This window comes from Pelecanus crispus, chromosome 1 (assembly GCF_030463565.1).
Source record: "Pelecanus crispus isolate bPelCri1 chromosome 1, bPelCri1.pri, whole genome shotgun sequence".
Lineage (NCBI taxonomy): Eukaryota > Metazoa > Chordata > Aves > Pelecaniformes > Pelecanidae > Pelecanus > Pelecanus crispus.
In genome coordinates this window covers 158726684-158785395 of record NC_134643.1, presented here as the reverse complement: position 1 = coordinate 158785395, position 58712 = coordinate 158726684, and the positions used below count along the sequence as shown (strand labels likewise).

The 58712-nt window shown below is 40.8% G+C and overlaps 1 protein-coding gene across 6 annotated transcripts; it reads left to right on the top strand.

Annotated features, from left to right (window-relative positions):
- The first annotated feature begins 5236 nt into the window (after positions 1 to 5236).
- On the top strand, positions 5237 to 58425 carry TFDP1 (transcription factor Dp-1). Of its 6 annotated transcripts, none has more exons than XM_075710433.1 (13): positions 5237 to 5317; positions 6904 to 6988; positions 7389 to 7430; positions 19800 to 19866; positions 38218 to 38324; positions 42631 to 42752; positions 44048 to 44213; positions 44408 to 44554; positions 48166 to 48234; positions 50177 to 50328; positions 51104 to 51270; positions 51889 to 51970; positions 57872 to 58425. In XM_075710433.1, exons 2-13 carry the CDS (start codon positions 6977 to 6979, stop codon positions 58017 to 58019), a joined length of 1281 nt encoding a protein of 426 aa, XP_075566548.1. In that variant the 5' UTR covers positions 5237 to 5317; positions 6904 to 6976; the 3' UTR covers positions 58020 to 58425. The 6 variants fall into 6 exon arrangements, with proteins under 6 accessions (XP_075566548.1, XP_075566581.1, XP_075566557.1 ...); XM_075710466.1 differs by lacking the exons at positions 5237 to 5317; positions 57872 to 58425 and adding exons at positions 5960 to 6031; positions 52341 to 53303; XM_075710442.1 differs by lacking the exon at positions 5237 to 5317 and adding an exon at positions 5961 to 6031 and having other exon boundaries at positions 6935 to 6988.
- Positions 58426 to 58712: the final 287 nt, after the last annotated feature.

Sequence of the window (58712 nt, the reverse complement as noted above, 5' to 3'; positions counted from 1 at the left end):
GGATCTATGACAGACCGTGGTATAGACCTCTGTCTGGTTTCCATTATGTCTCTTCGTTAGCCTTTGAACCTGTTATACAAAAAATTACAGCTGTGATGAGTAAACCTTTTGTCTAAATAAATTGCTGTGGCTAGTTGTACTTCTCTGGAAAATTCCAGTTAGGAGAGTAGGAAATATTGATGGTTTGTGTCTCTTGAAAGAAAGAAAATATTTTCCCGACTACCTTTTAAAGGATTGGGTCAAGAGTCCTTTTGGTACCATGTCCAAAAAGGAAAGCAAGTATCTAGATACCTTACTGGTTGCCTCATCTCTATCACTTCTTTCCCAAATAATTTTTTATTCAGTCATGACTTGGCTAGGCTTTAGGAGAACTGGGGAAGGAGAAATAGGAGCCTCATCTGCGTATCAATGTTCTGTGCGTCTTTGTTGACATAGACTTGGATTGCCTGATCAAATATTAGATATAAGTTCAAATTACTAATCTTATTGGATATATGACAAGTTTGTTTACAATCAGATGTTTGCGATTTACCTCCAGATTTCTACGAGACACATTGAGATACTGTAACTGTTTCCTGAAATGCAAAGAATGGCTCCATGCATAACTCCATGTCAAAATGGGGTAGTCTCATGGTACAATCTTAGGATAGAAACAACAGGCCTTATTCCTGAATGATCAGTCATGCCTGCATGGAAAATGGGGAGAATATTTCACAGTTGGCCCACTTAGATATAATTGCAGCTTTTCAGGAACCTTATGCTTGTACTCTGGAATAATCTTTCTCTGTGTCAAGTAGATAAAATTAAAGCTGAGATCTGGAAGCCCTGAAAGGAAAACCTACTGATTTGTTGAAGGTTTGTTGAAGAACAGGCGGTCTTTTCTGGAAACTTTTGTTTCAGCTTGTTGGACAGTGGTTCTATCTCATTCATTTATCTAATGAGCAGCATCATTTGAATACAGAAAAGCTGATACAGGGCAGAAACTTCGTAAGTGATGAGAGGATGTTTCTGTGGTGAAGCTGAGCTTAAGGGAGTGGAAAGGAAGGGTCTGCTCTGTGCTGGAATAGCAGCTTATTTGGCATACGTGTTTTGGGCTTGGGGTTTTTTTGGTCGGTTTGTTTCGGAGGTGGGTGTAACCGGTTGCTTGTTTTGCGTGGCTTTCTCTCTCTGAAAATTTGAGTTTTCGCATGTTACCCCTTATTTGCTACCTTTTGGTCATTGTTCCCTATGAGGGTGAAGGAACCAGAACAGTTTAAAAGCTGGTAGCATGGGCTATGCTTATACTTTGTGAGTAATTTCCCTGTCCCCAGGGTCAGGTTGGTATATATGGACCCACAACTGCCCCACTTATGGCTCATCCCATATAGAGCAGGCTGCTTCAGTTCCTCAGTAGGAAGATAGCTCGTGGGAGCTGTTCTTGCAGTTGTGACTGACATGGGTCTCCGATGGCTCAAGGAATGCTGTCATGGTGGTCTAGTCCATGGGGCTGCATAGCTTTTTAAAAGCCGTAAGAATTCCTATTTTCTATGATCCTCAAAGATGAGAAAGCAGCCTCACAATACCTTGTATTTTACTTGTTTCACAGTTGGCCATCCTCCGCTTTGCGGGCAGAGAGGCGTGTGGGGGTGCCGAGCATGACGGAATAGTGCTGTACGATGACGCTTGGAGGGCGTGAGACCTAGCGTGGTCTCGCCGCCTGTTGGCGCGAACCCAGGAACAATCTAACCACAAAAGCACTCCTGGGGTTTGTCTAGGGAAGGAATCTGTAATTCTGCTCTGTAAGCCACCCTGGCAGTGCTCCAGCACGTGGGCAGTGCCAAAGGTAGAGGAAACCGGACCCGCGAGTGACAGGAGGCAAGCCACGCTAACAGCGCTAACACCTTTGTGGGAAACGGCAGTAGCTTATACGGAGCGGCGAGTGCCAGACATCCACTATGAAGGCGAGCTGACAAGGAGGGAGCCGACAAAACCAGTGAGGCGAGAAGCAAGAGCAGCAAGAAGTCCTAAAGGCTGGGAGATGTGTGGCCCACCCTGCCCTAAAGGAAGCAAAAGGCTGAAGGGGAAGGCATGCCTCTACCAGCTTCACTTCGTAGTAGCCCAGGAGGTGTGCTGCTTTGGTTCTCCCACTGCCTCTGTAAGACTAGTTACCACTGCCGGGTGGGAAAACCTTATTGACAGTAAGGACAGTGGAGACTAGGAAAATCTCCTGATTGCTGAAGAGAAAGAACAAACGGGACAGTGGCATGACCAGAGTGGCTTAGGGACAACTGATCCTGCCTTGGGGGACAAAATCTAGATCAGGGAATGGCAACGCTTTCAAGGTTACAGTGCCAAGCTGTATTTTTTATTGCCTAAAATAGAGCAGAAATTTGAGAATTGGGAGATGCTACCTCCCAAGGAGGCCAGATGCTGACAAGCTTGTCAACTGGTATTAGGTCTTTATTTAAGCCAAGGGCTTGCACAGGTCCCTCTCTTAATTTGGCATGCCTTCCAGCTCTGAAGCATGTAGGTCAAAATATGTCCACGTGCACGTCCTCTGGCATCTGTCGTAGCTTTCTGTCTACAGATGAGCTGACCTCTTGAAAGACGGTTTCCTTGTGCCTGTCGCACAATTCTACCGCAGGTATGCCGTTTAAAGTTATGATCCATTCTCCTTTTCAAGCACCCTTAAAAGGGGGAGGCAGGCCACAGAAAACAGTTGTGAACTGGAATAGCCTTTCACCGCTACAAACACAAACAAAGTCCTAAAGCTCCAGAATGCCTGAGAAAGGCGTGCTCAGAGATTAGAGAAATGCTGAATGTTTTTCCCCTGGTGCAAATACTTCAAATTAGTTGTGAACAACCCTCTGCTAAAGAAAAAAAAAAAAAAAAAAAACGAAACCAAAACACCTGGGAGTGGGTATGCTTGGGCAGTTAATAATGTGTCAAAATAAATGCTAGCAAACCAGGACACCCCCTCTTGTTCGTGCTTGTTCAGTTGTCTCACAAGAAGCTCAGGGCAAAGAGAGGCGTACCGGGAAACACGAGCAGCACGGCAGGATTACTTGACAAGGGTAAATAGAAGAATTTGAGTAACTAAAAAAGGTGGTCTTCAGTTGCTCTTTCTTTGCTGACTGGGGCTGAGAAAGCATCGGTTCTGGTGTTTGCAGAGAAGCTGTGTGGTTTGCAAAAGCAGGTAGTGGCACTGAGGTTCATCTTCTGTCCTTTGACTGCCACTGCTCTTCTGTTCTGAAAGCTGGTCTAGTTATCTTAGTCTCTACCAATGACAGCTGCTAATGAATTATTTTCTACTTCTTTATTCCTAAGTTTCTGTCAATTTTGCTTTGTACTAGAGAAGGTAGGTTTCTCTTCAGCCCAAGACTTTTCTTCAAAATGGCACTTTACCTAGTCTCTTAGGTAAAACTTAAAACACCAGAGGAAATGCTTTTGTATCTTAGCGCACTCATTTAATTCCATGTTTGCTTTTTTGTAGCCCCTTCTTCATCCTGGGATGGACATACCCTGTTGAGGGTGCGCCCCTGGAGACTGCAGGAGCTCGTGGTGGTTGGGACAGTGAAAGTTTTTTCTACAATAATTAACGTAAAAAGGGGGTGTGGGCAGGGACTTGAGATATACAGACAGTTTAAATCCACAGGCACAGTACGTATGACCTAGAGGGTGGAGAGCAGCACCATCAACTGCTGGAGGAGGTGATGCCTTTTAGGAAGCATTTTTTCCACAGCTGGCTTGGGGTGCTTCACGTTTTTTGTGTGTGAAAGTTCTTGCCTCTTTCTGAAAGAGTTATAAACATTTTCATTATCATCTTCTTCGATGCCCACTGCCATCAAGCTTAGTTAAGAATGAAGAAATGGAGTAATAATGGTCATTAACAGAGCAGGCTACTGCATGAGCAGCCATGGAACCCCTGAACAGCAAGTGGGGGGTTACTGTGAATGAAAAACTTCAAAGATGGTTATTTATCAAGAAAATGAAGGTAGCTAGTGTTTCCTCATTATTATAAAACACAACTCCCCAATGTCTTAAAAAGACAATTTAAAAAAAAAAATTCAGTAAGGTATAAAACTAAATGTGAGGTTAGTCAACTGATAAAATGCATTTTCTCCGCCATCTGTGCTAGACAGGTTCCACATTTGTGTGTAGTGGCTCTGCTGGTCGTGTCTTCTATTCCCGACTCCTCGTCTTTCCCAGGCATGAGCAGGAAGCAGCGTGGTTTTAGAGCAAGAAAAAAGCTTTTACTTCCTGCTTCCCCCTTGATCGCGTTACGAGCAGCCTTGCACCACGCCGGCTTGGCCTCGCCTGCAGCATCGTGTGAAGCTTGCCCTCCTCCCCGGCAGACGCTCTGCTATCCGCTCCCGTAAGCGACGCGAGCTTTTGAGCTCTTTGACTTCGCTGCCGTTTCCACCATTACAGCCATGCCGCTACAGCCCCCGCCACGCATGCCGAGAGCTTTTTGCCAACAATTCCATCGCTCCCGTGCCCTTACATCGCACGGCCCCGGCCAACACGCACGGTGCCGGCGGCTGTCGCCGCACGCAGCCAGCACATGGGGCACGCGGAGGTCCCGCAGCCTGCAGGGGTCAGGAAGCCCGGGTGCTCAATTTTTTTGGCGTAGGTCTGACCTAATTCAAGGCGGAGAGCAGCAGGCGCCTAAGGGGAAAACTTTCACCTGAATTACCGTAACCCCCTCATTTTAGCAACAACGATCGCTGCCCGCGAACTTGCTCAAGTAACGGCCGGCCAAAACGCGATGAGGAAGCACCGCCAGGATGCTGTGGCAACTAACCGCACCGCCCCGCCCCGCCCCGCCGGCTCAGCCCGCACCCGCGCACCCCGGGTGCCCGCTCCGCGCCCCTGGGCCCCCCCGTGACGCGGGGCCGGCCGAGGCGAGGCGAGGCGAGGCGGCGCGGCCCTCCCCGCCGTGGCGGGGGCCGAGGCGCGGGCCGTGCCCCGCAGCGATAAGGGCACGGAGGAGCCCGGCGCTTTTCCCGCCCCCGGCGCGGCGCGGCGCGGGAGGCGCCTGCCTGCCTGGCTCGCGCCCGCCCGCTCGCTCTCCCGCGCGCGCGCGCGCGCCGGCGACCACGTGCTCGGCGGCGGCGGCCGGCGGCCTCCGAAGAGCAATCTCGCGCCGATGCTTCCCGCGCGCTCGCGGCCAGCGCCGCAGGGCGGGGAGTCGGAAGGCGCGAAAATCCCGCGCATGCTCCCTCCGCCCACGGAGCGGCGGGCGGTTGGCTTAGCCGCTCCGCGTGTGCCCGTGCAAGGCACGCTACACCCCCGTGACGTCAGCGCGCAGCGTCACGCCGGTGGGACGCACAAAAGTGTAAGTTTCAATTTCCACCCCCCCCCCCCCCCTCCCCTTGCCAACGCAGGTTTGGGGGGGTGGGGGGGGAAGGGGGAAAAAAAGGAAAAAATAAAAAAAAAACAAAACGCGAGGGAAGAGCGGCGGGGTCGCGCGCGCGGGGCCGGGGGAGGGGCCGCTGCTCCCGCGCCCCCCCCTCCCCCCGCCGCCCCCCCCCCCCTCCCCCCGTCGGGCAGCCCCGGGGCGGCTGGGGCGCGGGGCCGCGCCGGCGGGCAGGTGCGCGGGGCCGCGGGCGAGGCGGGCCGGGCGGCGGGGGCGGCCGGGCGGGAGCCCGCCAGGCTGGCGAGCGGCGGGGGCAGCGGCGCGCTGGGAAGTGACAGCCCGCCGGGTGAGACACCCCCCCCCCCCCCCCCAACCTCTCCTCCCCGGCTTCCCCCCCCCCCGCCCCGCAGCGCGGGCAGGGGGCGGTCCCCGCCGGCCCCCTCCCTCCCCGCCCCGCCCGGGCTGCCGTTGGGGCCGTTGGTCTCCCGCCGCCTCCCTCCTCCCCTGCCCCCTCCCGCCGGGCTCGCCAGGCCCGCGCGCGCCGCCGCACATGTGCAGTTGGGCGCCTCCGCAGCAGCGCGGCGGCGGCAGCGGTGGCGGCGGGCGGGGGGTGCTCCCGCTCCGCGCTCCGGGTCCCTGTCTGGGGGCGGCGGCGGGGGATGGAGCCGGCTCTCTCTGCCTTCGGCCGCTCAGGTGCGGGCAGCCCGGGCCGGCCCGCGGCGGGAGGAGGATGGGGAGCGGTGTGGGGGGGGATGGGATGGAATGGGGTGTGGGGGGGAGGGGGGTGCCGCAGCCGCCGCGGGGTGCTGCCGCCGGCGGGGCGAGGGGGCTGGGGACGGCGGGGACCCGCGCCCGTCCCCGCCGCCTCCGTCCCCGGCGCCCCCTCCCCCCGCCGGCCGTGCCGCCCCCTTCCCCGTGCCCCCGCCGCCTCCCCGGCGATCGGCGCGGCCCCTGGCTGCCGAGGGGAGGCGGCGCGGGGCTCCGGGCTCTGCCCGGGCGGTGAGGCCCCGGCCGGGGGGCGCGGCGGGGGAGGCGACCGCTGGGTGCCCGAGGCGCGGTGGCGACTGCCAGTCTCTGCCTCTCGGTGCAGCCGCGGCCCGTCCGCCTGCGAGGAGGAGGAGGAGGAGAGGGGGGTTGCCAGGCCCCGGGGGGAGCTGGCCCCTGAGGCCTACTTGTGCCTGCTGCTGGAAATGGGGGTGGGGGAGGAGGCGGCCGCGGGAGTGCTCTCTTCCCCCGTCGCCTCTTGCCCGCGCCCTGCTCTGCGGTGTTGCAAGGGGCGCAGCTGGACGGGGACCGGCCCAGCGTGGGCTGCCGGCTGCCCCGCCGCCCTCGGGCACGGCCGGGGGAAGGGCGCTCCTGCCAGGGGAGGGCTCGCCCCCGCCCTCGGGAGAGGAGGCTTCCCCACGGGGAGGGGGGGCAAGGGGATGGGTCGGTGATGACAGGAAACTTTGTCCTCTCTAAAAACGAACCCCTAAATTCTGGCGGGTGGTAGTCAGTAATTTCAATCGTGGAAACTTTCCCTCCTTTCATTTTTATAGCCGATGTTCTCTTTACTTGCTTTCTAGAAAATAGCATCGTTGTCTCTGTGTCCTGCAGCCATCAAGATTTTAAGAGGACTGGTTTCTAGTCTTTGGTAACATGGCAAAAGATGTAAGTATGTTTGTAGCACATCATTTGCGGAGGCATAGCTCATAAAATGTTTTTGTTAACAAAAGCAAACCAGGTCATGCTTTGTAATAGCTGGCTGGCATTAATGAATACATGAAACTTACTTTATCTATGTCGTACATCAAGCCTAGGCTGCGTTTTCCTGTAGATGTAACAGCATAAAACAGCTTCAGATCTGCAGCTGTTTTTTCAGAGTAATTAATCATAAGAATTCAGTGTGCTCATAAAAGCACTCGGGCCATTGGCATTATGTGTATTCACACTGAACGCTAAAACAACTGGGTTTTGAATTGGATTTAAAAAAACCCAGCAAATACTCTTCAGATGACAGGGTTGTCATTGACTACTGTTGTGAACTGGCATTGCCTTTTTTGTGTTCAAGGAGGCATCCTGTATTCAAGGGAGTGAAGACGGTTCCGTCTCCGTATGTGTTCATTGTTTTGTCTCTTGTCTACCAAAAGGTGCTAGTTAGTGTCGGTAAAAACAGGCTTCGGGGACTTGCATCATAGACTTCCATTACCATTGACGTTAAGGTTAGTGGTTTTGATTCTGTGGCCTACCTTCTGAACCATGCTTGCTCTTTACCCGTTCCAGTACTTTAAAAAAAAAAACAAAACAAACTAAACAGGTTCTTCATTTAAGATGTAATTAATTGTCAATACCTAATATAATTTGGCCATCACATTCCCTTATTGAAAATAAGATACTACGCTGTATTCAAATTAGAATATATGTCTTCTTCTTCTTCAAAAAAAAACCCCAAAAACAAACAAGCAAAAAAACCAAACCAAAAAACAACAGCATGCAAGCTAAGGAAAAGTGATACAATTCAAATTCTTAAACAGCAGGTTACAATCTAATGTGGACCGTTGTAGCTTTCAGATAGTGAGAATTTCCATGAAATAGTGATTGGTTTAACAGATTAATCTTGTAGAGAATTTTAGCAGTTCAGAAGCAACTAAAAAACATCTCAACGTGCAGAGAAGCAACCAGAAATACATAAGTGACTCAAAGCTTGCCTGGAAGAGATAAGGGTGGCCAAGTACGTTACAGATAACAGTTCAGGGAATGAAAGGCCATATAAGCGGGAAGAAAATGAAAGAGGAATGTTAGACTAGGAGATGAAATTGAAGTAGTTCAATGTAATTGAGATACTAAAGTACATTTGTTTCATACTAGCTTTTGGGAGATCAACTAAGTGAAGAAGTGCTAGCACCTGGAAATACAGACGAAGATCCTAGAAGGTCTAGGGGAACAGAATGAGAATAAAACATCGAAGGAAGAACCTAATTTTTGGAAGACCTAGCTTATTCTAGAAAAGCGAGTAGTTAAGGGAGGAATAACATACATGATAATAAACTTCAGAAGTGGAAGAAGGTGCTACAGATAGGATAAGAAATGGTTTTCAGTATCTTTATTACGAGAATTATTAAGATGAATTTGGAAAAATGAAAATCTAGGTCAGGTTTTAGGTAAAATTTTAAGTGTAGTTAAGCACCGGAACAGGGTAGCTGGAAAAGGTATGAAATCTTAATTGAAGGATTGTCTAACCTGTTCTTAAAAACCTCTACACGTACTTAATCCTGCCTCAGGGAAGAAAGATGAACTGCTTACCTTTTTGCAGACTATTACATACCCACCATTACATGATGTCTAAAATGTGTAGTGAATGCTGGGAAATTTTAAATTTCCAGGTCTGATTATGGGGCCTATTAGGTTTGATTTAATGCTAGAAAGTAGAGATGCTAATTGGTGTAACACTTTATTTTGATTTTCAGAAGGGAATGATTCCCATATTTTTTTTGTCCAAAATCCAAGTTCTTTTCCTAGCGAAATAGTGGAATTAATCATGATAGAGACAGTACCACTAACTTTCTGGGCGCTGAATCTATGAAGACCTGCACCACTGTAAATTTAAATACTCTGACGTGGAAATATTGCTGTGATTAATGGCCTGTGGTTCTGCCATGTCACCTATCAAGTGCACTAACGGACTGTCAGATGTTGTGGTGAAGATGATGGCATAGTTGATGGGTACCCCCGCCCCTTCCTTCCCTTTTTCTCAGCAGAGCTGAGATGGCTAAACTGTGGTAAGGGCTGTGCTGCTACGATGCCAAGCCTGGGCTTCAGGTGGCATTTACGTGGCCAAGCACGCTTCAGCGTGCTGCAGCCTGCGAACGCAGGCTCGGTGTGCGTCCCGCTCCTGCCCCGTGCTGCTGGGGCCGGCGCTTCCTCTGGTGACCATGAGGCAGGCAGCCCTGCAGAAGAGGAAGGTGTGGAGCCAGGGCGCCACAAGATAACATGCTCCTACTTAACCCCTCCTCCCACCTGCTGCAGGAGAGCACTTTTCCTTTGGTTGCTGACTTCCAGCTCTTCTTCTGATACGCTCTATAAAAAACCCTATAATTTGAAAAGACCTGTTTGAAAAGTCAAATACTTGGAAGAGTTTGCAGACTGAGACTTTGCTGGGTAATTGAACAAATGGGGAGTATGATGGAGAATACTGGCAAACCCAATTAAATGTTTTTATAAAGGATTAAATAGTTTCAAAAGTACTGATCAGGTAAGCTGGCCAGATAATACTTACGAGCTATTTGACCCAAGCCTAAATTCTGTTAAATATTACTTTAAAATTTATCCTAATGCTTTTCAGAGTGTACAATAAAGAGAAAACAAGCAACAAAGCATTGGGTTTTTTTTTTTGTTTGTTTGTTTGTTTTTTTTTACAAAATACTTTCATGTCCTCAGCAGTGGTCAGAAAGCTGTGGGAGGGGGGGAAACATTTGTATGTAGCACCTTAATTAAGAGCCTGCAGGTGGAATTTAAGAGCATAGTCACAATGTTATAGCTGGATAATTTGAAAAATAATAATGGAAAAAGAGAAATACTAGCTTGTGAAGGTTGAAGTATCTGTGGGTATATCAATTTATTTTTTTGAAAACTTATGTAAAGTGTACGGGATCTGGAATGCAATAAATATAAAGGGGAATAAAGGAGCAAACTCATTTTCCAGTGTGATCTGGTAATAGTAATGAGCATAACCATTTTTGGTTTTATGCAAGTGAGCATCTTGAGCTGAGAAGCAATTCTAACAGACTTGGGCAGATTGGCCATGGAATATCCCATTCATTTTGGAAGATCTTAGTTACTAGAAAGACTTTACTTTTTGTATAATTCAAAGCAGCAGTGAAAAAACCATGTGTGGACAAGAGAACACCAACTGCAGCGTCTCAAGGACTTGTGTACTTAGGGAGCGGGATCATTCTGTTGCTTGTCAGAGGCTGAACAACAAGTTGAGGTCAGTAGAGTTGGGTACAGTTTGACATGTGCATTTGTGCCGTATGGGAAGTTTCTTGGCCTGAGAGAGATAGTCATCGCATGCAGAGAAACTCCAGAAACTCCAGCTTAGCCAGTATTTTTCTTTCTGGCTAATCAGTGTCATTTTCTAGGACTTTGCTGAGTCTCCTGTAAACTCTTCCACTGCTTACAAATGTGGCACCTTCCAGGCAGGAGCTGGAGGAGCCAAACGTATGCACCAAGGTCCTCAGCTGACTTGTGCTGCTCACTGGATTCATGGGATTAATAGTTCGGTGGGGAGCACAGTTCCCTAAGTGAAATGGTGACCTGTCCATCATTAGCATGCTTGAAACTAGGCAGGATGCAGCATCAAGAGAGGAGCAGGACTAACTGTAACAAGAAAGTAAATTTGGTAACTTAATTTTTCATCTTCCAACTCCCAGTATAAGACCAAGGACTACTTGCTGGCCACTTTTATATTCAGCTATATATTAGAATTATCTGTAAATTAAGTCAATAAATACTTTTTAGTATCAATGGTTAACATCTCTTCCCCCACTAAATTAACAGTTTCTGTAGTGTAGCTGAAGATCCAACTTGTGGTATGACCCTGGTTCTCCTCTCAGTTACTTCTGTTGCAAATGAACTGCTGAGACCTCTCAGGTAGCCATAAAGAAAGAGAAGCTTGTGGCTCTTTTCTTTAAGACCCACTGTTAAATAGAAGAGGAGAAGCAGGAGTCACTTGCAGGAACTGGGTCTATTAGAGGGGGTAGTCCAATGCATGGTGTTAACAGCGAGTACTGAGAAGGGAGCTAGACAAAAGGACTGAGTAAGATTCCTTCTGATCTTGAAAATTACATATATCGAAATACATAAATGAAATACTCTATATAGCAGCAGTTGCTTATGGTTGTTTCAGTTGTTCGCCATTATTACATGGACTGTTTCCAGTCATTAAGAAAATAATAATTGTTCGGGAAGAGAATGCGGTTGAAAAGTAATTTGGTGTTTCACAGACTTTTTGAACTGGCACACCACTGTTAGCCTTCGGAATTTCTCACAGACTAAAATATCTTGAGAGCTGTGCGTCTAGAAAGCTCATGCATTTTACCGTTTCATAGGTTGCTGACAGTGGCATTGGCACCACTGGTTCTAAAGTTAGATTTTTTTTTTTAATAATGTTTTATTCTACTGTCATCTTTTGCTTTAATTACTTTGAGGGATTTTTCTCTTGATCTCTAGTTTGCATAAAACTTACTGTATCTCTTTAGTATTTCATGGTGCTTTTATTAATCTCACTGAGTAATAGCTATGGCCCGTGTATCTAACTTTGGAAAGGAAGCCTCGTGCACACGTGTAAATCCAAGGACACCATGTAAGAAGTTTTGCCCGCACAAAGTTTGACACCTGATCTAACATTACTGTTTAGGAGATCTAGATATGTAGGGATTAAGGTTGATGGTTTATTTCAATTGAGTATTCAGAATACATTCAGGTATGTAGTTTAATCCAATGAATTTATTTCACAGTATTACTTAATAAATATTTTGCTTGCTTAATAAATGTTTTGCTCAAAGAATATTTTAAAAAAAAAAAAAATCCACAGCAAGCTAATTGCTTAAAGCAGCTTTACTGGATAGGTCAGTAGGTCTGCTGGATTGGGGGGAAAGAAGTAGATCTGTGCTTCTGTATAGTAATTTTGCCAGAACACCACAGAAATTGTACTTTTTAATAGCTTTCATGTGGTGCTTCTACATCAATCTTTGCCGTCTGAAAAGGTTACATTTGGGATGGATTAAAAAAAAGAGCCTAATGGAAGTAGGAAAAAGGTATATTTTGGATCTTTTTTTACATTATGTACTTTCAATGTCTAGAAAGTATTGAAAAGTCTTCAAAACATTTTTCAGACTTTTTTTTAAAATATCAGCATGTGTTTCTCCTTTTATGTGTATTTTCGGTTATGTACTGGGAATTTCAGTGAGGCAGACTAGAGAAGTCTTTAGTGGTTCCTGCACCTTTTTGATATAATTTTAGTTCAGCAACTTCTCAGTAGCTTGATCTGTTTGCTGTTAGTGAGTTCTAACGTGTTCCGAAGTTTGCAAACTGAAGATCAAGTAATGTTATGAAATTAGGTCTTCTAAAGAGGCATCTCAGTCTGGGATTTCAAGGGTTGTTAACATTCTTTCAAACACGTTTTTTAGAAGAAGGCAGAAGGAAAATGATCTTTCAGCTGTCCTTTTTATGTGGCAAATACACAATAAGAGTTCCCCCCATGTTGGTTTGTATTTATAAGGCAGAAAACAGCAACTCAGAAGTTGCCTGTCACCTTGCCAATTTATTTGTGTAAATAAAGCATTCTCCTGTAGCTTTCGAGTGTTTAACTTCTTTATTAATTGTACGTGTCCATTAATAGTAGTGGCTTTATATAGATACATATTTGTAGTATTACTGAGTAATACGGTGTGCTGACAACACGCTAAACAAAAATGCAGCTTTTAAAAGTTAAGTTGCACTAGGGATCACTTATTTTAGTGTTTGTATTTGTTTGCCTGGATATCACTTAATGGAGATTTATTGTGGCTAATTAGAAGCGGGAGGAAAAATGGGCAAATCTTTGCCAAACATTCTCTATGTTGAAGTGGTTCTCAGACAGATAGCAGACAACTTGATTTTAAAGGTTGACAGTGGTCCATATCCCCCAAAATGCTGCTGGCTACTTGTCTTGTGTTATGTTAAATTACATTGACTAAGCGTCCCAGTATTGCATTAATGGTTACACAGGCTTGCTTGGAAATTATGTTGTGGGCTGCTGTAGCCTTACGATACACTGATAAGGAGGTTGGTGAGGCAAATGGTTTTGGAATGAGTCCTGTTTAACATTACTTGTTGATTTCTGCTGTGGTTCAGATGCTGTTGAACAAACTGCTCTAAAGATTTGATATGGCTGGAAAAACAGAAGTCATCTTAGGTGAAATCTAGAATGGTACCAGGAGCTAGTTGTGGAAGTGGCTGCTGCAGGTACCTCTCTGCATATGAGTATTTAGTCCAAGAGGACACAAAAGATGATTTTATTTTCTGATTAGTTTCTGCGGTAGAAGTGGCAAACCAGTGCTTCTGTCCTATGCACCTTAGGAATCTCTTACTCAATTCTGCTTCATTCTTACAGCTTCACAGTACTGGGGATGTCAGCTTTAAATTTTGCAACGATTGTTACCACTTGGGCAATTGAATTATCATAAGAAACAACCCAGTATAATGATTTTAACCCCTGTGGTATTTTTGATCTGTGTGGTTGCTTAGACTGGACCACTGTTTGACTCATCTTTGAAATTAATTCTTCATCTGTGATTCTGTGATTTAATTTTTGCTGAATTCTAGATGTGTTGCTCTGTTTAGAAAAGACAGCCGAGAAAGCTAATGGTCCTGACATACTCAGCAATAAGGAGACCTCAGGTGTCATTCTGTATATACTCAGTATCCAATGGATGTGCAGTATTAGTGGAGCCTATATTTAGACCAAACATGGACAATGCTTAACTGAGCTACTAACCTGTATTTAGTTTTTATCTTCGCACTTCTGTGTAATCCAGATCTTTAATACCTAGTGCTTTGACTATGCCTTGCTAGTTAAGGTGCTAATAATTCAATTTACTTTTTGGAAAGCTCATTTCTATGGTATAGCTCATTGCTGTGTGGTTGACAAACACATGAATCTTGAAGATGCTGCCATGAACTGAGGATGTGGTATGATCTCTGTTTGAGAAGACGGCTACTGAGACATAGTAAAATAACAGGTCTGAGAATTTTGCAGGATCAGACTCCTATAGCCTGACTTGAAAAGTTCTTTCATATTACTTCATACAGTAAGGAATAGTTCTCACTGACTTCATTTGCAAAATGAATTCAAATGTTTTAAATTTAAGAACTTTCTTTCCTTTCCTGCAGTTCTTAACTGCCCTTTAATTTTTGTGAAAAGTGAATTGGATGTCCCATAAAAATAGTCTCCTGCAGTTACATGGTGATTCATTCCCAGAGCATGTTTGCTCTGGTCCCTGAATGAGATGAGAATCCAATGGGAAAAACAGTATTATCATTATCATCTTGTTGCAAATGACATTTGCGTACGGATAGGGTTGAAAGAAGAATTAAGGTTGTTTAAGCAGCATTATTTCTGATTATAAGCTTTTCTCCACTTTGTAGCTGTGCTAATTTTCTGTTGTGTTTGTTGCTTCCTGATATTAAAATAGGACAAACAAAAAACCCCCTACATTGTCAGTGAAGTGGCACATAATAAAATTGCACGGCACAGAGCCTTTACATTTATTGCCTACTCTTAAGCAGTAAAATGACTAGGGATTGTTATTCCGTATGGATCAAGTTAGGTGCAGTTCGCACAAGATGTGTGGTTGTTTGCTAGTAGGCTTTGCAAATGCCTGGAGACAGCAGAGGCATCCTCCTGATGCCTTTGACAAGCTCTGGGAGGAAATGTACTCTTAACGGGAATACTTCTCCTTCCCAGTTTCTCAGTTTTCTGGTTCTGTCTTTACTGCTTCTTTCCTGATTCATTTTGAACTTCTCAGTCTGAGTCCCAGCTTATTTACTCTTTCAGTCGTAGTTTAGAATAGATTGTATTCATCTTCCCAGTTCCATGTTCTTCCTTTCTCCTGACAGGTTCTGATCTCCTTGTTCTATTAAAGCTCTCTTTTAGGTTCTCATCAGTTGTGTTGCCTGTCCTGCTTAAGTGACTGCACATTTCTCTACCTCAACTCTTAATCTGCCATCTTCCATCTGATTTTCTAGCTCACTTTCTGTCTCTTTCCCAGCCAGTCTCTTTTTTTGTCTTGCCGATTCTGACTCTTATTCTTTAACCGTTGTATATTTGGCACCCACGTCTTGTTTTGTCAGACCGAGTCCTGTGTCTCAGTCTACTGGGCTTAATCTGCTGTTAGCAACTGAAAAATTCTATTCTGAAAATACCTTTTGGCAAATACCTCTGTTTCCATTTATCTCTACCCTTTTTGCTATTCTTTCAGCTCTTTTTCGGGGAGTATACTTAAAATAGGCTCGTCACCTAGAAGCAAGGTAGAAGAGGTATTTCTGTGGCACAAAAGCACCCTTCTGTTCCCCATATTTACTTACTTCAGAGTAGTGGGGGGGACCTTCCTCTCCGATTAGACCCAATATACATAGCACATGTACTTGTTCAGTCTCATTTTAGTAAAACTTCTTGGTCATGCTTTTATATGTTCTTGGTCCTTCAGTCCAAATTCAGCTTGAATCTTTCCTGTTTAGTTTAAAGGTTTAATGAAGAATTTATGCTAATTTGTAATTAAGAAATTGAGTTGCAACTCTGGAAAGCTGTGGAAGAAAGGATACTTTTGTTGTAAGGGTGTTGAGTTTCTAGTGCATAACTTCAGAGACCACAAATACTAGCTTGTAAGATACTGAATTATTCTATGATAGCCTGCACTAAGGGATTTTTTAAATAAGTGAAATTCTCTGCATTTTTAGCAAATTTGGTTTCAGATTAACTTTAGCCCCAACAAAAAGATGTTTCCCAATTTACTGACTTACAGGCTGAGGGCACTTGTAGTGCTTTTCAGCTTTTACTTGTAAACAAAACAAAAATAGAATTCCCAGTCCTTATGACTGCTGATGATCTCATAGCAGGCCAAAGCTAACTTCAGTTGAATTTTTGATGTGTTTAGCCCGTCAGTTGATTTCTTTTCCTTAGGAGTTCTGAATGATGTGATGAGACAAAGCCTAGGTGATGGTTGGGGTCTCCACTCCAGCATAGCTTTTACGGTTAAAAGTACCAGATTTACTAATTTGTCCAATGGTCTTCAACCTCCTTCTCTGATATGTGGAAAGGAGATCTTAAGTTATTACAGTTTAGATGCTGTTTTGAGTGTCAAAAGCTATTTTTTAAAATCATTGTTGATTTTGTTGTAATGTGAAAAGGATAAAGAGTTTATCTGTATCTGTTGCCCCTTTAGGATACTAGGAGTTTCTTTATGTAGCCATAGAGAAGTATACATAGTCAGCATGTCTCTTTGAAGAGGAAAGCAATGCTAAATTGTGAACGTGCGCACACCTAATAAGCTTTCAGAATTGGATATTAAGAGCATGATGGTATTTCAAGCAGTCCTAGCGTTATCATCAAAGGATGTAACACATCTTGAAATTGATAATCATGAGAAGAAGAAAATGTGGGCTATGAAAAAAATTACATTATCAGGTGAGGGGGAAAAAAAAAACCCAAAATACCTTGTTACAAGTAGCTTGATCAGGCCTGAAAACTACGTGTATTTTCTCATCAGAAAATAGAATTTCCTTGATGTCTAAACCCTCCTTGGCAGAAGGTTATTTTTCCATTGGGGAAAATCAGACACTTCTTGCTGGTGGGGTTGTTTTTCTTGGGTTTTTTTTGTTGTTGTTTGTTGTGAATCTGTGACTATGATATACCTAATAGGAGCTATGGTCACAGTTTACTCTACTTACTTTCTTTTGGGCGCTGCAATATGCTAGATAGGTTATGGAGGAGTAATCTTGGCCTCTCCTCCCAAATAACCTGGCTTGAAAAATAGCGGGAATTTCTTTGAAATACACAGAGAGACGTTTTGCCTAGTATTTCTATTTTAGAACAAAGACACCAGAATTTCGTATGGGATGGAAGTTTTGCTTTTCAGTTTTCTCTCTCCAAAAGCTTGTATCTGTGACTGAGAAGACTCAAAACTAGTCATGAATTTTGATAACCTTAGAATTAAATAGTGTGTCCAGAAGTGTGAGGAGCATACTGAGGCTGGAGTAACAGAATTTTCACTAGAAATCAGTTTCCATTATGAATAATAGCAGCTGGGGGTGCTATTTGCTGTGGGATTTGGTAGTATTCTTTCCAGATAGTTTTCTTGGAGTCTTTCCTAGGCATACGCTTATGAATGAGTTGAATATTTACCAGCCATTTTAGCTGCTAGAGCTGAACCTTTAGTAAGACACTGGTGTGGAAAGGTGGTGGAACTGTAACTACTGCACTACTCTTCATCAGTGTCGTGGTTCCTGAGGGGACTCTTCTTGTTCAATGATTGCTGGTCTCTGATTTTTCCCAAATTGTATTCTCTTATTGATTAAATGCAGTGTTTTTCCCAAGCGTTCTCCAGTTTGTCAGTGACTTGTGTAATTTCAGTCACACAAAAGCGTGGTCCAGGGCTACATGCTAACCTGACCCTTTGTAATGCTAGGTTAGATTGTGGTTTTTGGAGTTGCATATTGGTTTGGGTAATATTTTTCACCGTATGTTTTAATTATGTAGAAGAAAACTTAGAAGCTCAAGAGATTATTTGATACTATGGTATGGTGGTTGGTTGAATACTTAAGGATAAAATGAATTAATAGAAATGGTTATACTGGAGACCATTCTAGTTTAAAACAAATAGGAAGGGACCAATAAATAATTGATTACTGAATTGCCTAATTTGCTAATTACTGAAATAATGATTTGCATTTAATATTGAATTTGCTGAATATCACAGCTGAAATATTTGGGTTTGGATTATCACTGTAACTGACATGAACTCCATGCAAGTTTGCTCTTGCATATTAAACTGATGAATGGATTTAATAATTCAGAATTACTAAATTCATGTGCTTCTAAAATGAAAGACATTACATATTAAAACAGCCAGTTTCTTGATAGTCCACTGATCACAAAATACATTAAATGTCTTCCCAGTCTCATTGATACCTTTTTGATTCTCACGGAAAAGAGAATTTGCAGGAGTCCTTGAGTACAAGCCTACTCTTTCTGCTGTTGAATAGAAACTGTAGTCTAAATAGAAGTACTGCATTTAAAGAAATTATGACAATGAGACTGCACTTCCTGTGTGGTTTAACACTCTTGTTGTGAAATTGAGGTAGAATGGGAGTATAATGTAACACTTAGCCAAAAATTCATCTAGCACATTGGATTCCAGTGCTCTGGAATGTCATATTGCTATAGAGTGTAGCTCTAGTAATGTCTTCGTAGCTCTAATCACATTGAGGAGTATACCTTCTTTCTTTGAAAGTGTCTACAGTCTGTTGCCTTTCTGAATTATGTAGTAAGTGTGATGAAGAGTTAGGCTTATAAAAAGCTCTAGTGCCTGGGAATAGGGCAGTAGAACTGTCACTTGTTCAGGTGGACTTTTGAATCCCCACTGTGGGCAAGATGGAGAGCAGGCAGTGGTTGTGTCCTGGTAAGTTGTTGCTGTCTCCTTGAAACAATGCTATTTCGTTACTTTGGGGGGGAATAGGAGAATAGAGGACAGAACTGCCACAGGCTCGTCATTCTACCCATTCACTTCCACTGTCTCCTCGCTTACGTTTTCTTTCTTTGTGCCACCAGGTCCTCATTGCTGCCGTGCCATTACAGGCCACTGCTCTTCGTGCTTCCTTTAGCAAAATTTCTCTTCTGTTCACTTCCCAGCCTGTCCCCAGTGCTTGGTCATCTTCTTTTCCCCCTTTCCCTGAGGAGGGAAAGTTTCCTGTTCTGTGAAGTTCCCTGTCTTTATTAAGAAATCATTGCTGTCATACACCTGGATAATAACAGCACCACAGCATCCTCTAGTGGCTCGCTTTGTTTGCTGAACTTCTGGCAAGTCGTACGTAGGGCCCTTCAGGTAGACTTTTAAGGGAAAAGCTTTGATGCTGATGGACAGCAAATCACTTAATTGCCTCTTGAAGATCGGCAGTAGCCTGCAAATACCAGCTATGCACAAAATGCAGCTAGGGACTTTTCAGCCTCTGTAACACATGTACAATTATTGACTTTCTCAACGGAAACAGTCTTTGTGTCTGCGTTCATTATTTTTTCAGAACTGTTTTGTCTGGAGATACCAAGGAATTACTGCATCGAGCGTTTTCTATCCAAAAATTAGTAGTATTTTTAAAAAATAACTTCTACTGTGAGCTTTCTCAAAGGATGGTGATTACTTTATAAACCTGTAGGTAATCCTGTAGCTCTTTCACTTAAGAGCTTTATATTCTGATCTTTAAAAAAATAATTGAAAAGTTCAAGGTGTTGCTTCTTAATGCCTTTTTTCTGATTAAAATGTCTGAAGGTGCTCTACCACCTCTACTGTTTTTTCTATAATGTTGTTAACTTCTGTGGTAGGTAAATAGTATCTACGCAGAAAAAGGTGTAGTCGAAGGTGTCACTGGTTCTAATTAGAAGGGTGTTCAGCTGTCTGTTAAAACAGTGCATGTACACTGTAAGAACTTAGGACACAAAATAGCAAGGTGAGCGTAAACTGATTTTGTGTTCTAAGAATATGTTATGTATAAAATCAAGATTTTAAAGTTTGGCAAATACTATGCCACAAACAGTGCCATTACATGGAGGCAGATTTGTGACAAAATGTGAGTGGTAGCAGCAGAGACTTCTGGTATGATTTCTTTCATCTTTAACAATAAAAGGGTGTCTGTGTTTGGAAATTTAATAAAAGTTACTTTCTTTTAACAGGCTGGACTAATTGAAGCCAATGGAGAGCTTAAGGTGTTTATAGACCAAAACCTAAGTCCTGGAAAAGGTAAGAACACAATTTTTAGTAAGACTCTCCATTTCTTGATTTTTAGTTGTTATGCTTATTACTGGGTTTAAAATGCTTCCTTAGCATAGTTTTTGTAGAGCTTTTCTTAAGTTACATAATCAGCAAGCAAACTGTAGATTTTCTGTGGTTTGTAATTGTCTCTAAACTGCATGTGAAGTTCAGTGGTGGTTTGTCATCCCATATGTGATCTTCTCATTAGTGTAGCTTGTGTTTAAATGTAAAGGCCAGGATGGTCTAAAACATCTTTTGGGGCACTATGCTTTAGCAAATGGGAAAAATGCAGGAGTGTAGCAGTTTCAAATCTGTTATGAGTTTTTATGATTGTGCATCCACATTAGTGCAAGCCTATTTAAAATAATAATTTGAACAGAACTGTTTTGGACTTGCAGATAATGGCTGTGCATGTATGACAGTGTAATGTAATCAAGCAATTTAATAAAACGAAGGCTATAAACTTGAATTCAATACATAAGCACAAACACTAAGTATCTAAACATTTGAGGAGTTGTGTGTCGCACTTTACAGTTAGCATAGTTGGGGAAAAAAAACAGAAGGGTAACTTACAGGTGTCATCACAGAATCATGGTGGGATGAATCGTACAACTGGCGTGCTGCAGTGGATGGCTATAAACTTCAGAAAGGACAGGCAAGGAAGGAGAGGCAGTGGGGTAGCCTGGTATGTTAGGGAGTGTTTTGATTATCTAGAGCTTAATGATGGTGATGATAGGGTTGAGTGTTCATGGGTAAGAATCAGGGGGAAGGCCCACAAGGCAGATATAGTGGTGGGAATCTTATAGACCACCTAACCAGGATGAAGAGGCAGACGAAATATTCTATAAGCAGCTGGGAGAAGTCTCACAATTGCTATCCCTTCTTCTCATGGGGGACTTCATCTTACCTGATGTCTGTTGGAAATGCAGTACAGCAGAGAGGAAACAGCCTAGGAGGTTCCTGGAGTGTGTGGAGGATAACTTCCTGACACAGCTGGTGAGTGGGCTAACTAGGGAAGGTGCCCCACTGGACCTGTTGTTTGCAAACAGAGAAGGACTTGTGATTGATGTGACAGTTGGAGGCTGTCTTGGGCATAGCGATCATGAAATGATCGCTGTGAGTTTTTGATTCTTGGAGAAGTAAGGATGGCATCAGCAGAACCTGCTGCCTTGGACTTCTGGAGGGCAGACTTTGGCCTGTTTAGGAGACTGGTTGACAGAGTCCCTCGGAGGCAGTCCTGAAGGGCAAAGGAGTCCAGGAAGGCTGGACGTTCTTCAAGAAGGATATCTTAAAGGCACAGGAGCAGGCCGTTCCCATGTGCCAAAAGATGAGCCGGTGGGGGAGAAGACCAGCCTTGCTGAACAGAGAGCTTTGGCTGGAACTCAGGAAAAAAAAAGGAGAGTTTATCACCTTTGGAAGAAGGGGCAGGCAGCTTGGGGGGATGTCATAAGGTTATGCAGGGAGAAAATTAGAAGGGCCGAAGCCCAACTAGAAGTTAATCTGGCTACTGCCATAAAAGCCAATAAAAAATGTTTCTATAAATACATTAGCAGCAAAAGGAGGGCTAAGGAGAATCTTCATCTTTCATTAGATGCAAGGGGAAACATAGTGACAAAGGATAAGGAAAAGGCTGAGGTATTTAATGCCGCCTTTGCCTCAGTCTTTAATAGTCAGGCCAGTTGTTCTCTGGGTACCCAGCCCCCTGAGCTGGAAGACAGGGACGGGGAGCAGAATGAAGCCCCCAAAATCCAAGGGGAAATGGTTAGTGACCGGCTACACTACTTAAGACACACACACAAATTTCTGGGGCCGCATGGGATCCACCCAAGGGTACTGAGGGAGCTGGTGGAAGTGCTTGCCAAGCCACTTTCAATCCTTTATCAGCAGTCCTGGCTAACCTCCACTTGACTGTAGGTTAGCAAACATGACACCCACCTACAAGAAAGGCTGGAAGGCGGATCTGGGGAACTACAGGCCTGTCAGTCTGACCTTGGTGCCAGGGAAGTTCATGGAGCACATCATCCTGAGTGCCATCACATGGCACGTACAGGAAAACCAGGTGATCAGGCCCAGTCACCATGGGTTTATGAAAGGCAGGTCCTGCTTGACCAACCTGATCTCCTTCTGTGACAAGGTGACCCACTAGTGGATGAGGGAAAGGCTGTGAATGTTGTCTACCTGGACTTTAATGAAGCCTTTGACACCATTTCTCCCAGCATTGTCCTACAGAAACTGGCGGCTCACTGTTTGGACGGGTGTACTCTTCACTGGGTAAAAACCTGGCTCGATGGCTGGCCTCAAAGAGTTGTGGTGAATGGAGTTAAATCCAGTTGGCAGCCGGTCACGAGCGGTGTTCCCCAGGGCTCTGTTTTGGGGCCAGTTCTGTTCAATATCTTTATCAATGATCTGGACAAGGGGATCAAGTGCACCCTCAGTAAATTTGCAGATGACACCAAGTTGGGCAGGAGTGCTGATCTGCTTGAGGGCAGCATGGCCCTTCAGAGGGACCTGGACAGGCTGGATCGATGGGCTGAGGCCAACTGTCTGAGGTTCAACAAGGCCAAGTGCCGGGTCCTGCACTTGGGTCACAACAACCCCATGCAACACTACAGGCTTGGGGAGGAGTGGCTGGAAAGCTGCCTGGCTGAAAAGGACCTGGGGGTGCTGGTTGACAGCCGGCTGAACATGAGCCAGCAGTGTGCCCAGGTGGCCAAGAAGGCCAACAGCATCCTGGCTTGTATCAGGAATAGTGTGGCCAGCAGGAGCAGGGAGGTGATTGTTCCCCTGTACTCGGCGCTGATGAGGCTGCACCTGGAATACTGTGTCCAGTTTTGGGCCCCTCAATACAAGAAAGACATTGAGGTGCTGGAGCGTGTCCAGAGAAGGGCAACGAAGCTGGTGAAGGGTCTGGAGCACAGGCCTTATGAGGAGCGGCTGAGGGAACTGGGGTTGTTTAGCCTGGAGAAGAGGAGGCTGAGGGGAGACCTTATCGCTCTCTACAACTACCTGAAAGGAGGTTGTAGTGAGGTGGGGGTTGGTCTCTTCTGCCATGTAACAAGTGATAGGACAAGAGGAAATGGGCTCAAGCTGCATCAGGGGAGGTTTAGATTGGATATTAGGAAAAATTTCTTCACAGAAAGGGTAGTCAAGCATCGGACCAGGCTGCCCATGGAAGTAGTTGAGTCTGCCTCCCTGGAGGTATTTAAGAGACATGTAGATGTGGCAGTTAGGGCCATGGTTTAGTGGTGGACTTCGTAGTGTTAGGTTAACGGTTGGACTCGATGATCTTAAAGGTCTTTTCTAACCTATAGGATTCTATGAGTTCCAGTCACCTGTAGTTCTGGACGGCTGTGTCATATAACCTCTTCTGTAAACTGATTATGCTATATGTGAAAATTAGATTTTTGTCCCTTGTATTCTTAGGGGAAGGCTGTTTCCATAGTGAGACTGTAGAACTATGCTGTGAGTTCCAGTTAAGTATATTCTTGCCAGTTTATGCATTTTGCTGGTGGCAAAGTTATTTTTCAGCTTATAGTTTTCTCCAGTCTGTTTACCTACTGTTTATAAATAACAATTGTGTATCTTAACAGCCTTTAGTGTGACAGGCCAACTAGCCATTGTTTCCTAGATTCCTCATCAGGTGAGCTCTTTGTCCTCTGGATTTTCCTTATTGTCATTCTTTGAGCCTGTTTGATTGCTTACATCAACTTTCTGAACGCAAGTGACCAAAATAGTGTATATGACTACATGTCAAGCTTCAGTCATTATTTGTATGGCGGTATCAGTAATTTTTCTGTGCAACATCATGTTTGGTTCACAGCCACCTTGCAATAGATTTTGGTGAAATGGCCATTTTCCTTTGTTGTTGCTTCCAAATGATGATAGTCCGGTTTATTGTGTGTGACAGATGGTGTGCTTTGATAGGCTGTACTAAGTAGGGTGAAATTTGTTAGAACAGAGTCACCTACTTATCTAATGCTCTCAGAAACCTCACAGTTGACACATCTATTGACTTTATGCATTGTTGGATTACGCTAATACTCTCAAATTAACCTTTAGTCTAGTTCAGATCAACTCTATTAGTATTATTGCTCTAGTCTTTTATATGCCATTTCAGGAAACCCCTTTAAGCATTTATTTTCACAACTTGCAGAACTTCTAATTTCTTTCACGACCAATTTAACTAAATTTTTCTGGGTACATCAAATAGTTTATTGGAATCTCAAAAGGTTCTCTCTTTGACATTCCCTTGTCTAAAATATACATTGCTTTACAAAAGGGCGCTGCCTGACTTATCTGCCATGATTTACTTTTGATGGAGAAGGCACTACGGGTTGAATAACTGACACTTACTAAACTGGTCCACCTGTACATTTGTAAACACAGTCACACACCCCTGAACAAAAAAAGTGTGCAGGTAGATTACCTGATCCTTAACAGCTGTACCATTTCCCTACCCCTTATGGGCAGTAAAACTGATGTTTTTGTCAGGGCAGATACTTAACGGGGACATTTTACACCCATGTACGTGTCTGTGTCTAGACCTTGTTGCAGTCAGTGGAGAGCTAGTCAAAACAGACAGTGCAGTCTAGACAGCAAAAATTGGAAATATGAATCTTCCATTATTACGGAGCTCTTAAAGTACAACTGGGCAAAATAGAGGTCATTTCATTGCTTGTAGAATTTCTAAAATAAATTTAAGTGATTAAGTAGTTTATTATAGGCTTGCAGCTCCTCCAGTTTGAGAGTGTAGCTCTATTCTCAGTGTATACCATCATGAATAATACAAGCAAACTAAGCTATCCTCAGTTAATTTCTGTACCTCATTGCTTTTAGGGGAGTTTTGTAAAGTTAATGGACAGCAACTAATTCTTAATATTGAAAATAAACAACTGTTTCTCTTGGCTTGATCATTTTATGTTTCTTGCATCTAACTTGTTTGTGTTTTATATGCAGGCTCTGTAGTCATAATCAGAGCTTAAAATAACAAATACTTTGTCATTAAAGTATTCAGATATGTATCAGAATTTATTCACTAAAGTAGTACTTATTTTCTGTTGCCACTTTTTTATAATTTTTAGGCTTTTTCTGTAGTCTCTAAATGTTGGCATTTTAAATGTAACTACTATACACAGAAGTACTATGTGTTTTCTGAAAGTAGCTCTCTACGTTACATGCCATTATATCAAAAAGTCCAGTCCTCTGCAGTCTTGCTGAGTTTGTGCAAAATTTCTCTTAATCTCACAGTGTAAAGGATTCAGTCCACAGTAACAGATAAAAAACATAGAGTAAGCTTTGCACAGGGTAGTAGAAGTGTATCTGGTGTACTTCTTAGGATGAATTGAAGGCAGTCAGCAAAGAATCTTTCTATTCTTCTCTGGTCATCATTAAACGTGTTGGTTTTTTTTTTTTTTTTCCTTTTCCTTCCCCTTCGAATTTGTATTTCTTAAAAGGAAGGAGCCTTTTCTGGAAATTGCAAGTCAATTCCAAGGAGAGTTTAGGAATACATTGCATTATTGATACAGGATCAAATCTCCCTACTGTGTCAGATGAGTGATTTGCTTAGCCCAATCTGCTGCCCCTGACAACAGTAGTAGGGCAGGCTCTTCAGGGAGAATGCAAGAGCGTGGCTACTTTTTGAAGTTCATTCCCTTTATGGTCTCACAGCACTCAAGGTCATTGGATTAGTAATATCAGGGGGTGCATTCCAGCATCTTTTCAGAAAAGTCTGACTGTGAGAGACTTGGCAAATTAAGGATGCAACATCAAGAAGAAACTTCTGACTTGCTTCAGTTTCCACATATTGCCAGCTACATGTGAAAGGAGGAGGAGCTCAGCTGTCAGAGAAATAAAAGTTTTGGGGGGGGGGGGGGGGGGGTAGTCACAAAACGTGACTTGTCCACTGGGTGATAAGATGATGCTTGGAAAAACATGGTTTGGGAGAAAGGCAGCAGAATATTTTTCTTGAAATGTTTCTGTAACACTTCATCAAAGGTCTACAAGGTGAATGTGGGACTAAGTGGTAGGTATATGAATCGGCTTCGAAAAATAACCAAAAGTTGACTTTTCTGGCCAAAACAGATTATTATGCAACAGTTCTTACAGCCTGAACAGCTTCTGCTGCACAGAATAGCCTGTGAATGGACTTCTGTAAATTTTTAATCTGTACTGGCAGGAATCTGGGAACTGTGAATAGGTTATTTTTAGACTGAGTTTTGTTAGGGTGTGTAGCTGTTGTTTCTTAGCTGAATGATGAAAAGGGGATATCACTCATCTTACTATGCTGAACGGTTATGCAGCACCACCTCTTGCTCAAAAAGTCCTAAAGCTGTAGAATCTGGGAGAGAGAGGGTATGTTAGGGAATTACCCGTGTATGCAAGTCCTGTCCTTACATTGATTTCCTGATTATCCACTAATATCCACTGTCAGAAACAGGTTACCAACCTAGACAGACTTTTTACTTCAACTAGTGGGGATATGCTTCAGTCTTAATTAATTTTGGAGAGACTGGTCTCAACCATGACCTCCAGATTAGAATTTTTTGTTTTTAAAGCAGAGACTGACTTTATTTGTTTTAAGAGGAGAAAATAGTAAAAAAACCAAACCAAAAAAAATCATTTAGTTTATACTGCATGTAATTTTGAGTAAATTGATCACAGACATAAAATACCATTCTAGAAACACTCTAAAGTCTTTCTTCAAAAACATGTTTAGTGTAGAATAAGAGGGTATCAGTCTTTTTATGTGGTAGAAATGATCTAGAAGCCTGTGCTTCCTCTACTGCTTGTGCAACCTCCAGAAGAGGTTGGGTGCAAATTCACCTGTGTTCTCTGATACTCTTGTGTATTTCTGTTACTGGAGTGTAACACCCCATTTAGCCCTGAAAAAATTGTTCCATGTTGCTGCTCAAGCAAAGTGAATTTTCCCTTGTATTAAGATGACACCATCATCTCTGCTCACCGGAGATTTTCTCTCTGCCTATGTGTGTTCTTCACCACTGAGAATTTAGTCTAGAAGGCTAATTCTTCAAGTTCAGTCTTGGGAAAGTATCAGTGGAGCGATACACCAGTTACATCAACCCCTCTTTGATCTAAGGCCATATTGATTCCCAGGTCTTATAAATGTTTTAGAAAGTGTACTATCTAATTCATTTTTCTTCTTGATGGAAATGCGTATGTTTGGGATAAATTTGTTTGCTGTTTGAGTATTTGCCAGTCCTTGGATGAGGAAACTTAGGTAATGCAGGTTTTCAGTGTGTTTGACTCCAGGGTGGTGCTGTTGAAAAGCTCTAACATCTCCTGGGAGGACATGAGGTATGTCATTTACATGCTAGTGCAGCTTTCCTGTTAAGTGCAAGGTCTGCTGAGTTTGTAGTCTGGTAGGGTTTAAGTGGCACAAATCCCCAGATTTGGTCTAGAGTGGTTTGGTTTGGTGCGAGTATGACTGTGAAAGGTTTGGTGTACTTGGTAACCAGGAAGATGGTTTTCTAGTATAACCCTGCTCAGGAGAGAAGCAGCAATGTAATGTGCAGAGGGTGTCTGAGAAGGGAGGTTTTTGTTTCAGGACATCCTGAGCAATGGCAGGTGATTTTAAAATGTAGCTTCGCTAGGACCGCTAGTGAGTTAATATGTGCAGCAAAAGGTAGCTTTATATCCAGATGTCCTCTTGCTGATGAACTCTAATAAAGCCACTTGGTTTTATATCTGCTGCTTGTCTCTGCTGTTTCATTTACTGTCAGCTTTAATTGTGATAGTGTGGAGGAATGTTAAATCCCATCGGAAGCAGTTGCGAGTTTCCTTGGCTCATTCCAAAATACCCAGTTGCATTTTTTTTCCCTAAAGCCTCAATTGCCGAGAACATCATTACACAGGGCCCTTTCCTTTGCTTGTTACCCTATGTTTGGTCATGGGTTTTGTAGAAATTGTGCCTAAATTAATCTCAGTAAACCCTCAAATGTTAATCAGAAGCAAACTTTATAAATATTTCAAAGGCCAAGTGAAGAAAAGTTGTAAGGGCACCCAGAGTACAATTTATAGCTCTATCCCTTTCCTGGCAATAGTAAAAAGGATTCTGGGGGTGCTGGTCGACAGCAGACTCACTATGAGTCAGCAGTGTGCCCTGGCAGCCAAGAGGGCAAACTGCATCCTGGGGTGCATCAAACACAGCATAACCAGCCGGTCAAGAGAGGTGATTATCCCTCTGTATTCAGCATTGGTGCAGCCTCACCTGGAGTACTGTGTGCAGTTCTGGGCCCCACAATTTGAGGGATGTGAAGGTCCTTGAATGCATCCAGAGGAGGGCAACAAAGCTGGTGAAAGGGCTGGAAGGCATGTCCTATGAGGAGTGGCTAAGGGCTTTGGGTTTGTCCAGGTTGGAGAGAAGGAGGCTGAGGGGCGACCTCATTGCTCTTTACCGCTTCCTGAGGAGGGGATGTAAAGAGGGAGGTGCTGAGCTCTTCTCCCTGGTACCCAGTGATAGGACGTGTGGGAATGGTTCAAAGCTGTGCCAGGGGAGGTTTAGACTGGACATTAGGAAGCATTTCTTTACCGAGAGGGTGGGTGAACACTGGAGCAGGCTTTCTAGAGAGGTGGTCGATGCCCCAAGCCTGTCAGTGTTTAAGAGGCATTTGGACAATGCCCTTAACAACATGCTTTAACTTTTGGTCAGCCCTGAATTGGTCAGGCAGTTGGACTAGGTGATCTTTGTAGGTCCCTTCCAACTGAAATAGTCTCTGTTCTGTTCTAAATTGCTTCATCCAAGACAGAATAAGTGAGCAGTTTAATTGGGGAGTAAAATTCCAAAGTGACTTGATTGTAATTGTTTGCTTCTTAGTTACATACCTTAGTTAAAAGGCAAGGATAATCTCATTTGGGTATTTGTTATTTTAGTTTGTTTCCATTCTGGGATTAAAAAAAAAATTACTAATTTTTGTTAATTTCTGGTTTTGTTTTGGATATCCACCTGGCTAATTGCTTAAACCTGAAATTGCTAAAATTCACCCTGTTCATGGACTCTGAGTGATAATTATAATCAGAATTCATTTTGAGGATTAGAAAATACATACGGGTTGGAAGGATGGAAAGAATTTCTAATAGGTGCTGAACCGGTAAAACTTCCTCACAACTTTGTGTCTTCTAAAAGTGATTTGACAACAAATTTTAGAGACTTAGAAATTTTGCTGTTCGGAGAGGTTTCGTTTTGAAGAAAGCTGCTGAATTCTGGTCCTTGCTATATTCAGATTAGTGTTGATATTTAAGTATTAAATAGAACACTGTTCAATTCTAATCCTGCCCCTTGCTTGTGAATGAATTTGGGTGAAAAATTATCTGCTTCAGATGAATGCAAGGGAAAAGATAACCAATGGTATTTAATGTTGTATTGAAATTAAAGCTCTTAAATTATTTTTAAAATCACTCAGAAAGAAAATTTCGATCTTCTGTCATGCCAGTAGGTGGCATTATTGGTATGTAACCAGAAGACACTTGTAAAAAATTTCTTTAGCTCTTTTCACCTCTTACACTTTAAGGTTTCACATTTTATGGGCATAAAGAACTTTAGGTTTGTTTTCATTTAAAAAAAATTGCAGTCAAATATATACATTTTTAAGGTGTATTTGTACTCTTACATTTCAACACTGCTTAGCTGCCTATTTATATGACAAGAAACTTTTGCAATATAATGTTACCGTTAATTTTATTTGCAAGATCAAACTCTCCCTGATTTTTGGCAGTGACTGGAATTGTTCCTCTGGAACAGAAGTAGAGATCTATTTCAGAGACTGTGATTCATGCTTTAGCAAACAGATACATGCCTGAACATTGGTTATAAAATGCCTGTATATTATTGCAGCTGAGGTAAATCCAAGCAAGTATTATTATCTAAAGTCAAGCTCAGGAAATAAAACTGTTGCTGCAAATAGGAATGATATTTTCAAAAGTCTTCAAAAGTCTAAGGGTAGACCACAGTCGATTTCAACACAGACTTGGAAAGACTGGTTTGTAATAGCTAAAGTATTACTAGTCATATCTAAGGGTGATGAGAATCACCTAAAAGTCTGAGCTGATGTAAGAAATTACTTAAGCGCTTAGTAGTTCTACACACCGGGCAAGATCGATGTCTTTGTAAAAGTGCTAAGAATTGCTGTATAAGCATGTTTGTTGTTTTAACAGGATGGTGTGACTAGTTCAATAAGCAGAGGTATTTCGACTTACTATTTTTTTTTTTTTGGCACACAGCTAGAGGCAGTCGTCTGTGTGTTGTCAAAGCTTATGGTAGGTTGATACCGTCAAAAAGAGTTTAATGTTTTCTGAAAATGAGCATATAACTAACTAATCATGAAATATCTATGGTGTTTGTGAGAGAGGCATTTAAAACTGCAACATAACAGGAGTGACATCTGAGGAATCAGCTCCTAGGGTATAATTTTCACCTCTGTCTTCTTTCCCAGATCTTTTTACTACACCTTTTATACCTATTCTGTATGTTTATGTAGTCTAATAATCCAAAAACTTGTTAAGTTGATGCTTTTGTGGTAAGGAATGATTTTTCTTTGAAGGTGATGTGGACTGGATAAAAGGCACTTTAAATGGCACCTTTAAACTAATGTTTATATCTTAGCTGTGTCTTCTAGACTCCTTATGTGCTTGGAAGAAAGCAACAGTTCAGGCTCAGTGATTTAGGGTAGATTTTGTAAAGCAAAATGCATACAAAATACTGTAAACAGTCCTTGAGGGAACTGCTTGGCATTTCACCTGTATCTAGTGATTCCCATTTCACCTGTATCTAGTGTTGGAGTTGAATGAGACTGTTGTCAAGCAATGCGTTGGTCACTGTACTGAGATGGGTTAATGGGTTTGAGACTTTAGTACACTGTTTCCTGCTGTTATGGTGCTTTGAGGTAGAGAAAGAGGTGGAAGCCTGCTCCATTAATTCACACAAAACACTTTTCTTGTTATGATGTTGATATGATACCTTGTTGTTCCAGGATGTTTCTTTTTAGACATTTCTTTTGTTACCTCTTCAGTGATAGTTGCGTACATAAGTTGAGGGCTTCCCTCAACTTACTTGTTTGTGTCCTGACTGCCTTACCAGCTTTCTGTAGCTCCGAAATTCTCACCTTCTGTGCATTATTTTCCATCTTGACTATAGATGACATTCTGAGCTCTGCTTCACTGCTGTTCAGAACAGGATTCATTCTCATCTTTTGTCTTATCGTCAGAGATTGCGTACCTGTGTTTGAACTGCATGAAGATATGGAGCCTTCTAGAGATTGTTCCACTCTAGTGAGCTTTTTGGATTTCATTATTTGGAGTCTTCAAAGGCACATCTTTACTATTATTTCTGTGTGCTAGACTGTCATGTTGAGTAATGAACTTAAGTTTTTCCTAAGATCTGCCTTCCTTATCTTTCAGTCTCCATGATGAGCTTCTGAGGTCTTGGAAGGTCCATACCTTTAAAAAAAAAAAAAAACACAACTTGTTTTTTTGTTAGATTTCTATTGCTTGGTAATGCCTTGAGGAAGAAAACCTGTAGCCTGGTCACTGGGCAATTTTTGTTGAAGCCCTGGAGTTTGAGTTAGCTGTAGAAGTTTCTGTGGTAGCAGAGAAGCCAAATAAAAGTGGGCAACTGACACTTTCAAGTGCATGGGCTGAATTACTCTAAGGCATATTGCTCTCAGTTTTATTGACAGTAGCCCAAACAACTGGATAGAACGGTACTTATGATTAATGAAAGCTGGTTTAGAAGTAGCTCATCTTTTTGTAATTCTTGCATCTTACTTTTTTTGTTTTCCCCATATTGGAAATAAATGCATTGCCTTGAACAGAATCCAAAGAAAGAGTTAGAAAGCTTCTGTAAATCTGCAGTTCTGAATGATTTCGAACTGTGGTTTTCTGTTCTGTTTGCAGGAGATGCAGATGCTTTGCTCTTACTGTACTAGGGAGGAGGGTGCTACTGAAAGTATACTGAGCTGTCAACTACATGGCTGAACTAGCCAAATGCAACTTTTTTGAGTAGGATAGAGGCAAATAAGAAATAGATGAAGATGGTATGAAGACAAGTAGAAGCCATGACTAAAGATCAGTGAGTCTAATGTAAGGTCTTCTAGAACAAATATATCAGTGTCTGTAATAAGGCACATGACTTGCAGAGACCCTGAGAGACATCTGTAATCTGATAACCCAGAGCTTTTTCAGTTGAAAAAAAGAACCTTTGCAAAAAATTAGATGGACTGAAGCTACTTTACATTCCTGTAAGAAACCCTGTTCACTTTTTGATTCTGAACTTGATAATTTTTCAGACAGTTTTCTACAGAGACCAACTTGGGGTTGGGGGTTGACAGACTGGAAAGAGAGGGGCAGATTGTGCACTTAAGACTAGTTTGCTTTTTGTTATTTAGGGTTTTGTTTATTCTAAGCAGTTGGTTTGATGGACAGGTCTGGAGCTGGAATTAGCTTTGTTTGTATTTGCCTTACAAAATGGTTAAGGTTTGGAATTTCATTAGTGATGTTGATGTCCAATTCCCTCTCCTTCTATCTTTTATTACCAAAAAGAAAAAATCCACATACAGAAGACTGCCAAAAACTGAATCTACAACATTTTCCAGATAATTCTCATAGTTTTCATGTAATCTTGTATCAATCACTTGCATCTTAAGCAGTACAGGTATTCTGGCTTTATAGAAATTCTATTCCTATTAACTTTTTCTTAAATTCCTGAAATAAGGAATGTAATGTTCTGGATAGCACTTGGTCTTCTCAGAAGTGACATTTGCAATGGAATCTAGTGTCCGTGTCACTTCCTGAAATCTTCTTGTTTGTGAAAAGTCTCACTGGTCTTTTTTTGGTCTCCCAAAAGAGACCCATTCGGGTCTTCAACTAACACTCTCTTAGATATGACTTTGATCAGGTAATTGATAGTAATAACATCTTTCTGAGAGTGTAAGTCATATTTGACTTGTCTTGAGACTGGCTTAATAATATTGTTGTTCTTGAGTTGTGTAGCTGTTAAGCTAGGTTCCAGCTGCTCTGTTAAAAACATTGATTTCAAAGCTTATGTAATTAAGACAAAAGTTTGTAGAGTTCATAAGAGTGGTTATACTGCAAAATGTAATTGGCAGGGTTAATTTTCTTTAGACTTCTGAAAATAACTCTAACCTTCAATCATGTAGAGTATTCACTTACAAAGTGGTCTGCTGGACAGGCTTTGGTTGAGACTTGCAGGAGATGGTAGGAATTATTTTGCATTCTGACAAACCACTCTCTTCTCATTCTGCACATTCTTTTTCTGGGATGTAATAATTCTGAAAGTGCTTGCAAAATTACCTTCTTACCAAATCCGGTTCCACCATACACAATATTGCTTCTATGCTAGAAGACAGACTGACAAAACTTAGCTTGTTAGACACCGTGTTATCAGGAAACTGACTTGTTTTTCTGTTGCCTTCTGTTGTTGCATCACTCCTGTTGCTCTCTCTTTCACAAGTAAAGAAAACATAAAGACAGATTACATCAGAAAATGATACAGCACCTAGAATGAATGGGATTTCTGCTCCTGAGGCGAGGAGTGCCTCAGCCCAACCTTTGATCTGAAACACCAAATTCAAAGGCACTACTGTTACATGAACTGGAGCAGTCATTTGTTAAGACAGATCTACTGCTTTGTCTGCAGAGGGCACTCCTTTCTCTAATTTCAGATGTACTGTGTCTTTCTCTGTGGCATGTCAAGTTACTTAAAATGTTCATAATTGCCTGTATCACCAGTCTGTTTCACAGCTAAAATTCTGCAAGGGATCTTTCTTTTGGTAGAATTCTTGGGTTTTCATATGCAAGCAAAGGTCTGGTGCAAGAGTTCTCCCATAAATGCAGTCAATAACCAAAGAAGGGTATTTACTGCATACTCTGTATGAAGGGAGCACTTGCTTGGAATAGTTTGTAGGCAGATTAATAGTTTGTTAAAGTGTGCTGCTGCTTTATCTGTGCAAGTTTTATATGGCATTACTCCTTGATCCCATCAGTATCATTATCTGCTGTTTGAAGGCATTCTGGAACTTCGTATCGATGAAGTTCTACTTTCATTTAGGTTTAATGATTACTTGTAAGTTACTAAGAGTAGTCTTCCAAACTGGTGATGTTTGGGAGACAGAGAATTTAAGTAGTAGTTATGTCCTTCAGTATAATTTTTTTGTGTGTGCTTTACCTGGCCTTTCCCATGTTTTTTGAAGTCTTTAGAAGGAGAAAAAAAGAAAGAAGAAAAAAAAAAAGAAGTGTCAGGAACTTCTGGTATTAATACGTTTGTTTTGAAAAGGAAGAGGAGTTGGTGCCAGGGAAGCTGTTAGCAAACTTGCGGTTTAATTTTTACATGCTGTTATGCACACCGTATGTTGGCCACAAAGTACAGGATTATTTGGATTGCAGTGATTGCTGTAAGAGTAACAGTAATTAAGAAATCATTAGTAAAATTCCTTTGAGAAACTGAGCTGTCATTCACTTACAAAGCTAAGTTAATAAAGTTATTTCTGCTTGTATGCTTAAAAAACAAACAAACCACACACACAAAACCACTGTGAAACCAGCGCATTATGAGCCTTTGATGAAAATACAGGTGAATATGAGAAAAATGTTTGCACATCGAGTAAATGAGAAAATAGGATGCACTTGGGCAGAGACAAATTGAAAATACCCTTGGAAAAAAAAAAACCTCCTCTTCTGTTTTGTCTTTTTTTTTTTCCCCCCCTGTTGAACATTTATGCTCTTTCCTATTTAGTATGGTATCTTTTATAGGTTGGCTTTGACTTTGCTTCAAACTGAAGTGTGTGTTACTGTTCTTCCAGTTACATTTGCATTTCTTTGTCAGTCAGTTTGTGCCATATAGACAGATGTACCTTGCAGTTTCTGTATAGAGCTGGGGTGGTTCAGTTGTATGAATTAACTCTGGCACAGCAACACAGGAAATGTTAATGTAATTAAAAATTTTAAAAAGCATAGTGCATACTCTTCCCTTCATGCAGATGTTTTAGTTGCAAGATAGCTATTTGTATTCATAGAATTAAATGAATAATATAAGGATGCTGGAGGCCATCTCATCTAACCTTACAATCAAACCAGGGCCAGCTTCAAAGCACAAAGCCTTCAGCAGTTGAATTTTTCTGTATATCTCCAGGGAACCTCCTAGGCAACCTGTTGCTGTGCTTTACCTTTCTCATTGTGAATTTTTTTCCTCATGTCTGGTTCGAATTTGCTGTGCAGCAACTTGTCACTGTTGCCTCTTTTCCTTTTGTTGTGTCCTCTGTCATGTCTGTAATTCTCCATTGGATAACCAAAGGCAGTGATTAGATTCCCACAAATACACCCCTCGTCCCGCCTCAATCTTCTCTTCCACAGGCTGAACGCACCAAGCTCCCTCAGCTTCAGCTTGTACATCATACGCTCCAGTACACTAGCCAGATTAGTGCCTTTCTGCTGGACTCTCTCCTGTTTGTTAATGCCTCTTACACTGTGGGCCCCAAACCTGGAAGAGTAATGCAGGTACAGCTTAAAGAGTGCTGGAGTAAAAGGGAATAATCACTTCTTTTATACTTATTTCTGTGCTCTTCCAATTGTAGCCCAGGATGCAGTTAAGTCTTCATTACTGTAGGGGTGTACTTCTGGGTCACATTCAGCTTCTTGTCCACCCAGACCCCCAGGTCCTTTTCTGCAGATTTGCGTCCTAACCACTCGACCCCAACCTCTGCTGTTGTACTGTCACAAGTGCAAGATTTTTGCATTTGTCTTTGTGGACTGCATAAAAGCTTCTGAGAACAACACGATAGCATAAAGAATTACTTTATTTTTAAACAAACCAGAAGAACGAAGTCTCTTGAATGCATCTGAAGAGTTGATAGATGATCAAGATTATTAGGGAGAGTCTCATGGCAATACTGTTCTTTACAAAGTTGTCCTACTGAAATATTGCCAGAAGTTGTTGTCTTAGGAAAAAATTGATAAGAGAATATCTACCTGTGAATTCTTCAAAGGACCTAGCAATGGTACTTCTGTCCTGCTAACACATATGTTCATATAGAAGGATAGAAAGTGGCATATCCTGCACCAGTTTTTGAAGGGTTCAGATAACTGCAGATGAGTAAGTCAGACTTCTGTTAGGCAAATCAGTTGAGCGCCTAACAAAGAAGTAGACGTATGGATAAATGTGGTAATAGGCAGGAGTTAACAGGGCTTTTCTAGAGGGAGGGGAAAAGGGAAGTTACGAAGTTACGTCTTTTCAAAGTCATGCTTTGAAGGAGTCAGCAACCATGTGGATAAGGGTTATCTAATCAGTGTGATGTCCTTGGATTTCTTAAAAATAACAACAACAAAAAACCCTTGATTATCAAGGTCCTTAATCAGCCTGTTAAAGAAACCAAGGTGTCACAGAATGGGGCAGTACTCACATGGATTAATAATTGGTGAAAACCAAACTAAGTACAGTGAGAACTGCAAGTGAGCTATTAGCACTCAAGAAAGATCTTGAAGTCATTCTAGGTTATATTATGAAAATGTGGTATTGGTGTTTGGTGGGGAACAAGCAAATTGAATTTTGAGAATTATTTGGAAAGGAACAGGGAATAAAATAGGAAACGTGCTATGGAGTTATACAATAACATACAGCATTCCTTTGTCATGAATAATGTGTCCATGCCTGTCCCCTGCAAAAATAAATTTCAAAGGGTAGGAGAACTAGGAAGTGTAAGGGCAACAAGAGCCGTCAAAGGTAAGGAAAGGTGATCAAATAGATGAGGTGTCTTAACTATGGAAAGCAGTTACAACTCTTATTTTATACTGGAAATATAATCTTCCGATTGCTTTGTTGTTTTTAAAGCAATGAGTAGGAGGTTAAAAAAAGACACACTGACCTCCAGGAAGCTGAGAAGAAGATACACAAGCACTAATAGCCAGGGTAGTTTATATCACTTTACTGCATTCTGCAGAGAGGAAGAACACACACAAAACAGGCCATGGTAGTGATGGGTGTGCTTGAAGGAACAGGAAGGCATAGCAGACTTGCATTACAAACTAGATAGCTGCTGACTTTCTGAAAGAGCACTGGAAGGTTGGTTAGTAATGGAGGAATGACAGGCAACTGCATCCTCTTCAAATCTGGGAGGCTGAGAATAGGTTCTTGTGTGAAGCTATCAGTTTGACATGATGTAGTAGTAGCAGCTAGGAAATACAAACCTTTTGGAAAGCAAGGGCTTAAAAAGATTTGAATTGTCCCCAACTTTTTGTAGACTACCTGACTGTGTAAGAGGGATGGTAGGCATCAAGGACTCATTAGGGCCCTTCCTGATACAACCATTGTAAAAATGCTTGCTTACTGCTTCTGTATTGGATAATGGGAAAAAAGAAAGGAAGAGGAATGGGAATTGTGCCAAGTCCTTCTGGCCCCATTGGCCCCTTTAAAAGTGATCTGAGGGAAAGAACTGCTAAACCTCTCACCTGACAACCAAATGACAGATGTTTCAGCAAAATAAATGTCTGCAGTATTTTAAGACTTGTTTGTCCCGTTATTAATTTTCTGTAGTCAGTCTTTGTTGCTGCTTTTTTGTTTGCTTTGTTTTGTTTTGTTTTTTAAACTATGGCATGAAGCATCAAATTGCTAGAGGATACCTGACTTGGTATTTTTGTAGTTGAATTTTTGGTTTACATGGCTTTTAAGACTTGTTTACCTACAGTGGTGATTGTGGATGCCTTACGAACAGGAAGAGAGCAGCTTTCCCCGCAGGTTTGGTCTACTGTGTTGTGTGTATTTTGCTCAAATACTGGATTCTTGAAGATTCTGTTCTTTAATTCCCTGGCTTCAGCTGGGAGGGGGCACTTACCAGAAAGTTGGGACTATTCTCTTGGAAAGGTCTGTGCTAACCAAATTTTATCTCCTGTAGACCAACACGCCTCAGCGGAGTGTGTCATATGCTGGGGCATTGGGCATGTTTTTCAGGTGGTACAGGAAAAGATTTCAGTAGCCACAAAGGATAGGGATAGAAGAGGAGGGGATTATGCTTTCTGTCAGATACCCGTTACCTCTGTTACTCTGCTTTAAAAGAAAAATTGGAATACAAGAAATTAAAACATGCTCAGATTAGATCACTGACCTGTAAGGTTACATAGGAGAAAGTTTGAGAGAACATATAGTGAATCTTAATTTCTTTTTTTGCTTCAAATGTGTAAATGCTACATTTATATTGACTCTTTTGTGCAGTTCAGAGCTAGTTTCTATTAATACACATTGGTAGTGAAGATGAAACTGGAATTGCTAAAATAATACAATGTGGCTGACCTGAAGCTATCTACTTGTATTTGTTTTAGGGGTTGTTTCTCTATTGGCTGTTCATCCTTCTACAGTAAATACGCTTGGAAAACAGCTCCTGCCAAAAACATTCGGACAGTCTAATGTCAACATTGCACAACAAGTGGTAAGGAGACTTTGCATTTTTTTTTTTTCTTTATTGCTTGTACTATTGCTTACACATACAATAAGTCTGACTTGTAGCTTGATAGTATCACTTGTCATGGGCAGATAGTCTAAGCTTGTTTCTAATTTTAATAGACTTATGTTAAAACAAATGTTCATTCGCATAAAGAAATGCAAAGATGACTCAAATCAACATGCAGGTACCTGAATATTCAGGTGGCTTTATCTTAAAATCACTTAAAATTAGTGGCTCTTTCAGATTCTGCTTTGAAATCTGGCCTAGGGAAATAGAAATGAAGTCCACTGACAAATTTTTACTGAGATTGCAGTTAGGTGGAACAAAATTGAAAACAGAGCTACATTTCTTAGTGCTCATTTTAGATATCCTTTTGCTTAAACACTTATCGTGAGCTTTGTGTGAGGTGTACATGAAGTTAGAGGTTTCAAAGAATCTCATAATGCAATAGATAATATGTAGGTTATGAGAAGTCACTTTTATAGTGATTAAAATTTGGTGATCTGAAAAGAGTTGGTCTCAATCTTGCGGAAAGCAACTGTAGTGTGTAAACATCTGAAATGGAATGTCTTTATCTTTGGGTTTCCTCTTGATAGTAAAGCAGTGTCCCATCTCTAAGCCTTTCCCAGCTCTAAGCTCTAAGGAGTGTTTTATAATTGAGGCTGCCTGAATCTGTAAACTGTACCACTTCAGCTGTACAGATGTAGGGCAGATCATTTGCTGCTCTGTATTTCCTGCAGTGGTGGTGAATAACTACTTCCAGCAGCCACTTGTAAGTTAGGAGTGTAGCAAAATGAGTTTAACTGAATGAAATTGCTCCTTCAGTAGGAGACGTTTTATCAATAAATTTCCAAACAAGGAAACTCAGAGTAGTTAGGTATTCTTTTACTTTAAAATCAGTAACCAGCAGTAGGAGGAGACTGTTTTAACTGTGGATCATAGGCCATAATGGCACAGAGGGGGTCCCTTCTCAGTGTTCTTGTGAGATGCTGTACCACCTTGAGTTTGATGTTGAAAATGAAATGTTCTTTCAGGTAACTTACAAAATATTTTCTTAAAGTACCAAAACCAGGGGATAATAATGAAATTACAAATAATCTGACACTTTTTAAAATTTTGAACGAGTGTATTAATGTTTAGAACAATGTTTACATACATATAAAATAAACTCTTGTGTCTTCCTTCACAAGTTTAAATTGACAAATCCTCATCTGTATTGCCTACGATTAATTTTACATGTTAATGTTATCAAAGAAAATATGATTCCAAAAGAGTAACTACTCTTAATGGTGTTTTTGTTAGTATGATTACTATGGGAAGTTTACATTTGCAATCATAATTTTTTCAGCACTTCAAGTCTTACTCTGAACTTATTAGCATTAATTTTTTTGTAAGAGAAGGGGGCCCACATCAGCATATTTGTATTGGCTGTTACCCGTACAAAATTAGATGCTTAGTTGTATGTTGTTAAAGAAGAGATGGAGGTTTTGTGTATATACGTGGAGAGAAATTTTGTGTAAGTTTCTGTTGACTTTACAGTTCTGAAGGCGATAGCAAGAACTATAAGCAAAGTTACCTATAGAACCCTGAGAAAATTTATCTCCTCTTAATGTGCAAAATGTTTTTGGGAAGAGATTTGAGGAGTTGGCATATCACCCTGCTCAACTTTCTAACCTTTGAGTGGTAAAAACAAGTTTTTAATACTTCAGTACTCAATTTTCTGAGCTTGTGTTCTTTGTTCAGGTAGTCTGGTTTCTTTTTCTTAATAGTGTCCTCATATGAGTTCTGCTGTTGAGTACAGTGAAGTGGAGCGTGTGGGCTGTCTTGCTCTTTTCCCTGTTGTCCTGATCTTACTAATTATCAGGGATCTAAACTGTAATCTTGTTCTCTTTTGAAATCAGGAAACTTAAGAGAAACAGCAGGAACTTCTTTTTCTACTTTTGCTTCCTCCCTGCCCCTTTTTCTCTAAACCCATCCTCTCTAATTCTATCTACAAGCTTTCATTTTAGGATGTTCCCAGTGACTCAATACTGCTTAACTCTTTTCATTTATGCTCTTTTAATTCAAAGTCATGGTTGTTTATGAACTTGTGAGTAAAAGTTAAGGGCATTAACATTTCTATTAAGGAGCCAATAATACTAAGTAATTCCTTAGAAGATTCTGAAACTCCAGACTGTAGGGTCTTTCTTAATAGTGATACATTAAAGTATATAATTCTGGCTAGTTTGCAGACTTTTGTGAGTTAGAATGGGAATGCAGAGCAGGTTTTGAATGTACTAAACAGACTTCACTTTTCTACTCTAGAAATGACCTGTGAATTTGTACATGTTTCCATTTATTCCTTTGTATTGTTGAGTATTTCAAGACGCTACTGAGCACAGTAGATGTCCAGGGTTTGCTGCTGGTTTCATTTTCTCCTGGCTGTAATTCCACCCCCTCCCTTGTACTGGCTTGGCTCTCATCTTACTGCACTGTCATACAAATTCTAGATGTGGCACCAGGGTGATGGTGAGGCTGCTTATGGAACTAGGAAGCTAGGGAATAGAGTGAGACCCTCTAATTTTAGCCTCTGCGAGCAAGATGTCAAATCATCTCTTCCAGTCTTCTGTAACTGCATCCTAGGGAATAAAAACTGGCTAACAACTCTCCTCTGTTCTCTGTATTGTCTACATTACTTGAATAGCATGTGGGTGGTTTTTGCAGTCTTTTGAGACATTCGATGAAACAGACCAGTCAATAGCAGCACCGGTAGTATTTTTTTTCATGGGGAGAAAGTGAGCTGGTTCATGTGTCCTGTGCCTGTTTGGCCATCCCCACCCTCATTCTGTTTCCCACAATCAGAAATTTTGGTTATAAAAAGTAGTAGAGGAGATTAGTTGACTTTTCATAAGAATTAGAAACATTTTAAGTATGGAGCAAAGCTACTGGAAAGGGGAGGAGGACCTAAGATTTTTCCAGCTGTCAGAAATGGATGTAAGAAACTTGTATGTTAACTACTCAGGTGGCATAATATAAAGGGACAATATTTGGGAAAAAATGCAGCTGTTTGTCCTTCCAGGCAGCTGAAATCATAAACATCTAATAGTCACTAGACTACCTTTTGCATTCTACATTTAAAGGTTATTCAAATTTTGGTTCATTTTAACTTTTCATGCATAAAATGTTTCATTCTGGGTTTTCAGTTTTTCTATTTTACTCCTGCTCAGGCTAAATTGTTGAAGCTAGCCTGAAGAAGAAACTTAAAACTTTGTTGGTGAGGCAGAATGTGGCCGCGTGAAAATACAGCAAGCTTGTGGGTGGTCATGAGTTTAGATTCATTTGATGTTTGTTTCACTTACCTGATATCAGGGATGCAACCTACTGTTTCCACTGGGAGGTAAATGTACCCCCAAAAAGTAGGCATATCTTTCTACAAAATAAAATCTGTATAGTATAATTTTGTTTTCCTAGATATGTATTCTCTAGAAAGTTAGATTTATAACATTTCCAAGGTTAAAAAAACATCATCTGCAGAAGTGGGAGTTCTGCTTCAGCTGGTTTCACAGATAAGGAGAGCATGGCTCTGTGTGCGAATGTATGTATTACTCATGATCAAATTAGCACATCTTGAGGACTACTTACCTGTAAGCAGAAAGACTATGATCAGCTCAGTATGTATATGCTCATAACATGTTCAGAATGGAATGGTTTTGCCTAAATTGGTGTTGCTCACTGCAGTGATAAAGAAAGTTGGCCTTTACTCTTCCTCACCTCCAACATACTTGTATTTTGGTTTTGACTCTGTAGTGATAGAGACCGACAGCAGGAGAGATTTTGGCCTTTCTTGCAACAGCTCTGCATTTTCTCTCTGCTTTTACTGATTTTCAGATCTTCTTGTTTCATATGTTCAGATTTTAACTGTAATTTACTGCAACTTCTTTATATATAGTCTGGTAGGTGGTTTTTTTCCCCTCCATTTTTCCCTTTTTCTTTTGGGGGGGGGGGGAGAGGGTGTGTGTGCTTTGATCATGTCTAAGTTAGTGTTGAGCAGTGTTAAGAAATCCAGCAAGCATGAAAAGCTCATTTAAGAAAGATAAAACATAAATGCTCATTACTTAGGGAGTGCTCCAACTGTATAACCTGTAGGCTGAAGTTTTTTGTGCTAGTGTGTATAAATTCAATGTATCTAATAGAAGTAAGTAGAAAAGAAGTATTAAGTGTTGTTTGGATAATGCATCATTTGAATCGTGCAGCATATGAATATCTTGGAATACTTACGATTATTTTCCAAATTATTTTATCGTTACTGTAGGTTATTGGTACACCTCAGAGACCTTCAGCGCCAAATACTATCCTGGTAGGAAGTCCACATACACCTAACACACATTTTGTATCACAGAACCAGACTGCAGATTCTTCGCCGTGGTCCGCTGGGTGAGCAAAATAAAAGTTACAAAAGATTAGTAAATTGTTTGGAACTTTTGTTCTAAATGTTCACTGTGATACTGTATGTACTCTTCAGGCTAGCAGTGTGAGAGAGAGTGTTGTTTACCTTTCCATCAAGAGCACTTCAACATTAAAGTATATTGTATTAAAATCGGGAATAGTCACACAAGAATGAATACCCCCTCATTTGTCATAAAAGGAACTAGAATATTTTCTGTAAACCCTGACAGATATTCTCACATCACTTACGTTTGGAGAATTTAGCTCCTAAAAGGACACAGGAATATGTCTGACTTGATTCGTTTTTTAATTTAGCATTTCTGTTTTGCTGGTGTATTTCCAAAAAAAATACAGTACATTTCAGATTGAACAAGTGTATCCCAAAGTATCATTTGAAAAAAGAATGTAGTCCTTATTGTGAAAAAGTATTAGATACTATGAATGCATTCTTTTGTTGTCTTTTCTCATGCAAGTTTGTTTTTAAGGGTCTCTTGTTAAACGTAGTTGCTTTAAGACTTAAATTTATCATCGGTGTCTTGTTACACATAAATAGATTTCTACTTTGGAATTACACAGTGAAATGAGATGTAGAGAATTGAGAGGTTCCATTGCTGATACTAATTTTGTTGATACTTAGATTTTTCTTCAAGTTACAGGGAACTTTTTATTTAAAAGATATGGAGAAAACTTTGTAATACTTCTTGTATCTTGTAACTTTGAAGTTTTCACACAACTTTATATGCTGTATAACTTCAAATCTGTGTTTTAGTGTAATGTTTAGTGAGTTCAATCAATGTCAGACTTTGTCTGTTCAGTCAGTATCAGACTTACATAGAAAATGCTTAACCAATCTAATTTTTTGTGGTCAAACCAGATGGGCTATTTAAATTTTAAAAAAAAAAAAAAAAAAGACAAAAAGTAGTTTATCTCCTGTAATTCACTTTTCATATTTTAACATTTATCCCCCTATCCCTTCTTGTCTTGAAGATTGGATTTATTGGCTTCTTCAAGGAATACCCCTATTGTTAACTTACCTGCTACTGGAGCTAGCAGAGCTGCCAAAAGAATGGATTTGTACTGTCTGTCATCATCAAGATATTAGAATTGTTAATTATTGTAAATTGTAGGAGGAAAAATTATAGGAAAAAATGTTGGGAAGGGGTGAGAAGCAGAACAAAAGGGAAGGCTTGTTTTTTTACAGCAGTGTGCCTGTATTTGAAAAAGAGACATTACATATTCCAAAGTTCAAATCTTCTTAAAATATATATTATACGTATATTTAGGAAGCGGAACAAAAAAGGAGAGAAGAATGGCAAGGGTTTACGTCATTTCTCTATGAAGGTTTGTGAGAAGGTACAAAGAAAAGGAACCACCTCATACAATGAGGTGGCAGACGAGTTGGTTGCAGAATTCAGTACCACTGATAATCACATTTCACCAAATGAATCAGTAAGTATATGGGAGGTCAATTACATGTGAACTGAATGGGGGAAGAGAAATTTCTTTTGAGACTTTTGTATTTCTTTTCCTACTGCTAAACAAACAGTTCAGACATTACCCGAGTTTACCCATTTACTGTAATCTATTTGTTTTCAAACATTTTTGTCACAGGTATGTGTTTGATTAATGCACTATGTCTACAGCAGGCTTATGACCAGAAGAATATTAGACGACGTGTCTATGATGCCTTAAATGTCCTTATGGCCATGAACATTATCTCTAAGGAGAAGAAGGAAATCAAATGGATTGGTCTACCTACTAACTCGGCTCAGGAATGTCAGAATTTAGAGGTATATGTACTAGGAAGTTCACAATGGCTTTGTGTTTGAGTAAATGTTTGCAGCTTTAATATGTTCTGATACAACATGTGCATGTGGTCTTCTGAGATAGCAAGGTGGAATAGTATGGTCCCTTTTGACTCTTCTTTTTTTTTTTTTTTTTTTACAGAACACACATTTAAACTTCCAGATTGCTTAAATACTTTTTTTTTTTTTTTTTAAAAAATTCTTCTATGTCAAAAATACAGCTTTTGCAGTATGTGTGAAATGGTTCCAAGTGGAAGTTAATCAAAGCGAAAGATTAATGTGTATTTCCAACATTGCAGTAGTGGTGCTCAGGAGTCAGGGAGATTGTTTTCTCCAGATGCCAGAAAAATAATACATCTGTGATGGTAGATGTTGCGTGTAGATCAGTATATATATGCATTGCTGGTGCTTTGTTGCTGCAGGTGTTACATATTTATGACATTTATCTTGCATGAACATGTCAGACTTTTTTACTGCGTGTCTTGGGTAAGAAGTAAAATGTTTTATGCTGAAAGGCATTCATAAGTTCTGGCAGGATTTTTTTTTTTTTTTTTTTTAGCATCCTGAGATTTGCAGGGTAATACAGTTACCAAGGTTTACTGAAGTCAATTCACTTTACTGGAATAGAATGAGACTTTGTATTTATTCTTAATAAGTCTAAATTCCCTTCAGCAGGACTGAAAAATCAGTGTAGAAGCTGATAAATTGGGAAGAATGTTTTGGAATGAATCTACAAAGGGCTAATTCTATGGAGATTTTTGTTTGATACTGATAATTGATTTTTCTGTTAGTACTGTAATTGCTATCTAGATGAAGAAAATACAGGGTATCTAATCAATGTGAGTTTCATTTAAATATTTATCATCCCAAGTGAAAATTATTAGTTAAGGTGAGAGAGTGATAATTGGGGCATAAATAGTAGGGTGAGTATGGAAGGTGAAGTGGCTTGAAGATGACAGTGCTGTGTGCTGAAAAGGGAACCAGCTAGCTGGAGGGATTTTAAAAGTAGATCTCTTTGGATCTGTCTCACAAAGTATGGCATTGCCAGTAATGTTGGAGCAAAAGAAAAAGACATGTGGCTTATTCAGCTGGGCTTGATGTCATGATTGATAATGTCCTAAAGAAGAGTAGGATAATACTAGTACTGAAGTAACTTAGCAACTTAGAATGTAATAATGCACAGTGAAGGTTCATGCGTTTAAGATGGGAACAATGATAACTTCTGATACCAAAGTGAGAACTTGTTAATTGGATGTCACAAGAGGAGGAAAGAGTTCTGTTAACCATTGAATAATTGAGCCACAAGTGTAATATAGTCTTGAAAATAGCAAAAATCCTAAGATGTGTTGAGCTTACTTGAGGAAATTGCAGGATTCCTCACTTCCCCATTGTTGCTTCATGAGTATTCTAGCTCCTGTTTCTGCAAGCTCTATTGACATTTAAATTATTAGTGACATTACCTGACAAGTTTTGCAATAAGATTCTTTTTAATGAGTTTGTGGACACTAATGTTTAAAATTGTGAAACCTAATAAACTTTTTTTACTATTCCATCTGATAACTGCTTAGCTTCACCCTTAAATTGTTGAAAAATCAAGCCAAATAGTTTATAAGAGAACATAGGAGTTTGAGGGGTTCCTCATCAAGTATTCAGTATTTTAAGTCTTTTTAAACCTGTACTTTGTGTGTAAATTAGAATATTAGATTTGGTAAAATATCCTGATAATGCAAAAAGAGAGGGTGGGGGGCAATTAATAAGGTCTGTATCTTGAAGTAATGTGGAAAGCAGTGTAGTTTACATGCATGTGATAAGAAAATATCTCAGGTGAGTTGTGGTAAGTTTTTTTGGGGGGAGGCGGTTATTTGACTTATTTTCTAATGCTAAATTATAAGACTTGGTCCTCTCTCTCTCTTTTTTTTTTTTTTTTTTTTTTTTGTTTGTTTTGTTTGTTTGTTAATGTAACATCATACCTTTTTGCGGGTTTTTCAACATGTACACTTCTGGTTGTTTTTTCACCGAAAACAAACAGAAAACTGCATTCACATGAATTTTTAACTCCAGTCATTTTCTTGCTAGTTGCATATCTTAGGTCCTTAAAGGACCTAAGAACAAAAGTTCATGTTCAGGCCAGCAGTCGGTCTACCCAGTATCTTGCCTGACAAGTAGCAGTTACCTAGGGAGCAATATAAGATTAGAGGAAGTGTTTAGTGATGTTTTCTCCTGTAACTTGTGGTTCAGGCATAACCTGAGGCAGACATAATATCCTTCTATTTAATAGCCCTCAATTAATTTTTCTTCCACAAATTTTTACTTTGTACAAAGTTTGCTTTTAATATTGAGTCATTTGTGGCAGTGAGTTTCAGGTGCATTAGAAGCTTCTTAAGAAATACCTTTTGTTTGGTTTTAAACATACTATATGTAGTTGATATCCTCTGTTGGGTTTTTTTTTGATTGGAAGTGATGGTGACCTGGACATTCCTTATTCACTTTCTCTGTCCTATTCATGGTTTTACAGGCATCTCCCATCTTCTCCCCCGTTATTTCATTCTCCTTTCTGTAGTCCTAGTTTATTCATTATTCCCTTGTATGGAATCTGTTCTGTACCATTGATTATCCTGATTGCTCTTTTGTATGGTCTTTTTGAAATAGGAACACCAGACCTACAGACTTGAAGATGTAAACATTCTGGTTCATACACTGATGTAGTGATAATTTCTGTTTTGTTCTCTGTTCTTTGCCTAATAACACAAATTTTTGGCTGCTGTGGTGTACTGAGCTAATGTTTTTTGTAGATACTGTAATTTAAGATCTCTAGTGAATGTCATTGCCTAAAATATGTCTGGACAGATTATGTTTTCTAACACATACCACATTATGTTTACCAAAACTAATTCTGATGATATAGTCACTTAGTGCTACAAGACACTTCAGTGTGCTTTACGATGAGCTCTCTTTTTACTATGCCAGGTAACACAGCACTGTCAGCAGATTCTGTCACCTTGCTGTTCATCCCCTTATTCTGATCCTCTATAATTTGAATAACAGTCTGTAAATGAAGTCCTTGTGGGAATCTTCTGGTGAGCTTTCTCCACTGAGAAAGCTGTTTATTTCCTACCATTTTGTCTTGTATCTTTTATGTTATTATTTAGTATGTATTTAATACTGTGAGGACTTAATCTTGGGCTCCATAGTGGCTTCATTTCTTTAAGCATCTTTGATGGATCTTCTCCAACACCTCCAATATCAGTAGACTACATCAAGTGGATAGTTCTGGTCTACATGCTCTTTATCTCCTTGAGAGAATTTGGATAATTCTTTGAGGCATAACTTATGTTTGCAAAGATGTTTTTACTCTCTCCCTATACATTGTACTTTATTCCCCAGTGCTCTAATTCTGTTCTTTGTTACAGTTTCCATCAGTAGTACTGGTGTGAGTCTTGATAGTTAGCTCTCTAAATTAGCTGCAGAGCCTTAATGGTTGGCATCTTATGTCCTACCTCCAGTTCTCTGGTAGTGAAATGATTTTAAGGGGAGAAAATGATACAAAACATTACTTAAAACCCAACAAACTAACCAATCCTTTTTTCTATCTTAAGGTGGAGAAACAGAGAAGACTTGAAAGAATAAAACAAAAACAGTCTCAACTACAAGAACTCATTCTACAGGTACAGTCAAGGTACTCTTGTCTATAGGGCAAGGTAACTTATATCTGTATTCCTGTTGTTTTATCCCAGTGAGGGATGGGAAACTTCTAAGAAGACTAGAGGTGAATTTCAGGATAAGGCTTATGCAGTTTTAATTTAGCACTGTAGTTTAGCTGGGACCATGCTGTTGGCCATTGCTATTGGGGAAGCCAGCAACCTTCCATGAGTTATGATGAATTCTTTTGCAGTTTCAAGTATGTTTAAACAGGATTTATACTGACAGGAGCTGTAATTCATACTGTACCCTCTGAATTTTCCACTTCAGTTCTTGTGTCTAGAATGTTTTTCTGTGTTAGAGTCCATAGATGAAATAATGTGACTGCAGAGGTCGTCTCTCATAATGCTCTGTGTCTTGCCTTTCTGGGATGTTGCTGTCCCTGCTGTGTAAGTGGCTTAACTGCTGTGAAACAGTTGCCGAACTCCTTCCCAGATTGCCCCTAGTATACTGGGGGAAGCGGTAGTCTGTCTTCTTAGTCACTGTGCTGCTGGTTCATCGGAATGTATCCTTTAGTAGTTGCATTACCTACGCAGCAGGAATGAGAATCTCAGGGAGGGTATGCAGAAAGAAGGTACAGATAGCTGTGGGACAGCAATCTCAACAGCTGTCTGATTTTTATTTGTTGGCTTTGGATTTTGGTTTTAATTCCTGTTTATTTCATTTGATTCCATAACCAGAAAAAATACTTTTTCTTAGTTTGGTGGCTTACTGTAAGATTTATAACTTGAGTTTCAATAGTTACCATGAGTTTTTAGTTTTTACAATTGTAATCTTTAAAATATGAACATCCCATTATTGTCATGGTTTAGCCCCAGCCAGCAACTAAGCACCACGCAGCCGCTCACTCACTCCCCCTACCCCGATGGGATGGGGGAGAGAATTGGAGGAGTAAGAGTGAGAAACACTCCTGGGTTGAGATAAGAACAGTTTAATAATTGAAATAAAGTAAGATAGTAATGATAATAATAACAATATAATAATGATAATAATAATATACAAAGCAAGTGATGCACAGTGCAGTTGCTCACCATCCGCCGACCGATACCCAGACAGTCCCCAAGCAGCGATCACTGCTCCCCGGCCAACCCCCCCCCCCCCCCCCCCCCCCCCCCCCCAGTTTATATACTGAGCATGATGTCATATGGTATGGAATAGCCCTTTGGTCAGTTTGGATCAACTATTCTGGCTGTGCCCCCTCCCAGTTTCTTGTGCGCCTGGCAGAGCATGGGAAGCTGAAAAGTCCTTGACTGGCATAAGCAGTACTCAGCAACAACTAAAAACATCGGTGTGTTATCAACATTCTTCTCCTACTAAATCCAAAACACAGCACTATGCCTGCTTCTAGGAAGAAAATTAACTCTATCCCAGCTGAAAGCAGGACACCATTATGAAATGCAGTTTTGGTAAAATGTGAGAGTAAAGTCACTAATCTTAGCTGAGTAATTCAGAAACCTAACGTCAGATATTCAAATCCCAAACGTTAACTGTTTTAGCATATAATTTCAGCAGAAATACAGTATTAATCAATCAGCTGTTCTTGTGTAGTGCAGTAGCTAGCAGGGAATAGTAAACAGAGTGGAAATAGGTTGCTATATTAAAATTCCTTTTTCCAATTATTGTATCTCTTCATTCTGTCGAGGATCTGTCCAAGGAACTGTTCTGATGTAGTTATTAAAATGTGCATATTTTTTTTTCTCAGTTAAGTTTTACTCTGTTGTATTTTTCAATACTATCATTTGTGTCTCTTCTTGCATGTTAGCATGCAGGAATATGGTGAACACTCTCTGTTCTTTCCTGCATTTACTTGCTGCAACCATTGCTGATATTCTTTATCTGAGGGATTTTTTTGTTAACAGGATCTTAAAGGTTTAATTCATACTTTCATACCACTACTGCTTTTTCTAGCAAATTGCCTTCAAGAACCTTGTTCAGCGAAACCGTCAAGCAGAACAACAGGCAAATCGACCGCCACCTTCCAATTCTGTCATCCATTTGCCATTTATCATTGTGAACACCAGCAAGAAGACAGTGATTGACTGCAGTATTTCAAATGACAAGTGAGTTAAAGTTTTCTATCTGGCTTTTGGTACAGCTATGAGTTTTATGTCCATGCTAAAGTGTTCATCTAGATTTTATAAAAAAGATACACAAATAAATTTGCTCGTGCCTTTTTTGTAGATGGAGAACATGCATTTCAGACAGGTAAAACTTAGTCATGTTAAATTGAAACAGAGTTTTATAGAGCTTTTTAATAAATAGAATAATTGCATTCACATTTAATAACTTATTTAAGACTTACTACCTAGCGATGTTAGAAGCAAAGTAAGGCAGCTCTGCTCAAGTTTGATATAATACTTTACCAAGTAGTAGTGTTTTCCTATGGCTTTAACATGATGAAATGCAGCCAGCAGAATTGAAAATGGATTTTGCTTTCGGTACTGCTGTTCTCTACTTTTGGTTCAAAAAGCTAGGTTTTTCATCTGCTAAATAAAAGCTGAATGTAGCAGTGGTTTCTACTTGCACTATTAGTGTACTAGAAAAGCTGAAAACCATGAAAAAAAATACACACAGTAGGCAGAGGAATGGGATTAAAGAAAAAAATTATCAAACATGCAAAATGTTTAATTAAAACTCTGTTAAATCTGTTAATGATTTATGTAGTGTGTATAATTACAGTCGCTTGCTATCAAATGCATAAATTTTGAAAAATTTGATTGCTTAATGTGATGTGTCACTAACACTGTGTGTTAAGCTTTTGAAATGCTGCAATTCCTGAAACTGGAAAGGTAGTTAAAGTAATTGAAGCTAATTAAGACATTTTTTCCTCTCCAGGTTTGAATATCTATTTAATTTTGACAATACTTTTGAAATCCATGATGATATAGAAGTACTAAAACGAATGGGAATGGCTTGTGGGCTAGAATCTGGAAGCTGTTCAGCAGAGGACCTAAAAATTGCAAGGAGTTTGGTTCCTAAAGCTCTGGAACCATATGTGACAGGTTAGTTACTCCAAGAAGGGTTGTTTTGTTTTCCTCCTTAATACGGGACTCAAGGAAAAAAAAACATGAAAAATCTAAGATCAGTTAATTTTCACTGGTTTGTGGTGAAGATTTCTGACAAGTTCTCAAATATATATGCTTTTTAGTGTGCCTTGGGGATCAAACAACATACTCATAGAGAATTCATAGAGAATGGGCTGTGGCTTTTTGCAGAACCATGTTTTTGCATTATGCCACACAAGTAGATCTCTGCAGTGTGTAATTCTTTTAAGGGGACAGTATTAATAGTTGTTTCCCCTGCAAAGGCAAAAGGTAGTAAGCACAAATATGGTCATGTCTTCATTTTATATTGTTTTATCATTTTCATTACATAAGAATACTGAAGACATCCAAGTTGCTCACTTCAAAATAATTTTTTTTTTTAATGTATTTTGAAATTTTGCTGTTGCACTAGCTTCTTGGGTTTTGCTTATGCTATTTTGGCTATAGTACATCAGTAGGTTTTGTTGTTTTGGTTGCAAGATTCCTTTTCTGGACTTCAGAAGGATTAAGCATTTCCACTGAATTAGATGAGTGTGTTTTGAAGCATTCTTGAAATACGTATTGTTCGTTTTACAGAAATGGCTCAGGGATCAATCAGCAGTGTATATGTCACATCTTCATCAGGTTCTGCATCAAATGGCACAAGATTTTCAGCCAGGTGAGATGAAATTATCCATTACTTTTTAAAACCTGTGATCATCAAAGAAACTTAATTAGAGATTAAATACTTCATGAAACAAGTTCTGTTTTGATTAAATGTGGTGTGGATATGTGTTTAAATTTATTCTCAGACATCGCTTTTACTTGAGTAGTGGTGGTTCTTGCCAGTGTCATTAAAGAAATCTTTTCCTGTATAGTGGAAAAGAAATTGATTAGACTGGTGTTAGTCTTGAATGTATTATTTTTGTTTAGGTTTGCATTTGTGACAAGAAAACAGATACTTCCCTAAAGATTTAATATGGGCAAGATTCTCCTTTGGTTATTAGTGTCTAACTTAAAAAAGGTTTTGGTCTTTTGGTTTCAAACAGCATCAGAAGCTGGGATAGTGATAAACCTAACTTGTATTTAACTTTGTGTGGACATACATAATTTCTGAACTTAACTCTTTTTCTCTTGCTATATAAGACACTCTTCCTTATGTAGTCACTACTTGCTAGTTTCTCACTGTTGCATTAATCAAAAAGAGTCCTTTTGTGAGCTCTACTAAGTTGTAAAATGAGTTGAATATCATTGAAATGTTTAATGTTGTTAGCAAATATTCAAATTGAGCAGCTGGTTTGCTGAACAAATTACCTGAAAAAGTGTTCATTTTCTACCAGTTGTTTCTGTTGTGTCCAGAAACTTAGCATTATCTGAAAAGTTAATTAAATTTGTTGTATGTGTAACGCAACTAATCCAATCTGGGCAATTTTAGAATTGCAGAATGGTTTGGGTTGAAGGGGATCTTCAAAGATCAGCTAGTCCACCCCCACTGCCATGCTGAAGGACATCTTCCACTAGATCAGGTTGCTCAAAGCTGCATCCAGCCTGACCTTGAATAATTCCAGGGATGGGGCATCCGCAGCTTCTCTGGGTGACCTGTGCCACTGTCTCACCACACTCATCGTAAAAAATTTCTTCCTCATATCTAATCTAAACCTACCTTCTTCCTGTTTAAAACTGTTGCCCCTTGTCTGTCATTGCAGGCCCTGGTAAAACATCTTTTTTCTGTATATCTTATAAGCTGCCTTTAAGTACTGAAACTACACAATAAGGTCTCCCCAGAGTCTTTTCTTCTCCAGGATGAACAACCCCAACTCTCCTCAGCCTTTCTTCATAGGAAAGGTATTCCAGCGCTCTGACCATTTTCATGGCCCTCTTCTGGACCTGCTCTACCAAGTCAACGTCTATCTTGTACTGGGGACCCCAGAGCTGGATGCAGTACTCCGGGTGGGGCTTCATGCAAGTAGAGAGAGAGAGAATCACCTCCTTCAGCCTGGTGGCCATGCTTCTTTTGATGCAGCCCAGGATAAAGTTGGCCGCCTGGGCTGCAAGCACACATTGCCAGGTCCTTTCCAATTTTTTGTCCACCAGTACCCCCAAGTCCTTCTCCACAGGGCTGCTCTCAATCCCTTCATCCCCCAGTCTGTACTGATACTGGGGATTGCCCTGACCCATGTGCAGGACCTTGCACTTGGCCTTGTTGAAGTTCAGGAGGTTCACATGGGCCCACTCCTCAAGCCTGTCAAGGTCTGTTTATGTGGCATCCCTTTCCTCAAGAGTATTAACCTCACCACACAGCTTGGTGTCATCCACAAACTTACTGAGGATGCACTCAGTCCCACTTCTTGTCATTAATGAAGATACTAAATAGTATTGGTCCCAGTATGGACCCCTGAGGGACACCACTCGTTACTCGTTTCCATTTGGACATTGAGCTGTTGACTAAACTCTTTGGTCATGGCCATCCAGCCAATGTCTTATCCATCAAATAGTCCATCCATCAAACTCATATCTCTCCAATTTAGAGGTAAGAATATTGTGGGGGACTGTATCAAATGCCTTCCAGAAGCCCAGGTAGATAACTTCTGTAGCTCTTCCTTTGTTCATTGATGTGTTCACTTCATCGTAACTTCCAGGAGGATCTATTCCATGATTTTAGCAGACACTGAGGTGATGCTGGAGAGGAGAGGGCAAGTTCTAGATTACTTTGGCTCTTTCCACAACAATGACTGTTCTGTGTGTCGTGGTTTAGCCCCAGCCAGCAACTAAGCACCACGCAGCTGCTTGCTCACTCCCCCTACCCCAATGGGATGGGGGGAGAATTGGAGGAGTAAGAGTGAGAAACACTCCTGGGTTGAGATAAGAACAGTGTAATAATTGAAATAAAGTAAAATAGTAATGATAATAATAACAATATAATAATGATAACAACAATAATAATATACAAAGCAAGTGATGCACAGTGCAGTTGCTCACCACCCGCCAACCAATACCTAGACAGTTCCTGAGCAGCGATTGCTGCTCCCCAGCCAACCCCCACCCCCCCCCCAGTTTCTATACTGAGCATGACGTCATATGGTATGGAATAGCCCTTTGGGCAGTTTGGATCAACTATTCTGGCTGTGCCCCCTCCCAGTTTCTTGTGTACCTGGCAGAGCATGGGAAGCTGAAAAGTCCTTGACTGGCATAAGCAGTACTTAGCAACAACTAAACCATCAGTGTGTTATCAACATTCTTCTCCTGCTAAATCCAAAACACAGCACTATGCCTGCTACTAGGAAGAAAATTAACTCTATCCCAGCCGAAACCAGGACACTGTGTCAGAATCACTGGCAGGCTCTGTCTTGTAGTTTATTTGGGAAATTGCTATATCATTGAAATTCTTAAGGAAGTCCTAATTTTTAGGACATTTCTTAAGCTGTATGTGTTTAAAGGCAAAAATCCTGTATTGATAGGATTTTTTTAGACAAAGAAAAACAGCTTTATTCTTGTTCACCGAAGACAGTCTTCTGGCAGCTTTTTCTTACCCATCTGCCTTCTGTCGGAGTTGCAAGGAGGTCCTTCTGAAGATACAGTACCTGGCTTACTTTAAAAGGCTAATGGAATTACATTTTTAAAGCATTTCTTTTTTTAAAAAAAACCTTTTTGTAGATGATAGGCTTACTTGAATGCAAAGCAAAAAAAAAAAAAGTAGGAAATAACTTGCAAGGGAAACAGTTAAGCTCAGGGTTGTGCAGGACTAGCAATGGTGAGGAGTGTGGTTTATACTCCAGCCTGTTCCTGCTGCCCAAAAAAGTGTGGGGAATTCTGCCTGTTTTGTGCTAGGGAGCTGAAGCTTGAGTGAGAATACTGCCAAAATATCTTTAGAGAAGCAGAACTTACACGGTACATAAAATCTCCTGTTTTCACTAAGGTTCCTTCTGTGATAATGAGCATGGCATTAGTGAAAAAGAGCCCATATATTTTTAAAACTTTGAAATTTGAATAGGCCACTACTAGCCAGAGGCCAGTAGAAAACCAGAGGCTGACTGTGGTTCATTCTCTTGGTGAGAAGCACAAGAACTCCTACCACTTCTGTTTCTTAGGAGGCCAGAAAAGGGGGGTGACAAATTCTGTTTAATTATAGTGCATATATAAATATTCATGGCAATAGGAAATCACAAGATGTGTAGCTTTTCTGGTACCAAAAATTGCTGCCAAGGCAAATAAAGGCTATAAATTTATTTAGCAAGCTCTGTGAAGAAAATCTGCAGAAGACTGAAGATGCTGCTACCAGTGCCTTCATCCCAGTTTCTTTGTCTTACTAGGATACTCAGTTTATGAAATCCAGTTCCACTTTTATCAAAAAGAGAGGAAACAGGTTTTTGGGTGGTTACTTCCAAAGTTCACAGGAACAGAAGAATCATTCTTTTTCTTTGTTTTTGAAACTGCTTCTGCAGATAATTATGGAGAACCTGTTATAAGTCATCTGACTACAGCTAGACAGATATCTTAGGATCTTCCTTTTGAATAAGTGTGCAGAACAGCAGAAACTCTTGATAGTGTCTTACTGGGTATGTTTTCCTTGTGAGCTTCTAGGGTGTGCCCCTGCAATTTCATTCTGTGTGATCATCCCCCTCTGCCTGGGGATGGATGAGGAGTTGACCGAGAGCTCATGGGTCAGGATTAAGGGAGGGCAGGGACAGGTGACTTTATAGTGGGGGTCTGCTACAGGCCACCTGACCCGGAAGACCGAGCGAATGAGACCCTCTGTAGACAGGTAGGAGCAGCCTCACGTTCACAAGCCCTGGTCCTCACTGGGGGCTTAACCACCCTGTTACCTGTTGGAGGGACAACACAGCAGGGCATAAGCAATCCGGGAGGTTCCTGGAATGCGTTGATGATAACTTCCTTCTCCAAGCGAGAGGAGCCAACAAGGAGAGGTGCTATGCTGGACCTTGTTCTCACCAACAAGGAGGGGCTGGTGGGGAACGTGAAACTCAAGGGCAGCCTTGGCTGCAGTGACCATGAAATGGTGGAGTTCAAGATCCTTAGGGCACCGAGAAGGGCGCACAGCAAGCTTACTGTCCTGGACTTTAGGAGAGCAGACTTTGGCCTCTTCAGGGATCTGCTTCATAGAGTGCCATGGGATAAAGTCCTGGAGGGAAGAGGGGCCCAAGAAAGCTGGTTAATGTTCAAGGATCACCTCCTCCAAGCTTGGGAGCGATGCATCTCAACAAAGAGGAAGTCAGGCAAAAATGCTAGGAGGCCTTCATGGATGAACAAGGAGCTCCTGGATAAACTCAAGCCCAGAAGGGAAGCCTACAGAGGGTGGAAGCAAGGACAGGTAGCCTGGGAGGAACGTGGAGAAATTGTCCGAACAGCAAGGGATCAGGTTAGCACAGCTAAAGCCCTGATAGAATTAAGTCTGGCCAGGGACATCAAGGGCAACAAGAAAAGCTTCTATACATATGTCGGTGAAAAAAGGAGGACTAGGGAAAACATGGGCACTCTCCAGAGGGAAACGGGGGAGCTGGTTACCTGGGATATGGAGAAGGCTGAGGTACTCGACAACTTTTTTGCCTCAGTCTTCACCCGCAAGTGCTCAAGCCACACCGCTCAAGTCACAGAAGGCAAAGGCAGGGACTGGGAGAATGAAGAACTGCCCACTGTAGGAGAAGATCAGGTTTGAGACCATCTAAGGAACCTGAAGGTGCACAAGTCCATGGGACCTGATGAGATGCATCCGTGGGTCCTGAGGGAACTGGCAGATGGAGTTGCTAAGCCACTAGCTATCATATTTGAGAAGTTGTGGCAGTCAGGTGAAGTTCCCACTGACTGGAAAAGGGGAAGCATAACCCCCATTCTTAAAAAGGGAAAAAAGGAAAACCTGGGGAACTACAGGCCAGTCTCACCTCTGTGCCTGGCAAGATCATGAAGCAGATCCTCACGGAAACTATGCTAAGGCACATGGAAAATAAGGAGGTGATTAGTGACAGCCAACATGGCTTCACTAGGAGCAAATCATGCTGGGCAAATTTGGTGGCGTTTTGTTTTTGGGTTTTTTTTTTTAACTAGAAAAGAAAAGCATAATGAGAAGAAAACAATTTCAAGTTAAAAATATAGCACATCTAGCAATGATAGTTTGCCATGTAATAACAAGGAATTAAGGGGAAGCTCTAAATTCCTAGATTTTCCAAGTCTTTGAGTCAAGATCAGTGCTTTTGAGAGACATGATTCACTTGTGATGCAGGTGTCCAGTGCTACATAAAAATATTAAAGCACTTAAATATCTGTGTAGCCTTAACACTAAATGTACTTCAGAAGAAACCTGGAAAGCATACTTTGAAGGCAGCTGTGAAAGGATTTCATCTTTATAGTAAACCTAAAGGAAGAAGCATAATAAGAACCATTTCCAAATTACTTCAATTGTTTCAGCTTTTGAGAAACAGCTTAGACATATATTAAAGACAACTTACAAAGTAGCAGTGGCAGTTTCATTAAAGGAATGGAATAGTTACATGATTATATTTAAGAGCACAGTAAACTGAGAAAAATCACTAGGTAGTGCCAACTGGCCTCTTTTTCTTTTTTTCAGTGACTTTTCCAATGGTGGAGATGGGATGTTGGCTACAAGTTCCAATGGATCTCAGTACAGTGGCTCCAGAGTTGAAACACCAGTTTCTTATGTTGGGGATGACGATGATGACGACGACGATTTTAATGAAAACGATGATGACGATTGATGCCCTTTGCTTGTAGACTATTTTTTGTTAAAATTCAGCAAGCTTCAGGAGTAAATTGTTCTAGGGAGAAGTGTCTCAAATTACTTTGCCCCATCCCTCAAGGAGAATATTGGTAAGCAGTTCTGAGTTTAGAAATTGCACCTCTGATAAGCAAACAAGGATTGTTTTACGTAGGATATTTTTAAATGTGGTGTGGATGTGTGTTTTTGATACCAGTGTGTTAATGCAGAGCCTTTATTTACTCTTGTTTTAGGGGGTTTTGGTTTGTTGGTTGGTTTTTTGTTTGGTTTTTTTTTTTTTACTTGAAGGAAAATGGATTTTGCCCCATATGTTCTTGCGAAGTTTGCTAAAGAAAATGTAGACACATCATTGAGAAATAAAATGCTATCCTTCTGTGGAAAATGAATACACTGAATGGCAATTTATTTGGAGTGTATTTTGATTATGCCACTTTTTGAGGGATAGTGAGCTAATGTAGTAGCGTTTTTGTTAATCACGCAGTGTCCAAAGAACCAAACAAGAAAGATACGTCCTACTTTTTTACATGTTAAATTCCAGAAATGTTGTGAAGTTATTTTCCCTTAAATTATATCTAACATTATGATTCCATCAAGTTTATATACTTTTCACTGTATGTTGGGACATATGAATTAAAAAGTTTTTGGCAAATGTTTACTGCCAGTTGGTGCAGCT

What these genes read in the sequence shown, in the direction of transcription:
- TFDP1 (XM_075710433.1), top strand. An exon ending in ACATTTCACCAAATGAATCA is followed by an intron (nt 44,214 to 44,407) that starts GTAAGTATATGG and finishes CTATGTCTACAG; the next exon opens with CAGGCTTATGACCAGAAGAA. An exon ending in TGCAGTATTTCAAATGACAA is followed by an intron (nt 50,329 to 51,103) that starts GTGAGTTAAAGT and finishes TTTCCTCTCCAG; the next exon opens with GTTTGAATATCTATTTAATT.